Source organism: Eptesicus fuscus, chromosome 7 (genome assembly GCF_027574615.1).
Source record: "Eptesicus fuscus isolate TK198812 chromosome 7, DD_ASM_mEF_20220401, whole genome shotgun sequence".
NCBI lineage: Eukaryota > Metazoa > Chordata > Mammalia > Chiroptera > Vespertilionidae > Eptesicus > Eptesicus fuscus.
In genome coordinates this window covers 2,157,149-2,229,237 of record NC_072479.1, presented here as the reverse complement: position 1 = coordinate 2,229,237, position 72,089 = coordinate 2,157,149, and positions in this window count along the sequence as shown.

The following is a 72,089-nucleotide window of genomic DNA, read 5'->3' as shown; positions in this document are numbered from 1 at the left end:
TAGATTTATTGGTGTTAAGTTTGTATCCTGCTACATTGCTGAATTCATTTATTAGTTTTAATAATTTTGATGGAGTCTTTAGGGTATTCTATGTACTGTATCATGTCATCTGCGAATAAGGACAGTTTTACTTCTTCTTTTCCAATTGGGATGCCTTTTATTTCATCTTCTTGTCTGATCACAATGGCTAGTACTTCCAGTACTATGTTGAACAGGAGTGGTGAGAGTGGTCATTCCTGTATTATTCCTGTTCTTAGGGGAAATGGTTTTAGTTTTTGCGCATTGAGAATGATGTTGGTTGTGAGTTTGTCATATATAGTTTTTATAATGTTGAGATATGATCCTTCTACTCCCACTTTGCTGAGATTTTTTATCAAGAAAGGGTGTTGGATTTTGTCAAATGCTTTTTCTGCATCAATTGATATGACTACGTGATTTTTATCTCTCAATTTGTTTATGTGATGCATCACGTTTATTGATTTGCGGATATTGTACCATCCTTGCATCCTTGGGATAAATTCTACTTGGTCATGGTGTATGATCTTTCAAATGTAATACTGGATCAAATTTGCTAGAATTTTGTTGAGGATTTTGGCATCTATGTTCATGAGGAGTATTGGTCTGTAATTCTCTATCATTGTGTTGTCTTTATCTGGTTTTGGTATGAGGGTAATCTTGGCTTCATAGAATGAACTTGGAAGTGTTCCTTCCTCTTGAATTTTTTGGAATAGTCTGAGGAGGATAGGTTTTAGTTCTTCCTGGAATGTTTGGTAAAACTCCCCTGTGATGCTGTCTGGCCCAGGGTTTTTGTTTGCTGGAAGCTTTTTGATGACTGCCTCAATTTCTTCCATAGTTATCAGCCTATTGAGATTTTTAGATTCTTCCTGATTGAGTTTTGGAAGGTTGTATTTTTCTAGGAATATGTCCATTTTATCCATGTTATCTAGTTTGTTGGAATAGAGTTGTTCATAGTATTTTTAAACAATCCTTTGTATTTCTGTGGGGTCTGTTGTTATTTCACCACTTTCATTTCTGATTTTATTTATTTGGGCCTCTCTCTTTGGTTCTTGGTGAGCCTGGCTAGAGGTTCTCAATCTTGTTTATCCTTTCAAAGAACCGGCTCTTGGTTTCATTGATATTTTGTATTGTTGTTTTTGTTTGTTTGTTTTGGTCTCTATGTCATTTATTTTTTATCTGATCTTTATTATATCCTTCCTTCTGCTCACTTTGGGCTTTTCTTATTGCTCCCTTTCTAATTATTTGAGTTGTAGTGTTAGATGATTTACTACCATTTTTTCTTGTTTTTTGAGGTAGGCTTGTAGAACTATTAACTTCCCGCTCAGGACGGCTTTCATTGTGTCTGATAGATTTTGGATTGTTGTGTTTTTATTGTCATTAGTTTCCAGGATGTTTTTAATTTCTTCTTTGATGTCATTGGTAAACCAATCACTGATTAGTAGCATGCAGTTCAGCTTCCAAGTATTGAATGTTTTTTGGTCTGTTTTTATTGTAGTTTTTTTCTAATATTATGCCATTGTTGTCTGAGAAAATTTTTGACATGATTTCAATCTTCTTTTTTTTTTTAAATATATTTAATTGATTTTATTACAGAGAGGAAGAGAGAGGGATAGAGAATTAGAAACATCGATGAGAGAGAAACATCGATCAGCTGCCTCTTGCACACCCCCTACTGGGGATGTGCCCGCAACCAAGGTACATGCCCTTGACCAGAATCGAACCTGGGACCTTTCAGTCCGCAGGCTGACGCTCTATCCATTGAGCCAAACCGGTTTCGGCTCAATCTTCTTGAATTTGGGGAGACTTTGCTTTGAAAATGTCCCAGGTGCACTTGAGAAGAACTTATATTCTGTGGCTTTTTGGTAAAATGTTCTGAAGATGTCAATTAAATCCATCTGATCTAGTGAGTCATTTAGGAATGCTGTTTCTTTGCTAATTTTTTTTTTTTTGTCTAGAGTATTTATCCAGAGATGTCAGTGGTGTATTAAAGTCCCCTACTATGATTTTTTGTTGTCAATATCTCCCTTTATATCTTACAGGAGTTTTTTTTTTTAATGTATTTGGGTGTTCCTGCATTGGGTGCATATATGTTCATCCGGGTTATATCCTCTTGTTGTATCAATCCCTTTAGTATTATTAAATGGCCTTCCTTATCTCTTGTTATGGCCTTCATTTTGAGATCTGTTCTTTCAGATATAAGCATTGCTACCCCAGGTTTTTTGTGTTTTTTTTTTTTAATTTCCATTTGCCTGAAAGATATTTTTCTATCCCTTCACTTTCAGTCTATTTGAGTCCCTTGTTCTGAGATGGGTCTCTTGTAGACAGCATATATATGTGTCATGTTTTCTTATCCATTCAGCCACTCGATGTCTTTTTATTGGGACATTTAGTCCATTTAAGTTTAAAGTTGTTATTGAAAGCTACTTGTTTGTAGCCACATTTATTTTTTGTGCCTGTGTTCTTTCTTACCTTTTTTTTTCTTCTTTTTATACCAGTCCCTTTAGCATTTCTTGCATTGCTGGCTTGGAAGTAATAAACTTCCTTAGCTTTTTTTGGTCAGTGAAGCTCCTTATTTCCCATTCAATTTTGAATGATAGCCTTGCTGGATTGAGTATTCTTGGATTCAGTCCATTGCTTTGCATCACTTTGTAAATTTCCTTACATTCTTTTCTGGCCTGATCTGTTTCTGTTGAGAAATCATTTGATAATTTAATGGGAGCACCCTTGTATGTAACTGTCTGTCTCTCTTTTATAGCCTTTACTATCCTCTCTTTGGCCTGAACATTTGCCAACATGATTATAATGTGTCTTGGTGTGGGTCTTTTCAGGTTCATCTTGTTTGATATTCTCTGTGCTTGTGTGACTTTTTTCTTCCCCACATCAGGGAAGTTTTCTGACATTATTTCTTCAAATAGGTTTTCTAACCCTTGTTCCTCTTCCTGTTGTTCTGGCTCCCCTATTATTTGTATGTTGCTTTGTTTCATATTGTCCCATAGCTCCCTTAGGCTCTCCTCCTGTCTTTTAATTTTTTTCTCCCATTGCAGTTCAGTTTCCCTGTGTTTTGCTTCCTTGTCTTCTAATTTGCTAATTCGGTCCTGTGCTTCTCCTAGTACTGTTGAAACTTTTCATGGTGTTTTTTATGGCAGCTATATCACTCTCATTTCTTCTTGATTCTTATATAAGTTATTGATTTTTCATCCATTTCTTCTTGATTCTTACATAAGTTGTTGATTTTTTCCTCCATCTGGTTTATGAACTGTATGACCCTTATTCTGAATTCTTTTTCTGACATATTGCATGCCTCTGTTTTACTTAGCTGCTTTTCTGGCGATTCCTCCTTTTTTTTCCTTTGGGGGTTCCTTTGTCTACCCATTTTTGGTCTCACCAACTGATGTAGATGTAGAGTCGTGCAGGGGCTGCTCCTTGGGTGGCAGTGGCTCCTTGGGCTGCCGTTGCTCCTCAGGCGGTCGCAGAAGCGGCTGCTCCTCAGTTGGCAGTGGCTCCTCTGGTGGGAGCTGTTTGCAGCAGTGGTGTCTCCTCTGGCTGGTGGGGGAAGGTGCTTGCACAGCTGCTGCTTCTCGGATGGGGGCAGGCTGCACGCAGCTGCTGCTCATTGGACAGAGATGGACTGCTCACATGGCTGCTGTTCCTTGGGCCAGGGCGGACAGCTCACGTGGCTGCTGCTCCTTTTATCGAGGCTGGCTGCATGTTGCTGCTGTTCATTAGATGGCATTTGTGTTTTGATTTCATTAAATTATTCAAGGTATCTATTTTTCTTCAAGGTCTATGGTTTTTTGTTTGAAATTTAATGTCAAGAAGTTCCTCCCTGGTGGGATGAGGGCATGCAACAAAGGGGTAGGGGAGGCTGGGGGAAGGTCAATGGGGAAAAAAAAGGAGATATATGTACTACCACTTGTAATACTTTAAACAATAATAAAACAGAAGTCTCTCCCTAACCAGTTTGGCTCAGTGCATAGAGCATCAGCCAGCAGACTGAAGGGTCCTGGATTCAATTCCATTCAAGGGCATGTTCCTTGGTTGCAGATTCCTCCCCAGCTAAGGCCCTGGTTGGGGTGTGTGCAAGGGGTTGCCAATTGATGTTTTTCTCTCACATTGATTTTTCTCTCTGTCTTTCCCTCTCTCTCTTCCACTCTCTTTAAAAATCAATGGGAAAATATCCTCGGGTGAGGATTTAAAAAAATAAAAATAAATAAGTCCCTCTTGGAAATTTTCAGAGGAGTGAGTCTAAATTGCCTTCTTCCCAGAAAGGAATAAACATCTTTTTGTGATATAGCCAATAATTAGATCAGCTAAGGCAGAAAATGGAATAAGGTGAGACTTGATAAATTGAAAGTAAAATTGAGGTTTTGAATGAAAGAATGGAGAAGAATAACCACAATTAGGTAAAAATTAATGCTGAGGGACAGAGGTTTACACACCCCAGGTTCCTTTCTCATCATCTATCCAAGAATGTTCATAGAGTCTGTCTCCATTCATCACATCTGCTCTGGCAACTCCACTTAGAGCCTCAGATCACAAATGCATGTCGCCTTCATGGAGAAATGTCTGCATCTGTGGGTCCCCTGGATGAGTGGAGGGCACATCTACTACCTAGGTGTGTTTGCTCTGGCCAGGATACTGCACAAAAGATTAGGGGGAAGAGGGATGCTGGCTCATTTTCCAACTTGGTGTGCCTTCTGTAATAAACCTGAAGAATGTCTAAACCTGGAATTGTCCAAAAGAAAATTGTTTTTGTTGGAATGTCTGGGACTTAATTCACTTTACCTAAGATTCCATTTCTGAAACTTTATGTTTTATGAATAAACTAGAGGCCTGGTACACGAAATTCATGCATGGGGGGTGGGGTGTCCCTCAGCCCAGCCTGCACCCTCTCCAAACTGGGAACCCTTGAGTGATGTCCGACTGACTGTTTAGGCCCAATCCTTGTGAGATTGGGCCTAAATGAGCAGTCGGACATCCCTCTCACAATCAAGGACTGCTGGCTCCCAACTGCTCGCCTGCCTGCCTTCCGGATTGCCCCTAACTGCTTCTGCCTGCCAGCCTGTTCACCCCCTAACCACTCCCCTGTCAACCTAATTGATGCCTAACTGCTACCCTGCCAGCCTGTTTGCCCCCAACTTCCTTCCTGTGCCGGCCTGTTCACCCCTAACTGCCCTTCCCTGAAGGCTTGATCACCCCCAACTGCCCTCCCTTGCAGGCCTGGTCCCTCCCAACTGCCCTCCCCTGCTGGCCATCTTTTGGTGCCCATCTTGACCACATGGGGGCAGGATCTTTGACCACATAGGGACAGCCATCTTGTGTGTTGGAGTGATGGTCAATCTGCATATTACTCTTTTATTAGATAGGATAGAGGCCTGGTGCATGGGTCGGGGCCAGCTGGTTTGCCTTGAGGGGTGTCCTGGATCAGGGTGGGGGTTCCCTTGGGGCGTGGGGCGGCCTGCGTGAGAGGCCTGTGGTGGTTTGCAGGCTGACCATGCCCCCCAGCAACCCAAGCAGAGGCCCTGGTATCTGTGGTTTATTTTCCTTCTACAATTTAAACTTTGTAGCTTATAGTGGAACTAAGCTTCCTGCTCATTCTGTGGCTGCAGCCATTTTTGTTGGAATTTATCTATCTTCTATAATTGAAACTTTGTAGCCTTAAGCGGAGGCCTGGGCCAGCAAGGGCAGGCAGAAACTTGGATTCCTCCATCACTGGGGAAACCCAAGCCTCCCTCCTGCTCTCTCTCTGGTTGCAGCCATCTTGGTTGGGTTTATTTGCATACTCGCTCCTGACGGGCTGGTGGGCGTGTCTGGTGGGCATGTCTTATGGGTGTAGCGGAGATATGGTCAATTTGCATATTACTCTTTTATGAGATAGGAGATATATATATATACTGAGTCGCCAGATTATTATAATCTCTGAATGCATAATTATCTGGCCACTAATAAATATATTAGAGGCCCAGTGCATGAATTCATGCATGGGTGGGGTCCAGCCAGCCAGGCCAGGAGGAGGGCACTTGGGCGGTTGGCCGGCCTGCCTGCTGGTCGAACTCCTGGTCGAGGGGACAATTTGCATATTAGCCTTTTATTATATAGGATATACACTGATTGGCCAGATTATTATGTGTTCAGAGATCATAATAATCTGGCCCCTCAGTGTGTGTGTGTGTGTGTGTGTGTGTGTATACACACACACACTAGAGGAGAGGCCTGGTGCACAAAATTTGTGCATGTGGGGGGTGTTTTTCCTCAGCCCAGCCTGCACCCTCTCCAATCTGTAAATCCCTCTCATAATCCAGGTCTTCTGGCTTCTAACCACTTGCCTGCCTGCCTTCCTGATTGCCCTTAACCACTTCTGCCTGCCAGCCTGGTCACCCCCTACCCACTCCCCTGCCAGCCTGATCAATGCCAAACTGCCCTCCTCTGCCAACCTAATTGCGCCTTACTGCCCTCCCGTGCTGGCCAGGTTACCCCCAACTGCCCTCCCCTGCCAGCCATCTTGTAACAGCCATGTTGTTTCTACATGGGGGCGGCCATCTTGATCACATGGGGCGGCCATCTTGTGTGTTGGAGTGATGGTCAATTTGCAATTACTCTATAATTAGATGGGATACACTAGAGGCCCAGTGCACAAAATTCATGCATGGTAGGGGGGTTCCCTCAGCCCGGGTTGCACCCTCTCCAATCCAGGACCCCTAGGGGGATGTCTGACTGCTGGTTTAGGCCCGATCCCTGGGATCAAACCTAAACTGGCAGTCAGACATCCCTTTCACAATCCTGGACTGCTGGCTCCTAATTGCTCACCTTCTTGCCTGCCTGGTCGCCCCTAGCTTCCCCCCCTGCCAGCCTGATTGCCCCTCACTGCCTCTGTGTGCCAGCCTGGTCTCCCCTAACTGCCCCCCCCTGCCAGCCTGGTTGACTCCAATGCCTCCCCACAGGCCTAGTTGCCCCTCACTGCCCCCCTGCCAGCCTAATCACCCCCAACTGCCCCCCCTGCTGGCCTGGTTGCTCCCAACTTCATGACCCCTCTGGCCTGGTCACCCCTAACTGCACCCCCTGCCAGCCTGGTTGCCTCTTACTTCTCCCTCCACCAGCCTGGTTGCCTCTTACTGCCCCCTCACCAGCCTGGTTGCCCCTCATGGCCCCCTGCCAGCCTGGTCACCCCACACAGCCTGCTATTGAGTCGTTTGGTCATCCCTCACTAACCCACCCCTGCCAGCCTGGTTGCCCCATGTAGCCTGCTGTTCAGTTGTTTGGTCATCCCTCACTAACCTCCCTGATGACCTGGTTGTCCCACACAGCCTGCTTTTTCAGTCGTTTGGTTGTCCCTCACTAACCCCACCTGCTGGCCTGGTCATAGGCAACCATCTTGTGAGGGTGTGAGGGTTAATTTGCATATTATATATTTATTATATAGTATATATATAATTTTCCCCTTTCTTCAATTTATCTGTCTATGTATTCATCTATTTTTTGAAAAGGAGAATAGAGTAGAGAGTAGATAGGCCTGAGTTTGGTGAGTGAAACTAATTAAGCTAATAATAGAAGAAGAGAATAAGCAATGAGAGGAAGAACAAAAGCATAAAATAAAAAAACAAAAAGAAAAACAAACAAACTATCAAACAGGCAACAACAACAAGAAGAAAAAATTGTTTAGCAAAGAAAAAGAAAAGAGAAGGGTGTTTGGGCTTGGAGCAGAAGAGAGGAAATTATATATATGAGTAAGCCAATAGAGACTATTGTAATAGTAATGCTTCAATAAAGCAGATAAAGAAGATCAATTTTTAGCAAGTAGTAAAAAGAAAGGAGAAAAAATAAAGTAGGAACAAAAGAGAAATAGGATGAAAAAGAGGAAGTGAGGAAGAAAGGGTTGGCATAAAGGAAAAAATGAGATAAAGTAATGATAAAAAATAAAATAAAATAAAATAAAATAAAAATAGAATGTAGAACACTAATCCAAAAAACAAAGACAAAACAAACAAAAAATGTTATTTTTAATAAAATAAAGAAAAAATTTTAGTTTCTTAAGTAAAAGATAAAAAAAAAAAAAGGTGAAATAGTGAACTTTGTTCACTTCAGCTGAGTATTTAATGTCCCATGGGGGCTGGTCTAAGATCCCTCTCCTTTGTTCTGTCTGTCATGTCTCAGCTTCCTGCTAGATAGTCAGCACCATGTTGAAGCTTCCAGCAATCCACCACTGCTCTGTGTCAGATGCCACAGCCTTGGTGTCAGCCAGGCAGGACCACTCTGCCTGCTTTGTCTGCCTGCTTTCGGTTATATTTGCACAGGTGTCTATTTCTGACACTGCCTTTAGGTGGCGGTGTTTCTGTATTAGTTTCTGGGACCAAATGACCCCTCAGCCCAGTCCCCAAGGGCTCCCTGCGGGTATTTCAAATCTTTGTTTCCCTGCTGAGCTCAAGACTGGGTGTGGCTGTGCTGCTAGGAGGAGCCTGGTCTTCTGGAGAAAAATGTCTGTTCAGGGTTAGAGGGACCAGACTGTCCCAGAGCTGGCCCCCTAATTGCCTCTCCCTGTTTTGTTCCCCAGCTTCCACAAAACCACATTCCCCAGCACTGCAGCCATGGAGAGTGTTTGTAATTAAAATATCCTATGTACTGGGTTTAGCAAGTAAAAGCAAGGAGATTATAAAGCCAGAGACACTGCACTGCTACATGTTTCTCTCCCCCTGACACTGTGTGGCCAGTGCAAAACTTCAGGCTGCCTTCCTGGGCGCAGCCTCCCATGGCTGTGGACTAGGATCTAGATTCCCTGGCTTCCAGCAGCCCTGTGGACACCCTTCTACAGTGGAGCACTACGTTTGTCCCCAAGGGACGTGGTGTTGGTTCAGCACAGTACTGGCTGCGTGAATTTCTCCCTCCAGCCCAGATACCCAATACCACTGGTTTCCAGGCTAGCTCTGACCTTTCTGTCCATGGATTGTCTCTCAAGCTGTGTTTAATTCACCAATTCTGGGTGGATGTTATTCAATTCAGCTGTTTCTTCTATCTGCTCCGTGAGAAGGCACCGGACCTGTCTGCCTATTCAGCCACCATTTTGTCTCCACCTTGACAAACTTTCCCCCCCCAGGGATTAAAAATTCTTGGCAGCTGCTGGGACATTCCTGCAATCCCTGCTATGTGTCAGCCCACCACAAGTAGCTGGGGCCTCCAGCAAAGTGAAATATGCCTTATCTTTACGAATTAAACCAAACAACAAAGATATGTAAAAGAACAATCAACAGATGCATATAACACACAGACAATACTTAATAAATCAGAGTTCTTTTCATGGATCTTTCAAATGTTTTACATTATCTGGGACTTACAGCCAGAATAAGCCCAGAGGGTTCCCAGGTGGGGTGGCCAGTGAACACCCCCAAACAGCCTGTTGTTCACAGGTCTCATATTCTGCTCTCCATAGCAAATATTGACTGGCATCTAAAGTTGTTTTAGCCAAAATCTGCCAGTCCCAAGCCATCATATGGTAATTTTCAGACAAAGTATTAATGAGTCCTTTTGTAAACAGACTGTTAGCCCCATTTTCTCTAGTTGATGAGCCTTCCCACACTGGGGGTGGAGGGTCAGGGGCCTTAGGTACAGGTTCTACTTCAGGAGGAGGAGTAGGTGGTGGCAAATCCTCCTGGCATTCTGTAGGCTTTTGATCCTCAATATGAAGTGGGCATAATGCAGCTCGAACAAGAGCCCACATAGTTAAAGATGACAAAGGCACTTGTTTTCCCTGGGCCTGATTCTCTTTAAATTCCTACCTACTTGTTCCCAGAGATCAACATTTAATGTTCCATCATCAGGGAACCAAGGATTATAAATTATAGGCACCATTGGCTTTTAATAACTTTTTAAGTAACAGAGAAATGTTACTCAGAGGACAATTGCTGTCCTATTATGAAACCTTAGCTGAAAAACAATTCCCTCGAACTTGGAAATCCCAAACAGGTTCCAATGACTTACTGTGGAGTTACTTTTGTTCCCTTCCTCTTCATTTTTGAGGGTTCTTCCATGTCTCATTGTGTTCCTTAGTCCTCCTCACACCTTTCCAGGGCTGACCAGCAGCCCCTGAATAATGGATGAACAGATTACTCAGACACAGTTTTACTGTGAAAGAGAGGTCTAAGTGGCTCCTGGCTCTCGTGGCCAGAGCAGCCTTGATTGCCTGCCTCATTATCCTTTTATTGGAATTTATATCTTTTGATACAATCAGTAGGGTGAGTAATCTTGGGAGGATACACATGTTTACATTGTCCTCTAGGCAAGGGCATTTAGGGATTAAGCATAAGGATTCCAGTAACACCCGGGGGTCTGCACATGCACAGGCTTGTTTGGAAAGGTCAAGGAATAACTAGGGAAGCTGCCTTCGACACTCCCCTAAGTCTCCCCTAAGTCAGAATTCTTATAAACAGGGCAGGAGGCCTCCCACACACTTCTCTTTTCTCAAAATGTCCTCCTCACAAAATTTCCAGCCAAGTCTCATGCTTCCCAACAGAGTGGCCACTAATGATAAAGCTGGGAGGAGGGGGGTAAAGGTGGGGATAATGTAGGACATCTGTTATACTGTCAACAGTAAAATAAATGAATAAATAAATAAATAAACAGAAACAAATAATAATATCAAATAAAAGATGAAAGCCCCCCCCCAAAAAAAAAATATATATAAACAAAACACAGTGATATAATCATCTCTCCAATGGAATTCTGAAAGAGTGAAACCACAAATAAAAGTTTTGGATTAATAACATACATTTGCACATCAAATACCCCATTTCACTTGAACCAATCACCAGGGTTCTGTTGTCATTTAATTTTAAGACAAAAATTATTTTAAGGTTTTGGTTAATGTTCACATTTTTTTTAAAAATGTATATGCCAACCCAGAACATGATAGAAAATAATACAATTTGTATAATGTTCCTACAAATACATCTTTGGAGGAAGAGAAAAAAGGCCCTGGTGAAAGTCATTGTAGTTTCTGGAATCTACACTAATAAAAGAGAAAGATGAAAATTGACCGTACCTTCGCAATGCCTACCAGCCAATCAGGAGTGAGTATGCAAATTAAATCAACAAAGATGGTGGGTTAATTTGCGTATACAGGCGCTGAGTGGCCGGGATGCTTATGTCATCGCCATGGCGACGATGCAGGCGTTTCACACCATTCCACACCGTCCCAGCCACTCTGGGCCTCTGGGCAGCGTGGGAAGGCGGAAAGGCGACTCTGGGCTAGAGCAAAGGCAGAAAGGTGACTCCCACCAGAGCAAAGGCAGTGCCGGCAGCCAGGGGAAAGAAGGCCCATTCTTTCACGAATCTTCGTGCATCGCGCCTCTAGTACAATAATAATAATTAAAAAAAACCTGCTGTGTTCATACATTTCATCACATCAGATAATTTTAAAAACTATTAAAACAACTGATTCTATCTCACATTAAGTGAAATCATCTTTAAATATCACTTTGGTTCTCAAGTAAAATGTAAAATGGTTATTCATATTTGCAATTTGAAATAGGAGTTTTGATGGCAAAAAGTGATCTGACTATACTGCCATTGGTCACTATTGCACAGGAGCTGTTCTGGAGGAAGATGGAGAGGGTGAGGATGAAGGTCCATGTTGCTGGATTCTTTTGAACTCTCAGGCTTTGAGTGGGTGGCAATGGTAAGACTCAGAGTGTGATCCCCCCCCCCCCATTAAAATACCCACAATAGGCTTGTTCCTCTGTTTTTTTCATATGCCCCTAAGAGCTTTGAGGCTGGGAAACCATTTGGTCCCTGCCCCAGCCACCTAACATTATGGTGAAAAAGTTTTTAAGGATGCTTATGAGTTACAAATACATGTCTAAGTGACATTTTTCAGAGTATTCTATTAATAACGTATCACTGAGATATAACAATTCAGTGGTGTATTTGCTCACTTGCTCATTTATTTAATCACTAATGTCCATCAATTATTTACAGTGTGCCGGGCACTGTTTTACAGAAAACTGGACATATGCCTGAGTTCTGCTTTCCACATTTCATGACGCAAAAATAAGAAGAGATTATTTAAATATATCGGCCATCTTCACAGGAAGCTGTGGAAGTCAGTAGCTAACTCAGTCTACACTTGGGACAAAAGATTCATAAAATAAATCCTTCTTGAGGACATGTTAGTTGAGCAGTCTTCATATTATGGTTTGATTCATGAAACTACTGAGGACCAATTCATGAAACCTCTACACATTGCCTTGCCAAGCCAGATGTGGGTACTGATTAGTAAATATATTGTAGCTACCAGGTCATTGGCCCATATACTTTCCACCCACCTGTGGACGAAAGGGGCCACATGCTAACCTGACAAGCTCAGGGAAGGCCTGCATGGCAGTCTTGCAAACTCAAAGACCTAAAGTAACCACAAAGGATGGTCTGAAATTAAACTTTAACTAAAAGCAGTTATGGTAGGTAGTCACCTCCCAGGCCAGCAACTTCCCTGACAAGGTCAATCTTTACCTTAACTGAGCTTATTGTCTTTTTGCATCTACAATAACATGTCATTGAAATGTCAGGGTAACTTGTAACTCCCCCCGCCCCCCGCTTTTTTTCCCCCGACTCCTCAGGGCACAACCAAATGCCCTGAACCAGGACAAATTACCACAAATTCCTTCATTATTATTGTTATCCTGTTAATTGTTGACTGTTAACTATCCTGTATCCACCTAAGTAAAAGAAGTATGTGTCTATCATTTTACTTTTTACACAATCCCAGTGGATCCCCCCACCCCCGCTTTGCTTTCTCCCGCCTCTCTAATCTATCACCAGTGGATTTCATATAACCCACATACATCTCCTCCTTTGATTGCAATGTATAAAAATATATGAAAAACCGCCATTCTCAAGAGCATTATCCTAATCTGTTGAGATTCTGCTTCCTGGCAATTGTCGACATTTTGGGTCAAATAAACTCACAAAAATTCTTTACAGGTTTGAATGTTTTTACCATAACACACCCCATGTCACTCCCTTTAAGGTAGAGGATATTTGATAGCTATTTTGGGCAAATAATGGAGAAGATAATAAAAAGTGACCCTGAAAATGTGAATACCTGAATATGTTTCTTGCTCTGTCAGCTGAGAGGCCTAAAAGCAATTAAACTCCAGGAGCAATGAGCACACATGATGCCAAGATCCTGGTTTCTAACACTCTTCAATAGTGAAAAGAACCTGAGCTCTTCAAAGAAACAGCTGATTTCAGGGCTGAGCCAGAAAATATCAAAGATAAGCCTGGTCATGTGTAGTTCCAGTACATAAGGTAGTGCTTACAAAATCCACATGACAATGATGGAGTTATGTCCAAGGGACACGTAAAGCAATTGAAAGTGCTCCAATGGTCAAATTAGTGCAATCTGAACAACTAACATCTAACACAATATCAAATCATAACTCAATTCTTCAAATAAATATCCATATTGATATTTGTAGATTAATGATTAATTGCATAAACAACTAAATGTAAAAAGAATAGCTAAATCTTTGCAGAGTGTTTTTATATCGATTATGAAACTATGGTTCATTGAGCTAGAGCATATCTCCTCATCCCTTTAGTGTGGGCCATGCACAGTAGTGTTATTCTAAGGAGTGATGTGAGGAAAGGTTAGGGAAAATATATGTATAGTGGAGAATCTGGAAAAACATGACCTCAGCCACATCAATAGTGTGAAGTTATATTGATACCATGCATCCTTGGCATGATGTGAAGAGAAGGGCAGGTCACTTCTGTTGTCTCCCCTCCAAAACTGTAATGTCAATTTAACCATGAGAAAACTAAAGACAAATACAAATTGAGAGTTTTTCTACAAAACTCCTGACAAGTACCCCTCAAAACTGTCAAGATCATTGAAAACACCTGACAAGTACCTCCTTGAAACTGTCAAGGAATTTAAACACCTGACAAGTACTTATCAAAACTGTCAAGGTCGGGGGGGGGGGGGAAAAAGATGGCGACCAGCAGGAAGGTAGGTAGGGAAAGAGTGTGAGAGAGTGAGGAATCCATAGAAGAGAGTGTAAACGTGTGTAGTGTGTGTGTGTATGAGCTAGGGTCAGCTAGATTCTGCAGGTCTTCCAAGGGGCTGTCAAACCGGGCAGTCTTTGACAGCGGAGCCCCGCGCACAAAGCAGACACTTCTCGGCAGCTGGTGCAGGCACGGAGACCATGCCATCTTGTGAAACAGAGCTGCCTGAGACTAGGATCCTGGCTTCAGACACAAACCAGGACCCTGCAGCCACTGGGGACCGAGAACTGTTATCACAGCTTCAGACCAACAGACAACAAGAATCCAGACTTCCCGGCAGCAGATTTCCGTGAGTCAAAGAGCCTATCCCCCTCCCCGCAGGCTGGCAGATAGCACCATAGTAACTGATAGACCCGCCCCTTGCCCAAGCTGCAGAGCTCCCGCACAGGGACGCGCTCCCCTTCAGGGAATTTAGCGCTTAGGACAAAGCTCCCCTTCAGGGAATCTGAGAGCATGCATGGGGAATCTGAGAGGGAGCTTGGAGGGTTCACCTTTGGGGAATTTGGCTCAGGGACACAGCTCCCCTTCGGGGAATCTGAGAGCTTGACGCATGGAGGCAGCTCCCCTTCAGGAATTTGAGAGTGTGCGAAGCCCTAGCTGGTTTGGCTCAGTAGAAAGAGCACACACAGGACGAAGCTCTACTTCAGGGAATTTGGCACACTGGACATAGCTGCCTGGGATCCCTGACTCACAGTGCATTCACACTAAGAGCCAGTGACTCCAATCCTGGTTCCCACCAACCAATGGCAGCCACATGTCCTAGTGTCAGAGCACTTCAGTGAAACTCGGGTGGTGCAAAGTTCCCACAGCACATGGCCCAGGTCCATGCAAATTGAAGCTTGAGCTTTCTGGTGATAGCCAGAATGGGGAGATGAAAAAATTCACAGAGGAAAGAAAATGAGGAGTCACCAAGAAAGGAAATTAGTGAAACTGAAGCATGCAACATGACCGAAAAAGAGTTCAGAGTAAAGGTCGTGGAATTTATACATCGGATGGATGAGAAAATAAACAACTTATGCAAGAATCAGGAAGAAATGAAAAGTGATATAGCTACAATCAAAAACACCATGGAAAGTTTCAACAGTAGACTAGAAGAAGCAGAGGACCGAATTAGTGAGTTAGAAGATCAGGTACAGAAACAAGCTCAATCTGAACAGCAATTGGAGAAAAAAATTAAAAAGCAGGAGGAGAGCCTAAGGGAGCTTCGGGACAACATGAAACGAAGTAACATGCATATAATAGAGCTGCCAGAAGGACAAGAAGAGCAGCAAGGATTAGAAAATCTATTTGAAGAAATAATGACAGAAAACTTCCCGGATATGGGGAAGAAAAAAGTTATGCAAGTACAGAGAGTCCCAAGCAGGATCAACCCCAAATGACCCACACCAAGACACATCATAATTTCAATGGCAAATATAAATGACAAAGAGAATCTTAAAGGCGGAAAGAGAGAGACAGAGAGTTACCCACAAAGGAACACCCATCAGATTGTCAAATGATTACTCAACAGAAACACATCAAGCTAGAAGGGAATGGAAGGAGGTATACAAAGTGTTGCAAAGCAAAGGACTGAATCCAAGAATACTCTATCCAACAAGGCTATCAATCAAAATTGAAGGGGAAATCAGGGACTTTGAAGACAAAAAAAGACTAAGGGAGTTTATCACCACCAAACCAGCAATACAAGAAATGCTAAAGGGAATACTGTAAAAAGAAGAAATAAACAGGTAAGAAGGAACACAGACACAAAAATAGATATGACTACAAACAAATACCTTTCAGTAATAACTTTAAATGTAAAAGGACTAAATGCTCCAATCAAAAGACATTGAGTGTCTGAATAGATAAAAAAAAAAACAGGACCCACACATATGCTGTCCACAAGAGACCCACCTCAGAACAAGAGACTCACACAGATTGAAAGTGAAGAGATGGAAAAATATCTTTCAGGCAAATGGAAATAAAAAAAACTGGGGTAGCAATACTTATATCTTACAAAATGGACCTTGAAGTAAATGCCATAACAAGAGATAAGGAAGGCCACTTCATAATACTAAAGGGAGCAATCCAACAAGAAGAAATAATTCTGGTAAACATATATGCACCCAATATAAGAGCACCCAAATACATAAAAAAAACTCCTGGAGAATATTGAGGAGAGATTAATAGCAATACAATCATAGTAGGAGACTTCAATACCCCACTATCACCATTGGACAAATCCTCAAAATAAAAAATCAGCAAAGAAACATCAATCCTAAATGACTTACTAGACCAGATGGAATTAATTGACATCTTCAGAACATTTCAACCCAAAGCCACAGAATATACATTCTTTTCAAGTGCACATGGGTAATTTTCAAATATAGACCATGTGCTGGGACATAGGCAAAGTCTCTTCAAATTCAAGAAGATAGAAATTATATCAAGCATAATCAGATCACAGTGGCATAAAACTGGAAATCAACTACAATAAATACAATCCAAAGAAATGAAACACATGGAGACTAAATAGCATGCTATTAAACAATGACTGGGTCACCAGAGAGATCAAGGAAGAAATAAAAAATATGATGGCAACAAATGACAATGAAAACACAACAATCCAAAATCTATGGGACACAGTGAAAGCAGTCTTGAGAGGGAAGTTCATAGCTCTACAAGCCTATGGCAAAAAACAAGAAACAATGGTAATAAATTACCTATCCCTACAACTCAAAGAGTTAGAAAAAGAGCAGCAAGAAAAGCCCAGTGTAAGCAGAAGGAAGGAAATAATAAAGATCAGAGTGGAGATAAACAACATAGAGACCAAAGAAACAATACAAAAGATCAACAAAACCAAGAGCTGGTTCTTTGAAAAGATAAACAAGATTGATGAACCTCTAGCCAGACTCACCAAGAAGCAAAGAGAGAGGACCCAAATAAACAAAATCAGAAATGAAAGAGGTGAAATAACAACAGACCCTGCCAAATACAAAGGATTGTTACAAAATACTATGAACAACTCTATTCCAACAAACTGGACAACCTGAAGGAAATGGACATATTCCTAGAAAAATATAATCTTCCAAAATTCAATCAGGAAGAATCTAAACAGCTGAATAGGCCAGTAACTATGGAAGAAATTGAAGCAGTCATCAAAAAGCTTCAGGCAAACAAAAGCCCGGGGCCCAACAGCTTCACAGGAGAGTTTTACCGAACATTCAAGGAAGAACTAAAACCTATCCTCCTCAGACTATTCCAAAAAGTTCAAGAGGAAGGAACACTTCCAGGCTCCTTCTATGAAGCCAGCATCACCCTAATACCAAAAACCAGATAAAGACAACACAATGAAAGAAAATTATAGGCCAATATCCCTCATGAAAGTAGATGCCAAAATCCTCAATAAAATTCTAGCAAATCGGCTCCAGCAGTACATTAGAAAGATCATACATCTTGACCAAGTAGGATTTTTCCCAGGAATGCAAGGATGGTACAATATCCGCAAATCAATAAACGTGATACATCACATAAACAAATTGAGAGATAGCAATCACATAGTCATATCAATTGATGCATAAAAAGCATTTGACAAAATCCAACACCCTTTCTTGATAAAAACTCTCAACAAGGTGGGAATAGAAGGCTCATACCTCAACATAATAAGAGCTATATATGATAAACCCACAGCAAACATCATACTCAATGGACAAAAACTAAAAACATTTCCCCAAAGAACAGGAACAAGACAGGGATGCCCACTCTCTCCACTCCTGTTTGACATAGTACTGGAAGTATTAGCCATTGCAATTAGACAAGAAGAAGAAATAAGAGGCATCCAAATTGGAAAAGAACAAGTAAAGCTGTCTTTATTTGCAGATGACATGATATTGTACATAAAAAATCTGAAAGACACCATAAAAAAACTAATAGACTTAATAAATGAATTCGGCAATGTAGCAGGATACAAAATTAACGCCAAGAAATCTATGGCCTTTCTATACACCAATAGTGAACATACAGAAAGAGAGACTAAAAAGGCAATCCCATTTACCATCACACCAAAAAAATTAAGATACCTAGGAATAAACTTAACTAAGGAGTTAAAAGACCTATCGTGGAAAACTACAGGACACTGAAAAAAGAGATAGAGGAAGACGTAAACAGATGGAAGAACATACCATGTTCATCGATTGGTAGAATCAACATCATTAAAATGTCCATACTACCCAAAGCAATCTACAGATTCAATGCACTCTCCATTACAATACCAACGGCATATTTCACAGACCTCGAAAGAACTCTCCAAAAATTCATCTGGAATAAAAAAAGACCCTGAATAGCCACAGCAATCCTGAGAAAGAAGAATAAAGTAGGAGGGATCTCAATACCAGATTTCAAGCTATATTACAAAGCCACTGTTCTCAAAACAGCCTGGTACTGGAACAAGAACAGACATATAGATCAATGGAAGAGAATAGAGAATCCAGATATTGACCGAAACCACTATGCTCAATTAATATTTGACAAAGGAGGCATGAACATACAATGGAATCAAGACAGTCTCTTCAATAAATGGTGTTGGGAAAATTGGACAGATACATGCAAAAAAAATGAAACTAGATCACCAACTTACACCATACACAAAAATAAACTCGAAATGGATACAAGAGTTAAACATAAGACGGGAAATCATAAAAATACTAGAGGAATCCACAGGCAGAAAAATCTCACACATATGCCAAAATAACTTCTTCACTGATACTGCCTCTAGGGCAATGGAAGCTAAAGAGAAAATAAACAAATGGGACTACATCAAAATAAAAAGCTTTTTTACAGCAAAAGAAACTATCAACAAAACAACAAGAAAGCCCACTGTATGGGAGAACATATTTGCAAATGCTATCACTGATAAAGGTTTAATCTCCAACATCTACAGGCAGCTTATGCAACTTAATAAAAGGAAGATAAATGATCCAATAAAAAAATGGGCAATGGACCTAAATAGAATCTTTTCAAAAGAAGACAGAAGGAAAGCCAAGAGACACATGAAAACATGCTCAACATCACTAATTATTTGAGAGATGCAATTCAAAACAACAATGCGGTACCATCTCACATCTGTCAGAATGGCTATCATCAACAAATCAACAAACGACAAGTGTTGAAGAGGATATGGAGAAAAAGGAACCCTCGTGCACTGCTGGTGGGAATGCAGACTGATGCAGCCACTGTGGAGAACAGTATGGAGTTTTCTAAAAAAACTGAAAATAGAACTCCCATTTGACCCAGTAATCCCACTCCTAGGAATATATCCTAAGAAACTGGGAACACCAATAAGAAAGGATATATGCACCCCTATGTTCATAGCAGCACAATTTACAATAGCTATGATCTGGAAACAGCCTAGGTGCCCATCAGCAGATGACTGGATCAGAAAACTGTGGTACATCTACACAATGGAATACTATGCTGCCATAAAAAAGAAGGTATTCTTACCATTTGCAGCAACCTGGATGGAATTGGAGAACATTATTCTGAGTGAAATAAGCCAGTCAATGAAAGAAAAATACCACATGATCTCACTCATTTATGGATAATAAAGAACATTATAAACTGTGGAACAAAAAAGATAGATACAGAGGCAGTAAAGCACCAAACAGACTGTCAAATTACAGCAGGAAGGTTAGGGAGAGGTGGGGCAGATAGATCAACTGAAGGACTTGTATGCATGCATATAAGCATAACCAATGGACGCAAAACTCTGGGGTGTGAGGGCATGTATGGGAGTGGGGTAGGGGTGGGGCAATGGTAAGATATGTACACATATAATACCTTAATAAATAACTTTGGCATTCTCACTAAAAAAAAACCAAAAAAACTGTCAAGGTCATTGACAACAAAGCTAGTCTGAGAAACTGTAATAGCATAACTATTAATGTAATGTAGTTTCCTGGGTGAAATTCTGGAATAAAAAAACCCACAAAACTTTAGGTAAAAATTTAAATAACCTGAATAAGGTATGAAGTTTATTTAATAATAATGTATCAATATTGAGTCAGTGGCTATGACAAATACGTATATTCCAGTAATATATATGTTAACAATAAGGGGAACTGGGTTTGGGGTCTGGGAACTCTATATCTTTGCAAGTGTAAATCTATAACTTCTTAAATATTTATTTTAAAAAGAGATGCAAGTTGAGATTTCAAAACAGTGGCAGAGTAAGTGGAAGCTACACTGACACTCTCCCAGGACCAAACTGGAAATAAAACTACAATACAGAAAAAACACCCTGAAAAATCCACCAAAGACTGGCAGGAGAGAACTCCGACAACCAAGGATAGAAAGCGGAGATCTCATAGAGAATGGTAGGAAGGGTGGAGGCGCAAAAAGTTTTGGCCAGGTTCCTACAGACAGCAGCTGAAGCTCCGGAGGGATATCTCAGCTTTGGGGTGGGGGAGGGGAGGTGTTCCACTGAGAAATCTTAGGTCTAAACCCCAAGCTTGGATCCCCAGACCAAAGTACCAGAACTGAGAAAGGTTCCCACAGAACACCTGGCTGTGAAAAGCACCAGGGTTGTTGTCTGCTACTGAGAGATGGATAAAAATGCAGGCACCATCTTAAAGGGCCGATGCACAAATTTTTGTATGCACCTATTCACCTTGGCCTCTGGCAAAGGGAGGGAAGAGTGGACTGGAGCTGTGTGAGAGTCCAGGGTTGGGGCTTTTCCAATGGAGCTCAAAGGGCAGCAACCCTTGTTTCCTATGCTGAGTCATTCCATCATGCAGCAGAAGATATATTTCTCTGGTGAACCTTTGCTATCCAGGTGGTTTTCCCTGGAGGGAAAGCAGTTGTCCCACCTTGTAGGAAGACCACTTGCCCACCCTGTGGTACATACCCTGAGGCTAATCAAGACTGAGTGTCAATTGGACTTCAGGCAGAGACAGATCTCTGGGGGCTTTGAGGCTTTGCCTGGTCTCCCTTTGGGACAGGGGCTATGAAAAGCTGACCATGGTGCACATCTTGGTCCTTTTCAAAGGCACTCCATCTTATGGCAGAGGGAGCCATAACCTGTGGATTGCTGATAGCTCCAAACAGGGTACTCAGGGCCAGTCACACACAACGTCAAACATTGTCCTGCACTAGAGTTTGGGAGTCATAGCACATTTACCTAATACATAGACACAAACCCAAACAGCCAGCCAAAATGGGGAATCAAAAACAAAACAAAACAAAAATGAAAGAATAAGAGAATTCTCCAGAAGAAGAGCTAAATAAAATGGAGATAAGAAATTTATCAGTTATTGAATTCAGGATAATGATGGTAAAGGTGTTCAACAGTAAGAGAAAGATATCACAACTATGAAAAATGACATGCCACTAATAAAGAACACATTGGAAGGAATACAAAGTAGATTAGGGGAAGCCAAGGTTCAGGTCACTGAAATAGAAGACAGAGTAGAAAAAAAGCAATCAATTAGAGACCCACCAAAAAAAAATAATAATTTAAAAACAGGAGAACAGTTTAAGAGAGGTGTGGGACAACATAAAAAGGAACAGTATTCACATAATAGGAGTACCAGAAGTGGAAGAAAGTGGGAAAAGGATAGAGAATGTTTTGAAGAAAAAAAGGCAAAGAACTTCCCTAACCTCCTGAAGGAAAAGGTCACACAAGTTCAGAAGGCACAGAGAGTCCCAATCAAGAAGAACCCAAACAGGCATCATAATTAAACTGCCAAAAATTAAAGATAAAGAGAGATTCTTAAAGGCAGCAAGAGAAAAACAATTTGTCACCTACAAAGGAGCTCCCATATGCTGTCAGCTGATTTTTCATCAGAAACACTACAGGCCAGAAGGGCATGGCATGAAGTATTCAAGGAAATGTGAAGCAGTTATCTGAAACAATATTACTATAACCATTAAAGATATCATGAAAAATAGATGGTGAAATAAAGAGCTTCCCAGATTAAAACAAAAACAAAAACAAACAAACAATAAAAACCAAAAGGGAATGCTGTAATGAGAAGAAGAAATATATAGAGGGAGAATCATTGGCATAAAGAATTAAAATGATTCCCTACCTGGTTGGTCTCAGTGAATAGAGCAGCAGCCTGCAAAGTGAAAGGTCCCAGGTTTGATTCCAGTCAAGGGCACATGCCTAGGCTGTGGGCTCGATCCCCAGTGGGGGACTTGCAGGAGGCAGCTGATCCATGATTCTCTCTCATCATGGATGTTTCTATCTCTCTCTCCCTCTTCCTTCCTCTCTGAAATCAATAAAAATATATTTAAAAAGAATTAAAATGACAATAAATAAGTACCTATCAATAATAACCTTAAATGTAAATGGATTAAATGCTCCAATAAAAAGTAATAGGGTATCTGAATGGATACAAAAACATGACCCAACTATATGCTATCTACAAGGGGCCCACCTGAGAACAAAAGACTCATACAGTATGAGAGTGAAGGGACAGAAAAACAATGTTCCATGCAAATGCAAATGAAAAAAAAAAGATGGTGTGGCAATACTCATATCTGACAAAATATACTTCACATTGAAGGCATTCACAAGATACAATAAAGGTCTCTACATAATACTAAAGGGATCAATCCAACAAGAGAATATAACCCTGGTAAATATATGCACCCAATATAGGAGTACTTAAATATATATTTGCACCCAATATAGGAGTACTTAAATATTTATTTTTAAAAACTCCTGGAAGACTTTAAGGAGAGATCAACTAAAATACAGTCACCAGAGGGGACTTTAACACCCCCACTGACTTCACTGGATAGATATTCTAGGTAAAATCTTAACAAGGAAACAGTGACTCTAAATGACACACTGGATCAAATAGATTTAATTGACATTTGTCGAACATTTCACCACAAAGCTGCAGAATATATATTGTTCTCAAGTGCACATGGATGATAAAAAAAAGATAGACCAAATGTTAGGATACAAAACAAGTCTCTAATGTTCAAGAATATTGAAATCATATCAAGCATCTTATTGGATCACAATAGACTGAAATTAGAAATCAACTACAGTAAAACCACTCAAAAACATTCAAACACATGGAGGCTAAATAGAATGTCATTAAACAAAAAATTGGGTTACCATGACATTAAGAAAGAAATAAGAAACCTCCTGGAAACAAATGAAACTAACATACAGCAACCTCAAATCTATGGGACACAGTGAAGCAGTCCTGAGAGGGAAATTCATAGCACTATAAGCTTACCTAAAAAAAAAACAAGAAAAATTATTAATAAACTATTTAACCCTACAACTTATAGAACTAGAAAGAGAATAATAATAAAAGACCAGAGTAAGTAGAAGGAAGGAAATAATAAAGATCAGAGCAGAAATAAATGACATAGAGACTAAAAAAAAAAAAAAAAAAAATACAATAATTCAATGAAACCAAGAGCTGGTTCTTTGAAAATATATACAAGATTGATGAACTTTTAGCCAGACTAATCAAGAAAAAAACAGAAAGGACTAAAATAAATAAAATAAAAAATGAAAACGGAGAAGTAACAACTAATATCACAGAATTACAAAGGATTTTAAGATAATGGGCTTTGAACAACTATATGCCAACAAGCTGGACAATATGGATGAAATGGACAAATGTCTAGAATAATAGAATCTCCCAAAACTGAATCAGGAAGAATCATAAAACTTGAATAGGATAATAACAACTGATGAAATAGAAGCAGTAATCAAAAACTCCCAGCAAACCAAAGCCCTGGTCTGGATGGCTTCACATGGGAGATTTATCAAACATTTAAAGAATAACTAATACCTATACTCCTCAAACTATTCCAAAAATCTATGAGGAGGCCAGCATTATCTTAATTCCAAAAAAACGGATAAAGATACTACAAGGAAAGAGAATTATAGGCCAATATCCCTGATGAACATACATGCTAAAATTCTCGAATATTAGCAAATCAGATCCAGCAATTTATATAAGCGATCATACACAAGGACCGAGTGGAATTTATTCCAGGGATGCAAGGCTGGTACAATATTTGCAAATAAAAAAAAAATGAGATACATCACATAAACAAATTGAAAGACAAAAACCATGTGATCATATCAATTGATACAGAAAAAGCATTCAACAAAATCTGACACCCATCTATACTAATAAAGGGGTAACATACTACTTAGAACAGACATCCTTCCAGACAAAGCCATGGTGGCGGAGACCAAGGCAGAAGTGGATAGGGGCAATCAGGCCAGCAGGGGAGGGCAGTTAGGGGAGATCAGGTCAGCAGAGGAGGGGAGTTAGGGGTGATCAGGATGGCAGGAGAGGGCAGTTAGACTGGCAGGGAAAGGCAGTTAGGGGTGATCAGGTTGGCAGGGGAGGGCAGTTAGGGGCAATAGGGCCAGTGGGGGCCAGTTAGGGTGCAATCAGGCTGGCGGGGGGTAGTTAGGGGGCAATCAGGCTGGCAGGGGGCAGTTAGGGAGCTATTAGGCTGGTGGGGGGGCAGTTAGGGGACGATCAGCAAGCGGGGGATAATGGGATAGTTAGGGGGTGATCAGGCCAGCCAGGGGGGCGGGCAGTTAGAGGGCAATCAGGCTGGCAGGGGCAGCTTTTAGGGGGTGATCAGACTGGTGGTGGCAGTTAGGGGGTGATCAGGCTGGTGGTGGGGGGGCAGTTAAGGGGCAATCAGGCCAGTGGGGGGCAGTTAGGGGGTGATCAGGCTGGCAGGCAGAGGGGGTTAGGGGCATCAGGCCAGCAGGCAGAGCAGGTTAGGAGTGACCAGGCAGGCAGGCAGGCTAGCAGTTAAGAGACAGCAGTCCCGAATTGTGAGAAGGATGTCTAACTGCCGGTTTAGGCCCAATCCCACAGGAACATCTCCTGAGGGGTTCTGGATTGGAGAGGCTGCAGGCTTGGCTGAGGACCCCCCTCCCCCGTGCATGAATTTCATGCACCAGGCCTCTAATCCTATATAATAGAAGCCTAATATGCTAAGTGTCTGGTCATCTAGTGACCAGTCAACCAAAGTGTAAAATGCTAATGATATGCTAAGGCCACTCAACTGCTCACTATGACATGTACTGACTACTAGGGGAAGACGCTCTGACTGGTAGGTTAGCTTGCTGCTGGGGTCTGGCCAATCGGGACTGAGCGAGATGGGCCGAACATGCCCTGGAGCCCTCCTGCAGTCCCTCCCTTGCTGGCCAACCTCCTGTGTCCCTCCCCAGCTGGCCAGCCCCAATTAGCACTGGGCAAGATGGGGCTGGACATGCCCTGGAGACCTCCTGCAGTCCCTCCCGGGCCCAATCATGCACCAGTGGGGTGGTGCCTGGCCTGTGTCCTCTCACAATCCGGGATCCCTCAGGGGATGTTGGAGAGCCAGTTTCAGCCCAATCCCACAAGCCACTCCCCTCAGGAGGGCACCAGATGCAGGGCTCATGGCTAGCAAGCACTGCTGTGTCAGTGCAAGCCTCTCCCAATCTGGATTGATTGAGTGCAAGCCCACGGCAGGCGGGGTGGGGCCAGGATGAGCAGGAGCAGCAGGTAGGAGCTGCAGGCAGTGTTCGACTGTGGGTTTCGGCCCAATTCCCACAGGCAACCCAGAGGGGCCCTACCCGTGCACGAATTTGTGCACAGGGCCTCTATTTTTTTTTATAAAAGCTCTCAGCAAAGTGGGGATGGAGGGATCATACCTCATCATAATAAAGGCCATATTTGACACAGCTATAGCCAACATCATACTTAATGGGCAAAAACTAAAACCTATTTCCCCTAAGAACAGGAATAAGGCAAAGAAGTCTGCTTTCACCACTCGTATTCAAAAGAGTACTGAAAGTCCTAACCACAGCAAACTGACAAGAAGAAAACATAAAAGGCATCCAAATTGGAAAGGAGGAAATAAAACTCTCATTATTCACAGACGATGTGATATTTTACATAGAAAACCCTAAAGACTCTACAAAAGCTATTATATTTAATAAATGAATTTAGCAATGTAAAAGGATACAAAATTAAAACCCAGAAATTGATGGCATTTTTATACACCCATAATGAATTCTCAAAAAGAGAAATCAAACAATCCCATTTATAATTGCAACAAAATATTAAGATATTCTATATAATAAAAGCCCAGAGACCAAAATGGTGGAATGACCAGAATGACCAGAGACCAGAACGACAGAGGCCTCTCACCCCAGCAGGCCCCGCTTCCCAGCAGGGACCCCCACCCTGGTTGGGGGCATGGCCAGCCTGTAAATCCCCCATGACCTCTCATCCTGGCCAGCCCCACCCCCCAGCAGGGAACCCTCCACCCCAACTGGGAGCATGGCCAGCCTGAAAACCGCCAGCAGCTTCTTGCCCCAGCCAGCCACACCCCACAGCAGGGACCCCCACCCCAATCGGGGGCATGGCTGGCCATCAAACTACCCACAGCCCCTTGCCCTGGCAAGCCCCGCCCCCCAGTGGGGACCCCCATCTTGATTGGGGGTGTGGTCAGCTGCAAACTGCCCAGTGGTCCCTCGCCCAAGCCATTCCGCCCCCTAGTGGGGACCCCCACCCCAATGCAGGGCCCCCATCAGGGCAGGATTGCCAGCCCTTACCTGTGCACTGGGTCTCTATCCTATAAAATAAAAGTGTAATATGCATGCATGCCTACAAGTTAATCTATCTTTAATTGACCCTAATGTCAGAATGACCAGAATGACCACTTGACCAATCATTATGAGGTGCACTGACCACCTCTCGGTCCCTTTCCCTGGCTGGCAGGTTCCAATTGCCCGATGGTGAATGGGGATCTGGGGGTAGGTGCCGGGGGAGGCCAAGGCCAAGGCCAAGGCCCCTACCCCACCATTCGCCCCACAAATATAGGGCAACCTGTGGTGAGGGTGGGGCCGATGAACACATGGGAATGGCCAACCTCTTGGTCCCTTCCCCCGGCTGTCAGGCTCTGATTGCCTGATGGCGAATGAAGAACCAAGGTGGGGAGCAGGGCCCTGATCACAGTCGGGGAAGATGGCCCTGATGGCAGGCTAGGCCTGGGGACTGTACTTGTGCACATATTTTGTGAGCCGGGCCTCTAGTTTAGGAATAAACTTAACCAAGATGGTAAAAAGACTTGTACTTAAAAAACTACAGGACATTGGAAAAAGAGATAGAGGAAGTTATAATCAAGTTGAGGAATATACTGTGTTCATGGATTGGTAGAATTAACATCATTAAATGTCCATTCTACCCAAAGCAACCTATAGATTAAATGCAATCCCTATTAAAATATCAGTGGCATATTTCAAAGATCTAGAACAAATACTCCAACAATTTATATGAACAATAAAAGACCCTGAATAGCTGCAGCAATCTTAATAAAGAAGAACAAATTTGAAGGAGTCACAATACCAGATATCAAGTTAGTCACTGTACACAAAACAGACTGGTACTGGCACAAGAACAGGCATCTAGATCAATAGAACAGAACAGGGAACCCAGAAATTGAGCCAAGCCATTACACTCTATTAATACTTGACAAAGGAGGCAAGAACATACAATGGAGTCAAAACAGTCTCTTCAATAAATGATGTTGGGAAAATTGGACAGATATATGCAAAAATAAAAAATAAAACTAGACCACTAACTTACACCACACATAAGAATAAACTCAAAATTATAAATGTAAGTTTATAAAAATCTTAGAAGAAACCACAGCCATTATGGAAACCAGTATGCTATTTCCTCAAAAAATTAAATAAGCCACTGCCAGTTGATTCAATGATCCCACTTCTAGGAGTATATCCTAAGAAAATTGAAAAACCAATCAGAAAAATGTATGCACCCCTATGTTCAGAGCAGCATAGTTTACAATAGCTAAGATCTAGAAACAGCCCAAGTGTCCATCAGTAGATGAATGAATAAAATATAAGAAAAAAAAATAACTGTGGTACATTTACACCATGGAATACAATGCAGCAATAAAAAAGAAGGGTGAATCTATAACTATCCCTTGAGTCAGCCTGGAGTAACCTGGAGAGTATTATGTTAAGGAAATAAGCCAGTCAGAGAAAGACAAGTATATGATCTCACTCATATGTGGAATCTAATGAAAGAAATAAACTGATGAACAAAATAGATCCAGAGACATAGAAGCATGGAACAGACTGTGGAATCTCAGAGGGAAGGCAGGGGAGGATATGTGGGTTGGAAGAAATCAACCACAGAACTTGTATGCATACATGCATAACCCATGGACACAGACAATATGGTGGTGAAAGCCTGTGGCAGGTGGCAAGGTGGGCTAGAAGAGGTCAAGGTGAGGGAGGGGGACATATGTAATACTTTCAACAACAACAAAAATTAATAAAATAAAATATTTAAATTTAATAGTAAAAAGGGAGTTGCAAGTTTATAATTCCAAGGAAGGGCTCCTTTTGGTGGCAAGAATGATGTGATTGTGATCTCTCATCCCTCTCTCTCTTAGAGCTTTTCCCTCCTTTCCCCCTTTAGAGGCAAGAGGGACTTCTTATGTCAAAGGGGCCTCTGTCAGATGGGCCCCTAACTCTGGGATAGATGTGGATATTCTGAAAGGGTGAAGCCTCAAAAGGGGAACAAGCTGTCACTATCCCAGAATAGAATTAAATATATATACCCTCTCCGAAGAAAGGATACTTTTTTTGTGAGACTTATTTTTAAATCACCCTTTGTTCTTTGAGTACACAGTTAACAACATGTTTATAGTCATAAAATATATAGCACAAGTAGGAAAGATAGATCATCTTTGTCCTCACTTAAACAAACAATGAACATTTAGAAAATTTTAGGTTGCTTCTGTAAAGTCCCAACACCACTATATGAGCTATGGCAACCCGAAGCTGTGGTTCCAACTCTAAGATGGGTATACTGAAGTATTACACCGAGATAAAACAGTTTTAAAGAAAACAATATGCAGACTATTTATCAAGAAATATGATACCTTATCCGAATTAATATTATGTCATCAATGAGATTGTCACTGATTTTAAAACTCTTTAATCCATTATACAGATGCAATAAACATTCATTCTTTCATTATGCTTCTTCCTAAGTATATTTTTAAATACACTCTTTTTCTTCATTCTCTTTTATTGGATTTTAATACCTCAGCTATTATGATTACTTTTTTCCTCTTTTTTTAATAAGTGGAAATTTTTAAGAAGTCATCTTTAATCTGTCTTTAAGAATAAATATTTTTTTATTAAATTAAATTATTAAATTACACAAGAATCTCTATCAACCTAAGGTGACATTATCTGAACTTTAAAGGAGAAACTAATCTTTACTTAGGGGTCTATGGGAGGCAACCAATCAATGTTTCTCTCTCACATAGATCTCTCTCTCTCTCTCTCTCTCTCTCTCTCCATCTTCTCTCTCTCTCTCTAAAAGTCAATAAAAAATCCTTGAGTGAGGATTAAAAAGTTATTTATTTTTAAATTTCACCATGTAATGAAAACTGTGCCATTACTACATTAGGAGCTACTGAATCTAAACACACCAAGTTACTGGGATGATTGTCATATTTCATGTCACATGTAAAAGGCCTGATGCTTCTTCCCACTATTAGAGAAGAGGGGAAGCCCCCACAAAAATAGGCAGATGACAGACTGAGGAATCTCAGAGGAAAAGCGGGAGTGGGGGATGGGGGTGGGAAGGAAGAGTTTAACCAAAGAGCTCATATGCATGTAAGCATAACCCACGGACACAGACAATAGTGCAGTGAAGGCCTGGGAAGAAGGGGCAGGGAGGAGGGGGTCAATGGGAGAAAAAGCAGGGATATTTGTAATACTTTCAACAATAAACATAAATTTTAAAACGAGGAGAGGCAGATGAAATATACCTGAAAAAATCCTCTTTCAAAAAGACACTTCTTTTGAGGATGATTCTGGGGGAAATGATGGATTCTTCACAGGGACTTAAAATTTCCTATTCAGTGTGAGAGATTCTGGCTCAATGTAAACTTTACTTGATAGATCACGTGCTCTCAGATAATCATCATATTAGTCATGGAAAGATTTTATTGATATACTAGAGGCCCGGTACATGAAATTCATGCATGAGGGGGTTGTCCCTCAGCCTGACCTGCACCCTACCCAATCTGGGAGCCCTCAGGGGATGTCCTACTGATGGCTTAGGCCTGCTCCCAATGGTTCTCTGCTCTCTGTGGGGCCTGCCTGCTCCCCACCGCAGCAACTGCCAAGCAGGCCGTGCTGGGTGCTGCCTCCTCCCTGCTGTCAGTCTCCATGGAGGCGATGCAGTTAATTTGCATACTCACTCCTGATTGGCTGGTGGGTATCATGAAGTGATGGTCAATTTGCATATTTCTCTTTTATTAGTGTAGATTTTTTTAACTTGTGTATAAAGGATTCCAGAATATAATGCCATACACTGGTCACAAGGCACAGTCATTTAATGAATGCACCATATAATAAATGTTCTTGTCATTCACTGGTCCTCCTTTAGAAGTAAAATAAATTGACTTAATAAATTTATCCTTTGGGGATAATATTTACAATGTGTAATGAGGGTACTTTCTAGAGTAAACTGAAGTAGGAGTTATAGAAGTGGTGGCAGAGCTGAGTGAAATGTTAGTAATTTCTTCTTATCTGACTACACCTCTGCTGTGTGTCTGGGAGTGTAGAATTCTACATTGTACATGGAGTCATAGTTAATTTTTAACTTTATATTTGTACCTTGCAGATTATTATTTCACAGTAAGCTGGATTATTTGTTTGATTAGGAATAAAGAAAAAATAACAAAAGAAACACACAAGTTAGAAAACAAAAATAAAACAGTTGTATTGGGAGGGAAATTACGTTTAGAAGATGGTAGGAATAATCTGTGCCTGTGTGTAACTTGCATGATTTTTTTTGTGACCACAAGTATAAAATGAGTCAAAAGTATGATGTAGCAGCCAAAATCTACATACTATATAATAAAGAGGGAATATGCAAATTGACTGTCACTCCGCCACAAAGATGGGTGCCCACAGCTGAGGTGGGAGGTGGGGGTTTCCGTAACACAAGATGGTGGCTCCCACAGCGGAGGCTGAGTTCCCATAACGAGCTTTAACGAGCAATCAGCAGGGACCTGAGGCTGCACCCCCTACCCTGCCACATGAGGCTTGACAGGGGAACCTCAGGCCATGACCCCCACCCTGGCACCAGGCTGGGGGACCTCAGGACATGCCCTTTGCCTTGGTTCCAGGCCTGGGAACCCCAGGCCACACCTCCTACCCAGCAGGGCTTGATGGGGACCTCAGGCCACACCCCCCTCCCTGGCGCCAAGTCGGGGGACCTCAAGCCACACCTATGGCCCCGGCGCCAGGCTGGGGTGACATCAGGTCGCAACCCCTGCCTGGCGGGGCTTGACGGGGGATCTGAGGCTGCACCCCCCTCCAGCGGGGCTTGACTGGGGACCTCAAGGTGCGTCCCCCCACCCCAGTGATGGGCCAGGCGACCTTAGGCTGCGCCCCCTTCCCAGTGCTGGGCCAGGAGGCCTAAGGTTGCACCCCCTGCCCAGTGGGGCTTGACAGGGGACCTCAAGGTGTGCTCCCCCACCCCAGTGCTAGGCCAGGAGACCTGAGGCTGCACCCCCTGCCTGGCAGGACTTGACAGGGAACCTCAAGGCATGCCCCCTGCCCAGCAGGGCTTGATGAAGGACCTCAAGATGTGACCCCCACCCAGGCGCGGGTTGGGGAACCTCAGGCTGCACCCCCTGCCCCAGAACTGGGCCAGGGGACCTGAGGCTGTGCCCCCTCCTCTCAGTGGGTCTTGCCAAGGGTAGGACCACCTGGGTCTGGATCTAGCCCAATTGGGGCGGGGGGGGCGGCCAGGACTGGGTCTCACGTGATTTTGAAGTGCACGTGGGTGGGTGGGGACTTGACTCTGGGTCCCATGGTGCACCCCAGACTCTGACAGGAGGAAGATTTTCATATATATTTTACTAATTTTCTTTCATCTCTGACACATTTTTTATAAAGAAAGGGCAAATAGCAATATTAAAATGTTTCCTCTAATTAATCCCCTTTTAATGTGCATGAATTTTGTATACCAGGCCATTAGTATAAATATAATACGAACTTAGATGTGTTTTTTTGTTTGTTTGCTTGTTTGTTTTTGTTTGATTTTTTTAATAGAAGAACGTTGTCGTGACCAAGGGTGTTAATAATTCCAATGTTCTTTACTCAGGTCAGACCACTTGAAGTATTGTTCTCAATTTCTTATTACTACACTAGAGGCTTGGTGCACAAATTTATTCATGAGTGGGGTCCCTCGGCCTGGCCGGTGATCAGGGCTGATCAGTTCCATCTTACCCAGGCCCTATCAGGGCCAATCTGGGTTGGCCCGCAGCGGGGGACTGTGGGAGGTTGGCTTTGGGAGTTCACTGACCACCAGGGGGAAGTTCCTGCATTGAGCATCTTCCCCCTCGTGGTCAATGTGCATCATAGTGACCAGTTGATCAGTCGTTTGGTCACTTAGGCATATATATATATATATATATATATATATATATATATATATATATGAACTCAGGCAATAACTGGTATATTCCAGTGACAGTTGGGGATACTGGGGAAGGATTTATGAATTTGGAAAGAGACATTTTAAGACTTTGTGGATTTTTTTAGGATTCTAGAGTTCTCCAATTTTGTATGTTGCTTTTGGACATTAAAAAATTATACACACACACACACACACACACACACACACACACACACACACCAAGGAACAGAGAAGGCAGTGACATACTCAAGGCCATATAATTCATTAATGCACCATTTTGTCAAGAAGATACATTATAGCCTACACTTTAAAGAAATAGAGACAGACTTTCATGTGTTTAGAGAGCAGCGACATGAATAATTGTTTCCAAGGAAATCCTTTAAAGAACAAGAAAACTGTGAGGATGAGAGTATATAATAGTGTTGTCAAATACAGATATTCACAAGAAGAATGCCACTTGCAATTAATTGAAATGAGTCAAACCCTATAGAGAATTGAAGATTTTCCTTTTTCCATTTAAATTATTTATTGTTTAAAGTATTACATGAGTCTCCTTCCCCCCTCATTGACCTCTCCCTCTCCCCGCCCCCCCCCCCCCCGCCGCCCAGAACATGTCCTCAACCCCCTAATGTCTGTGTCCAATGGTGATGCTCATATGCATGCATACAAGTCCTTTGATTGATCTCTTACAATGTTTAAAATGTCTTAAAATGTTTCCTCTAATTAGTCCTCAGACACTGACTGGGGCTGCCCAGCACCCACACCCTCCACATTTCCTCATTGGTTGGATAGTCTGTTTGATGCTTCTAAGTCTCAGGTTCTATTTTTGTTCATCAGTTTATGTTGTTCATTATATTCCATAAATGAGTGAAATCATGTGATATTTATCTTTCTCTGACTGACTTATTTCACTTAGCATAATGCTCTCCAGTTCCATTCATGTTGTTGCAAATGGTAAGAATTCCTTCTTTTTTTACAGCAGCGTAGTATTTAATTGTGTAGATGTACCACAGTTTCCTAATCCATTTGTCTGCTGATGGTCACTTAGGCTGTTTCCAAATCTTAGCTATGGTGAATTGTGCTTCTATGAACATAGGGGTGCATATATCCTTTCTGATTGGTGCTTCTGGTTTCTTGAGATATAGTCCTAGAAGTTGGAATACTGGGTCAAATGGAAGTTCCATTTTTAATTTTTGAGGAAACTCCATGCTATTTTCCACAGGGGCTGCACCAGTCTGCATTCCCATCAGCAGTGCAAAAGGGTTCCTTTTTCTCCGCATCCTCTCCAGCACTTGTCGTTGGTTGATTTTTTGATGAAAGCCATTTTGACAGGTGTGAGATGGTACCTAATTGTCATTGTCATTTGCATCTCTCGGACTTTGAGCATGTTTTCTTATGTCTCTTGGCCTTCTGTATGTCCTCTTTCAAAAAGTGTCTATTTAGCTCCTTTGCCCATTTTTTGATTGGATTGTTTATCTTCCTTTTGTTAAGTTGTATGAGTTCCCTATAAATTTTATAGATTAAACTCTTCTCAGAGATAACATTGGCAAATATGTTCTCCCATGCAGTGGGCTTTCTTATTGTTTTGTTGATAGTTTCTTTTGCTGTGCAGAAGCTTTTTATTTTGATGTAGTCCCATTTTTTTTTTCTCCTTAGTTTCCATTGTCAGGGGAGCTGTATCAGTAAAGATATTGCTATGACATATGTCTGCTATTTTGTTGCCTATGGAGTATTCTAAAAATTTTATGTTTTCCCATCTTTTGTTTAAGTCCTTTATCCATTTTGAGTTTATTTTTGTGAATGGTATAAGTTGGTGATCTAGTTTCTTTTCTTTCTTTCTTCTCTTTCTTTCTTTCTTTCTTTCTTTCTTTCTTTCTTTCTTTCTTTCTGCCTTTCTTTCTTTCTTTCTTTCTTTCTTTCTTTCTTTCTTTCTTTCTTTCTTTCTTTCTGCCTTTCTTTCTTTCTTTCTTTCTTTCTTTCTTTCTTTCTTTCTTTCTTTCTTTCTTTCTTTCTTTCTCTTTCTTTCTTTCTTTCTTTCTTCTTTTTTTTTTTGCATTTATCTGTCCAATTTTCCCAACACCATTTATTGAAGAGACTGTCTTGACTCCATTGTATGCTCTTGCATCCTTTGTCAAGTATTTAGAATAATGGCTTCAGTCAATTCCTGGGTTCTCTGTGCTATTTTTTAATAAAATCTTCATTGTTGACAGTATTACATAGGTCATCCTTTTCCCCCTATTAACCTCTTCCATCCTGCTCTTGCCCTCCCTGCCCCAAGGCCCTCACCATCCCATTATCTGTGTCCATGGCTTATGCATGTATGCATACAATTCATTGGTTTTTCTCTTCTCACCCATCTTCCCCTGCCTTCTGCTGAGGACCAGCAGTCTGTTCAAGCTTCTATGACACTGGGTCTATTGTTGATTATCAGTTTATTTGGTTCATTAGATTCCATATATGAGTGAGATCATGTGATACTTATCTTTCTCTGACTGTCTTATTTCACTCAGCATAATACTTTCCAGGTCCATCCATGCTGTTACAAATGGTAAGAGCTCTTTATTTATTTTTATTTTTTCTTTAATCTTTATTGTTCAGATTATTACAGATGTTCCTATTTTTCCCCCCATAGTTCCCCTCCATCAGGTCCCCACCCCACTCCAGGCCTTCCCCACTCCACCTCGTCCATAGGTGTAAGCTCTTGGTCCAATCTCTTCCTGCACACCCACAACCCCTTCCCCCCCCCCTGAGAATTGTCAGTTTGCTCCCTTTTCATGCCCCTAATTCTATTACATTCATCAGTCTGTTCTGTTCATCAGGTTTTTTATTCATTTGATTTTTAGGTTCACTTGTTGATAGACATATATTTCTTGTCACTTTGTTGTTCATAGTTTTTTATCTTTACCTTTTTCTTCTTCTTCCTCTTCTTAGAGAATACCCTTCAGCATTTTATGTAATACTGGTTTGGTGGTGATGAACTCCTTTAGCTTTTTCTTGTCTGTGAAGCTCTTTATCTGACCTTCAATTCTAAATGATAGCTTTGCTGGGTAGAGTAATCTTGGTTGTAGGTTCTTGCTGTTCATTACTTTGAATATTTCTTGCCACTCCCTTCTGGCCTGCATAGTTTCTGTTGAGAAATCAGCTGCCAGTCATATGGGTACTCCCTTGTAGGTAACTAACTGTTTTTCTCTTGCTGCTTTTAAGATTGTCTGTCTTTTGCCCTTGGCATTTTAATTATGATGTGTCTTGGTGTGGTCCTCTTCAGTTTTCTCTTGTTTGGTGTTCTCTGCACTTCCTGGACTTGCAAGTCTATTTCTTTTCCCAGGTAGGGGAAGTTTTCTGTCATTATTTCTTCAAATAGGTTTTCAATATCTTGCTCTCTCTTCTTCTGGCACTCCCATAATTTGGATGTTGGTATGTTTGAAGTTTTTCCAGAGGCTCCTTACACTATCTTCATATTTTTGGATTGTTTTTTCTTTTTGCTTTTCTGGTTGGGTGTTTTTTGCTTCTTCGTATTTCAAATCTTTGACTTGATTCTTGGGACCCTCTAGTCTGCTGTTGAATCTCTGTATATTAGTCTTTATTTCAGTCAATGTATGCTTAATTTCTGATTGGTCCTTTTTCATATCCTGGAGGGTCTCACTAAATTTCTTGGAGGTTTCTCAAAGATTCTTGAGTCATCTTATAACTATGGTTTTGAACTCTACATCCAGTATTTTGCTTTCATCCATTTCTTTCATTTGTGACTTGTTTCTTTGTCTCTGCATTTTGGCTGCTTCCCTGTGTTTGTTTCTATGTACTGGGTAGCTGCTAAGTCTCCTTGAGTTGGTAGAGAGGCCTTGTGTGGTAGGCGTCCTATAAGGCCCAGTGGCTAAGCCTCCCCAGTTACCTAAGGTGAACGCTCTTGGTGCACCCCTTTGTTGGCTGTTTGCAGTCTTGTTGTAGTTAACCCTTGATTGCTGTTGGTATTACTGGGAGGAATTGATCTCCAGGCTAATTGGCTGTGATGACCAGCTGTGTCTACATTGGAAGATCTGTTGTGCAGGTGACACCCTTATAGGGCAGGACTTGCTTCAGTGGGGCTTTGGTGCTCACTGAGTCTGCCCCTTGAGTGTATCTGAGTCCCATACGGTCTCACACTGACCAATGGGTACACTGGCTCTTGGGTCTCCAAGGACGTGCAAAGTCAGACACTGACTGGGGCTGCCCAGCAGGAGCTACGGAGACATCTGCAGATTCCTCTGCTTTGTATGGGATTTGGAAGTGCCTAGATGAGGTCCAGCTGTGAAGCAAGGCCAGCTTCTGCTGCTGGGCCTTGGGCCTTCTTTTGGAAACTCTGGGGCTCTCTAACCCAGCTGTAGTTTGACAGGTTTTAGGCAGAAAAAGGACAGGTAATTCATATGCTAAAGCCTATGCAAACAGCTTGTGTGGGATTGTAAATTGGGTGGGGCGCAGTCTCTTAGAATCACTAGGGCGGAGTAAACAGCAATGGCTGTCAGTCAGCCCTGCACTGGAGTGGTCCCCTGGTCTCCGCATCCTGCGCCCCAGTGCAGGAACAATGATCTCTGTGAGCACCTCTGAGCGAAAGCCGCCCTTGCATTTCCGTCCCGATGCCAGACAGTTGAGTTTCTGCCCATATGTGTCTGGAACCCCCAGATTCTCTTCCAGAACTAGAGTTCAGAGCAAGTGGGAGCTTGTATCTCCCTATAGATTAAAAGAGCAGCACATCCAGGTGTCAGCACTTTCTGTACCTCTGCACCTTTTACCAATCTCAACGTGCTTTCTTCACCTCTCTAGTTGTGGAACTTCCACTCAGCCAGCTTTCCCGTGGTTCTGGGTGGTAGCTGTTCTGCCTTTTAGTTGTAATTTTGATGTAGTTGTGAGAGGCAGCAAGTATAAGTGTTTACCTATGCCTCCATCTTTGGGTTCTCTATTTTTATCCATTGGTTCATATGTCTGTTCTTTTGCTGGTACCAGGCAGTATTGATAACAGTGACTTTGTAATATAGCTTTATATCTGGTATTGTGATCCATCCAACATTGTTCTTTTTTCTGAAGATTGCTTCAGCTATTTGGGATCTTTTGTTTTTATTTCAGATGGATTTTTGGAGATTTTGTTCTTCTAGGTAATTGAAATATGCCCTTGGTATTTTAATAGGGAATGCGTTGAATATATAGATTATTTTGGGTAGTATGGCCATTTTGATGATGTTGATTCCAGCAATCCATGAACAAGGTATATTATTTCATTTGTTTATGTCTTCTTCTATCTCTCTCTCTCTCTCTTTTTTTTTTTTTTTTTTTTTAGTATGTTGTAATTTTCTGAGTACAGGTCCTTTACCTTCTTGGTTAAATTTATTCCAAGGTGTTTTAATTTTTTTGATGCAATGGTAAGTGGGATTATTTTTTAGTTTCTCTTTATGTGAGTTCATTATTGGTGCATAAAAAAAGCCATAGATTTCTGGGTGTTAATTTTGTATCCTGCTATATTGCCAAATTTATTTATTAAGTCTAGTAGTTTTTTTGTTGGAGTCTTTAGGGTTTTCGATGTACAATATCATGTCATCAGATAATAATGCCAATTTTACTTTTTTCTTTACCCATTTGGATGCCTTTTTTTATTTCTTCTTCTTCTCTGATTGCTATGGCTAGCACTTACAGTACTATGTATACCAGGAGTGGTGAAAGTGGGCATCCCTGTTTTGTTCCTGTTCTTTAGATTTTGCCCATTGAGTATGATGTTGGCTGTAGGTTTGTCATATAAGGCTTTCATTATGCTAGGGTATGACCCTTCTATTCAGACTTTGCTGAGAGTTTTTATCAGGAAATGGTGTTGGATTTTCTCAAGTGCCTTTTCTGCATCAATTGATATGATTATGTGATTTTCTTCTCTCAATTTGTTTATGAGATGTATCATATTTATTGATTTGTGGATATTGTACCAGCCATTCATTCCTGGAAGTAATCCCACTTGTTCATTGTGTATGATCTTTCTAATGTAATGCTGGAACTGAGTTGATAGAATTTTGTTGAGGATTTTAGCATCTATATTAGTCAGGGATATTTATCTATAATTCTCTTTCTTTCTACTGCCTTTATCTGGTTTCAGGAATAGGGTAATGCTGACTTCATAGAATGTGCTTGAAAGTATGCCTTCCTCTTGAATTTTTTGTAATAGTCTGAGGAGGATAGGTTTTAGTTATTCTTTGAATGTTTGGTAAATGTCCCCTGTGAAGCCATCTGGTACAGGGCTTTTGTTTGCTAAGAGTTGTTTTTTTTTTATTAATGTTTCAATTTCATCAGTAGTTATCAGCCTATTCAGGTTTTTATATTCTCCCTGGTTGGATTTTGGAAGCCTATATTTTTCTAGGAATATGTCTGTTTAGTTGAGGTTGTCCTGTTTGTTGGAGAAGAGTTGTTTATAGTATTTTTTTTTTTCACAATCCTTTGTATGTCAGTTGGGTCAGTTGTTACTTCACCTCTTTCATTTCTGATTTTGTTTATTTTGGTCCTCTTTTTGTTTCTTGTTGAGCCTGGCTAGAGGTTCATCAATCTAGCTTATTCTTTCAAAGAACCAGCTCTTGGTTTCATTGATATTTTGTATTATTGTGTGTGTGTGTTTTTTTTTTTATTGTTTGAAGTATTACAAATAGTAGTACATATGTCTCCTTTTTTCCCCGCTTGACCTCCCCAAGCCTCCCCTACTCCCACCCCCCAGAGCATATGCCCTCCTCCACAGTGTCTTGTATCCATTGTTATGTTTATATGCATATCAGTTGATCTCTTACAGCCCACCCCCAAACCTCCCCAGCCTTCCCGCTATAGTTTGACAGTCTGTTCAATGGTTCTTTACCTCTATATCTATTTTTCCCCATTTCTTTTCTTTAAAAAATCTTGCATCTGCAGACTAGAAATAAACATATAATAACAAAAAATGTTGGAGTCCCAATTTCAATGTCCAACAGTTCTGAGACCCAGTTTCAATGTCAATTAGTTCCTTATTGTGTACATGTCAGCAATGATATCTGGATGATGGACAGATGGTGGCAATGCAGGTCCAACCCTCTCTGGTTTGGTCCTGGGCAACCTGCATCGATGCACAGCTGCTGACTGCTAGTATGGCAAGGCATTGTCAGCGTCTTACATCTCTGGACTGTTTCTCCTCTTGTCTTCGTGGTTGGAGCAGACCTGACAACTCCTCTCTGATGCAGGAATCCCCATGGTCTTGGAGTAGTTTTCTGAAAATATACAAACATTCTCGACCAAAAGTTAATAAAGGAATCTTTTCTATAAAATTGACTTGGGATCCTTTTTATTTTTGCCCAAATGATTTTCCTTTGGCTTATTTTGACACCATGTGTGATTTTCATGGGTGTGTTGCTGTTAGCATTACAAATGAAATTAATTTTCTACAGTAAAAATTTTCTAGATCTGATTTATTTACAGGATATTTTTCCTTACATGATATTTCCCTACTATTTGTTTGTTTGTTGGTCTCTAGGTTGTTTATTCTACTCGGATCTTTATTATTCCCTTCCTTTTGCTTACTCTGGGATTTTCTTGTTACTATCTAATTCTGTAAGTAGTACAGTTAGATAGTTTATTACCTTTTTTCTTGTTTTTGAGGTAAGCCTGTAGAGCTATGAACTTCCCTCTTAGGACTGCTTTCACTGTGTCCCATAGATGTTGGATTGTTGTGTTTTCATTGTCATTTGTTTCCAGGATGCTTTTTATTTCTCTTTGGTAACCCAATTATTGTTTAATAGCATGCTATTTAGCCTCCAAGTGTTTGATTTTTTATCATTGTTTTTATTGTAGTTTATTTCTAATTTTATGCTATTGTGATCTGGGAAGATGCTTGATATCATTTCTATCTTTTCGAATTTGAAGAAACTTTGCCTGTGTCCTAATATGTGGTCTATCTTTGACAATGTCCTATGTGCACTTGAGAAGAATGTATATTCTGTAGCTTTGGGGTGAAATAATCTGGATGTCAATTAATTCCATCTGATCTAGTGAGTCACTTAGTATTGCTGTTTCTTTGCTGACTTTTTTATTAGAGGATTTTTCCAGTGGTGTCAATGGGGTATTAAAGTCCCCTACTATGATTGTATTGTTGTCGATCTCACCCTTTGATATCTTCCAGTAGTTTTTTGTTTTGTTTTTTAAAATGTATTTTGGTGCTCCTGTATTGAGTGCATATCTTTACCAGAGTTATATCCTCTTGTTGAATTGCTCTCTTTACTATTATGAAGTGGCCCTCCTTATCTCTTGTTATGGCCTTCAATTTGAGGTCTATTTTGGCAGATATAATTATTGCTACCCCAGCTTTTATTTCATTTCCATTTGCCTGAGAAAATATTTTTCATCCCTTCACTATCAGTCTGTGTGAGTCCTTTGTTCTGAGGTGGTCTCCTCTAGACAGCAAATATATGGGCCATGTTTTATTTTCCATTCAGCTACCCAATGTCTTTTGATTGGAGCAATTAATCCATTTATGTTTAAGGTTAGTATTGATAGGTACTTGTTAGTCGCCATTTTTATTCTTTATGCCTGTGTTCCCTCTTCCCCTTCTATTTATTCTTGTTACAGAAGTCTCTTCAGCATTTTTTTTTTTTTTTGCATTGCTGGCTTGGTGGTAATAAACTCTCTTAGCCCTTTTTTGTCTGTGAAGCTCCTAATTTCACCTTCACTTTTGAATGATAGCCTTGCTGCATAGAGTATTCTTGAATTCAGTCACTTGCTTTGCATCACTTTGTATATTTCATTCCATTGCCTTCTGGCCTAATATTTTTCTGTTGAGAAGTAATTTGATAGTCTAATGGGAGATCCCTTGTTGGTAACTTTCTGCCTCTCTTTGGCATCCTTTAGGATTCTTATTTTGTCCATTGGTGTTAGCCAATTTAATTATGATGTGTCTTTGGGTTCATCTTGTTTGGGACTCTATGTGCTTCTGGGACTTGTGTGGCTTTTCTCTTCCCAACATCAGGGACGTTTTCTGTCATTATTTCTTCAAGCAGGTTTTTATTCCTTGCTCCACTTCCTCTCCTTCTGGAACCCCTTTTTTTGTTATTTCAAAGCTCCCTTAGGCTCTGCTCCTGCTTTTTAAATTTTCTTTCCAGTTGCTGTTGTGGTGTGTTTTTTTCTACCTTGCCTTCTAATTTGCTGATGCAGTCCTCAGCTTCTTCTAGTCTACCGTTGAAGCCTTCCATTGTGTTCTTTATTGCAGCTATGTCATTCTTCATTTCCTCTTGATTCCTTTGCATGTTGGTGACATTCTCATTCAACTCCTTATAATGAAGATTTTCCCTCTCAGAAAATTATATTCTAGGACTAAAGCTAGGTTACAGTAACTTAGGAGAAAGGGAAGGTACAGATATTTCTAATTGGTCTTGGTATTTCTTATTTCCTTTCTTGTTACTAGAACACCAAGGTGTTGAGCTAGGTGCCTGGCTGCCCCAATGAAGATTACATTGTCTGACCCCTTGACAGTAAGTGGGGAGTTCTGCTTCTTTCTTTTTACAAACTTGCTAAAGGTAGGTAACTATACCTATAGTGAATCTAATTTTCACATGTTTCAGGGAATCTATAATTTGGAATGCAGGAGCCTGAAAGCACTGCGTGGGCTTCACTTTTGATTTGCTCATCACTCAGAGGTAGGACAATGTCTGCTGTTCAGTTGTTAGAAGGTCGGATGATTGCTGAAACTCATCACTGAGGGGCTTAGGAAGAACAAGAGAAAAATGCAAGTGTGTATAACCTAAAGTCACACAGTAATTGTTAGAGGAATTAAAAAAGAGTTGGCACTTTTTGGGGGGCGATTTAGGTACATTAAACCTTCATCTGCCATCAGATGAAGTGAACGGGTAATGGGTAAAATTGCTTCAGCAAGAATGATGGACAAAAACCTTGTAATTTTAGAAAAGTGGAGATCACCTCCAGAAGAAATTGCCAACAAAGTTAATAGTAACCCTTACCTCTTTAAAAGTGGTACTAGGCAAGCTGTGCAGAAGGCAGGGCATTCTTGCTCTTAATTTTAGCACTCAGTATCATTTTATTTCTAAATATGAGCACACTTTAGTAAAAATGAACACACACAAGACTCTGGCTCTGTTTCTGAGTGACACCAAATGATTTTTCAATGTGGGCAAAATCTGCAAAATACTGTGCAGAGAAAGCCCAAATATATACTGGATGGGTTTCCACCCAGAGGCTAGACTGTTTATAATTTTCAGAAAATTGTGCCTTCTTTGGTATGTTCCATCTCTGCTTGTCACAGGAGGGAAAGTATTCTTCTTTAACCCAGCTCTTGATCTGACTTTTACCAAAGTAATTAGTTAGCATTCTGTTTTCTTGTTTCCTCAGAAAGAATTATTGGAGCTTTCAGAATATTAGAACATGATTTTTCTTCTGCTGTATAAATATTTAGCTGGACATGATTTTTTTTAAGGATATGTATTTTTTTATTTGAAAATGTTCTTTCAGTATGGCATTTTACTCCAAAAGATGTAGCTTGTTGGATGTTAAAAAATAAAACAAAACAAAACAAAACCCTAGTTAAAACAGTGCTAGACCACAGAAGAATTAACTGCTAGTATCTCATGTGAAAATCTTTTACTATGAGTATCTGGTGTTTTCCTATAGATTTTATTAAAACTGAAAGCCACAGGAAAGTAAATACATTTCCCCTTTAACTGCACAATACCTCTTGCTCACCTTACACAAGTTAGTTAAGTACATCAGTATATCACATCTTTAAAATAATTTCCTTTAATATTCCTCTTTTTATATTACATGAGTCACAAATCAACTTTTTTTTTAAATCTCAGAATTATAGTTTTTCTTCTATTATTTCCAAATTGAAGGTAGCATTTTTTTTATACCAAGCTCTCTGAAGGGTAGAAGGTAATGTGCTTCAAGCTCCAGAAGGTGCTTGTCCCATGGAAGTGAACTTCTGAGCACTCCCAGGTGCAGCCAAAACTCATCTGAGGAATGTCAGGTCTCAAAGACACTTGGCAGTATTGCCACTGCAGATGTTCAAGTCAGAAGGCCACGTCTTGGCTCCTCTTCAAGGAGAGTGAGGTCTTTGTTAAACTCTAATGGGAACTGGCAGAGTTCTTTGATAGTTGTTAAGGTTTTAGGGGAATGAGATAGTGACATTAAATTTGCAACAGTTATTTTGAAAAACCTTCAAATACATAGAAATAGCCCTATTTCTGCTATTAAATGACTTTTGGACAAGTAATGTATTACCTTCACATTACTTTTATGTTTGTGCACTTGTATGTGTTTTTTTCCATTTTTTTTTCTACAAGCTGAGTTTCTAGTTTTTGTTTGGGTTCAATTTTAGGTTGTCAGAATAGGTTAAGTTCACTTGAATATGGAGCTTTTCTTTATAACCTTCATCAACAATACTCTAACATTACATCTAAAATCTGGGAATTTCTTTTTCACACATCTATAAATAAAGAAATTCCAAATATCATATTTAGTGTGTTTTCTTGCAAACAGGAATCCTATATTATGAAATTATGAAGAAAGGTATGGGCTTTATTTTTATATTCTAAGGTTTAATCTGTCTAAGTCCAAAATGTTAGTGTTAGTAATTTCCAAAGCTCTGTGAAGGCTCCTCCTAAATCTATTCTGTGCCAAGATAATACAACCCATTTTATCCCCTAAGGGAAACTGGAATACTTTCTCAATCCACATTTTCTATGCTACTTGACTCTTCCATCTGCCTCCAGCTAGGACTCTGCCTAACACATTGCTGCCACATTTTCAAAAACAATTCACTGTGTCTGAAAATATAGATGCCATCGATTTCTATGTCCTGTCTGTGGATTCACCAGTTGTTGGAATAAATGCTGTCCACAACAGCACTAGCTCTTACAGCCTGATAAAACCATCACCGCCTGCTGATTTGGCCTCCCAGCTATTCTGTATGAACTAAGCTCTAGAAGGAATTTTCACAGAAGGTTGGTGGTGGTAGAATGCACCCACAGCAATAGCATAGATTGCATCATTACATATTTACGGTCTTTTGTGAGCCTGCAGCAAAGTTTTTGCTACATTCTAATCGCTTTGAATAAAGGTAATGATGTAACATTAGCAACACTATTTTCTCTTGTTCTAGAGTATTTCTGAAGTTTTCTTTACAACTTGAAGTCTTAATTATGCATATACCATGTATTATAGTATGTTTGATGCACTGAGACTCTGAAAGTCTATTGAGATATAAGGTTTTTTAGGCTATTTCTCCTAAAACTAAAAGGATGGGCATACTAAAACTTTTGAAAATTGTCTAAATTTTATATTTTTCTTTTTGTATCCCATCTATCATTTCTACAATTTTAGATCTCTCATTTGTTACAGTCAATCTCTTCCTGTGGATATAAAAACTATCAAAGCTTTCTAGAATTATTACTAAAGTAAGAAAAGGTTCCAATCAAGATATTTTCTAATGGACTCTGCAATGTCCATTTTGGCTTGCTTAGAGTCCCCCTTCCCTTTTATTTTGTATATTTCCCTTTCTTTACTAGATTCTAAGTCTAGTAAGATTTGTAAGTCATGTTCCAGGATTCCATAGAGGTGCTGGAAAGCACCAAAGATAGGAACTAGACCCCAGGTTTCTTCTTGCCCAAGAAAGTTCATGTTGGCAAAAAGGTTGAAAAAACCACAGCTCTGGATGAATGAGGTTATTTAACAAATTACATATAGGTAAGTGAGTAGGTAAAGTCCATGAAGATATAAAGCGTAGATATATTGAATTCTTCCATTGACAGATGTATTATCTATTGGTACAATTATAATAAAAACAAGACCACCCAAACCACAAAACTCTTTAAATAAAGAAAAATGGGGAAAGATGAAAGGTTACAGAGTATTCTAATTGGTCTTTAAAAATTGGGATTGGCTAATCTTTGGGGGTTGTGCTTAAAGACTTCTCCCTTAATATTAAACCCCTGTGAATGTCAAAGAAAATTTAATCCATATGTTTTGATTCAATTAGTCTTAACTCATTAAATGTTTTTTTAAAAGCTATTTGAAATTTGAGACGCTTTTTTATGAGCTTTAGTAATCCTTTGTTCTTTGAATTATAAAGGAGAATTTTTCCAAGAGTTAATGGTACTTGAACCTCAATACACTTAGAGACATTCTAAACTGAGAAAAAAGCCCAGTATTCTGTCACAACCAATGACTTGGGTACTTGCAAGTTCACTGCCACTTGATACCCTTCACAGGCCTGATGGTGCTGGGTTGTTTCTTTTACATGTGACTATGGATTTGCCTACAAAATAGTTATTGCTGCTCAACTATGGTAATATCTATGAATGGAACACAAATTCAAGTTACAACCAGTCTTTTAGGAAAGTGTATTAAATAAAAATCTAATATTCTGGGAAGCAGAAGTCACTATTCTTCTTTACTTTGTTTCTTATTATTACAGGTCAGAATATATAAATTGGTTAAGTTAAACTCGACAGTCAGCATATAACAGTTGAACCAAAGGAGTGAAAATTTTTCCATTTAAGAGGCACTAAACATTCAAATACAATATTTTCAGGATTCCTCAGAACAATATTTGAAAAGAAACCGTGTTTGCAGAGAACACAGGTTTGCTGAATCATATTGGTGGCTTCTGTTGTATTAAGATTTATCCGAAGTAGATTTTCAAGACTCGAGCTCTGTGTTGGACTGGGTGATGATGATGCAAACAGCCATGAAGAAATGTTCTCTCTGGCTTAAGAGTAAGAATTTGTTTTCTGTTAGTTTTCTGTTTGTTTTAATAGGTTGAATGATGAAAACTATTCCTAGAAAGAAAGAAAAAGTATTTAAGACATGTAGAAGCCATATTTTATAACCATCGGGTATTGAGTATGGAATTTGAAGAAGCAATGTATTAAAAATTCCTTTATAGCTAGAGACATGGCTCATGTAGATCCAAGTTTCAAACAGCTCATGCGACAAGCAGAGAAGGCAGCATTATAGAGAAGCAGTAGTGATAGCTATTATAATTAAATCCAAGAAAGAAGATGCTACTAGCAAATGATGTAATCATGTAGGCATCTGTAATATCAACATTATTTTCCCCTGTAAAAGATTACATAACACAGAGATGAATGACATTGTAAATCCCCCTGGGTGAGGAGGAGGAAATCCATCTGATGAGACCTGGTTTTTTGTTTGTTGCCTTTTAAAAACGTATTATTATTGTTTAAAATATATTTTATTCGTTTTTTTAAAGAGAGGAAGGGAGAGGGATAGTTAGAAACATCGATGAGAGAGAAACATCGATCAGCTGCCTCCTACACACCTCCTACTGGGGATGTGCCCGCAACCCAGGTAGATGCCCTTGACCGGAATCGAACCCGCGATCCTTCAGTCCGCAGGCCGACGCTCTATCCCAGTTAGGGCAAGAACTTATTTTTTAATTAAAATTCTTTATTATTTAAATTATTACATGAGTCTCCTTCCCCTGCCCCCCCCCCTTTTGACCTCTCTCCAGCTGTTCCAATCCCCAGCACATGCCCTCACCCCTCTACTGTCTGTGTCCATTGGTTATGCTCATATGCATGCATACAAGTCCTTTGATTGATCTCTTACCCCTCAATCCCCAGCCTTCCCTCATAGGTTGAATGGTCTGTTTGATGCCTCTATGTCCCTGGTTCTATATTTGTTCATCAGTTTATGTTGTTCATTATATTCCATAAATGAGCGAGATCATGTGATATTTATATTTCTCCGACTGACTTATTTCACTTAGCATAATGCTCTCTAGTTCCATCCATGCTGTTACAAATGGTAAGAATTCCTTCTTTTTACATCAACATATTATTCCATCATGTAGATGTACCACAGTTTTCTAATCCACTCATCTGCTGATGGGCACTTAGGCTGTTTCCCCATCTTAGCTATGGTGAATTGTACTGCTATGAACATAGGGGTGCATATATCCTTTCTGATTTGTGTTTCTAGTTTCTTGGGATATATTCCTAGAAGTGGGAATACTGGGTCAAATGGGAGTTCCATTTTTAATTTTTTGAGGAAACTCCATACTGTTTTCCACAGTGGTTGCACCCGTCTGCATTCCTACCAGCAGTGCAAGAAGGTGCTTTTTTCTAGGCATCCTCTCCAGCACTTGTCCTTTGTTAATTTGTTGATGATAACCATTCTGACAGGTGTGAGATGGTACCTCATTGATGTTATGATTTACATCTCTCAGGTGATTAGTGATTTTGAGAATGTTTTCTTATGCCTTTTGGCCTTCTGTATGTCCTCTTTCTTAAAGTGTCTATTTAGGTCCTTTGCCCATTTTTTTGATTGGGTTGTTTATCTTTTGTAAGTTGTATGAGTTCCCTGTAAATGTTGGGGATTAAACCCTTATAGGAGATAACATTAACAAATATGTTCCCCCATGCAGTGGGCTTTCTTGTTGTTTTGTTGATGGTTTCTTTTGCTGTGCGCTATCTTTTTCTTTTGAAGTAGTCCCATTTGTTTATTTTCTCCTTAGTTTTCATTGCCCTAGGAGCTGTATCAATAAAGATATTGCTACAACATATGTCTGTTATTTGCTGCCTATGGATTCTTCTAAGATTTTTATGGTTTCCAGTCTTATGTTTATGTACTTTATCCATTTTGAGTTTATTAGAGAGCAACAAGAAAAGCCCAGAGTAAGCAGAAGGAAGGAAATAATAAATATCAGAGCGGAAATAAAAGACATAGAGACAAAAACAAACAAACAAACAAACAATAGAAAAGATCGATAAAACTTGATATGTTTTTTCTACCAGGGCTGATTGGGAAGGTTTATGTGTAAACATAGCAGTATTATGTTCACTATTGTGGCTCAGGGCTTTTAAGTGATGCAGAGTGACTACAAAGATCAGGTTTCTGAAATTGCAGCAGTAAACATATGATGTCTTAGTTCCATTGGCTTGCAGATAAACACACATTTCACAGTGCATTGATAATGTTTATTTTTATTTTATTTTTGTTTCATTTTATTTGTCTGATAATTGTAGAGGAAGGTCAAGGATTGCTTTTGAATGGAGTAAATAATTGTCAGCACAATACAAGCCTTTATTTATATAGAAAAACATGCTTTCAAATAAAATTTCCTAGAAAAATTAACTTTGATTAAGGGTAGGATATGTAAAAGTTTTGTTAAAATTTCAAAAAACCTCATATCCCATGGAATAAACGCATAACAAAATGTATCCAATGCTCTGTAATCACACTATGCTAAAATGCTGGTGGCAGGAGTTTTTATGAGGACACATGGTCTCACCCCATATGATTAGTTTACCCACATAGGCCCATTCAATTTCTTATCTTCAAACCTTGCAAAAAAGAGGAAAATTAGGCTTGAAAAAAATTTTAAATTAATAAAATTATATGTACAAATGAGGCATTTATAGTCAGAATTTTTTATTTTTTTCAATTTATTGGGGTGACATTGATTAGTATGATTATATAGGTTTCAAGTGAATATTTTTATCATACAAAATCTGTATATTGCTTTGTGTACCCACCATCCAAAGTCAAATCATCTTTCATCACCATATATTAGGCCCCAAAATTTTTTTTAAAAGATAAAACAATACCTGGCATATATTAAGTCTTTTTGTCAGCACTATAATTTATATATATTGTAATATGTTTTTTTAAAAAGGTCCACTCGCAATTTTATTTGTTTGACCTCTTGTCCCTTTTGCAGTCTTAGTCATGATAGACAGTGCAGTAGAATCCCCACTAAGCTACCTGAGGTCAGATGCACAACTGCCTCAGCCCAGGTTAGTAATGTGAGAAAGAGTAATGAGAATCTTCCAAAAACAAACAAAAGTTATATTTATTTTTGTGGTTATTTAAAAAAAATATCCAATTTTTCATGTCAATATAGATAGTCTGTTTAATTAAATTCTGAGTCACGTTATTTTTCTTCACTTCTTAAATGTAGGAGTCATATGAGGTATGTGAGGTATTAGGAAAATAATCCTGTGTGCAGTAGAGACTAAGATGGTTTCTGTGTTTCATGATTTTCCTCTCTCTTTTTATTTTTATTGTGTTTTTTTAAAAACAGTTTTTTAATTTGCAGTTGTCACCCTTTGCTGACCAATACAAGTTTTGGGTCCTATGGGAACTGGGTCCTAAAGACCAGAGCAGTGGTGTGCAGGATCTGGTTCCTTGAGGCAAAATTAAAATCACGGCCATCTGGGGAGAGACACTGCTGCTCCTCGCTTCATTTGAATTAAGAGTTAAATAGACTTTGGATTCTCTATCTATGGCAATGTTTTTAATTCATTACTTATTAAAAAAACCTCAGCTTACCTCAAAGAATTAAGATGAGATTATCTTTATGTTTGCTTATATATATTATTTTAAATAAATTGTGGGAACTCTAATCAGAGTACGCTGAATGTTCAAGGCCAATTTGAGTGTGGGGGCCCTGTCTAGAGCATGCCAGATCTTCAAGGCCAATCCGATCAAGGACACAGCACTCTTACTGTACACACTGCACAGGCACAGCTTTCTATAACCCAAATATAGATGTCACTATTTGGCAAGAAGCTCTTTTATCTGAGTTGGTACAAGTGTGTTACTAACCAGCTGGTGCAAGGCTGCTTGGTCGGGCTACTTTGTTAGCAATGGCTGCTGTTTTCGTGGCTGCTTTATGAGGCTACTTTGAAGAACTCTTTTGTCTGATGGCTGCTTGTTAGCAATGGCTACCTGTTCTGCAATAAAGACTCTCCTATAGGCCTATGACTTCTCATGTTTTCTTCATCTACTACACAGCATCCACAATTCCTGGCAGAGAAGGACCTATACTTCCAACATAAATTCTTCGAAAAGACCATGAGGTGGAAAAAACAAACAAACAAAAAACAAACAAACAAAACCCAAAGACAGAAAACTTGGATATCTTCTTGATTAATTTTAAGAAGATAAATAAAACTTCTTTCTTGTTTGGACACATACTGAACTTACTCCAATTGTTATTACCTGTCTGGCAATAATTCTCAGAGCTATCTAATTTAGGTACAACACTCCATCCCCAAACCTCAGCCAGCCTTTATTGCTAATGTCCATTTAGTTTGTCAGTGAGAAGCTGAGATTCATGTGGAGTAATGAAAGGGGGTAAAATCAGATGATGTGGTTTATGACAATTTAATAGATTTATGGGTTTTGGTTCATTACTTCTCAGCCGAATGTGTCTGCACCATGAAGAGTACAAGAGGATTAAGGAGTAAAGGGCACTGGTGCTGATCTGGAGACTTGTAGTAAGCAGACCCAGTCAGGCACCAGGTGTGATTGACTTCGGGCACTTGTGGGATCCTAATAACTATGAGCAGAAATAAGAGCCTTAATAACTGTGGCAGAAGGGGATGGTCAGGAAAGTCATTCCAGAGAAAGTGTCACTGAAACCCATAAACATTTCTCTCCTATTGCTCCCATTGTCCATCCCCCATCCACTTTTTCTTTAGGATTTACTCTAAGACCTCGGATTGTACTTTTACTCCACATAATTAAGAATGCATTTGGGCTTGTATGAAGGAAAGTGTACAGAAAGAGTAAATGATTGGAAGTAGAATCTGAAAAGGAAGAAAAAGTAAGAATTTAGTGCTGACAACATTAAAATGCATCTTTGGGGCACTGCTTTCACATTCATGATCAGAGTGGCTAGACTAGTGAACCTGCCCCAGGAGTCTGTGCCCTTTTATCCCCAGGTTCAAAGGTTTTGGCTAAGGCATCAGAAATTGGAAAAAGAAGGGACAAGCTAACTTGTATGTGCTGCTGTCACCACAGGATGGCACACAGTAGGGGTGATGGCAAGTGTATGACTTAAGCCTAGAGCCCAATTATGATTCCAAACTTACATTCGTGTGAGTGTGTGTGTGTGTGTGTGTGTGTGTGTGTGTGTATGTGTGTGTGTGTGTGTGAAAGAGAAAGAGAGAGAGAGAGAGAGAGAGATCAGGGAAGTAATTGGAAAGTTGGGGCTTTGAGGAGGGATAGTAATGCTGGAGGTCAGGCAGAGTGCTGAGAATCTACGGTTGTTTTTCTCATTGTGCCTAATTTGGGCTCATCTTGTGAGTCAAGAAGACTGGGAGATACATCAACCCTAACAGCCCTCTCTTTGTCTATTGTTTCCTGTCTCTCACATTCTCAGCCTTAGAGCATTGCTAGCCAAAAGAACAGAACAAAGAATGAGGCCACACCTGTCATTCCAGCTTCTTTAAGATGCTCCTTAATGGACCCAGAGCAAAAATGTCCAATTTCGTTCCTCTGACATCTTGGCCATGTATTTTCTCTATTTTAGAGATCTTTATCTTTCAATGTATTCCAAGACATGAAGTCTGGTTCCATTTCTCAGTGGTGTCTGGGAGTCCCAAGATGGATGCATAGCCTTGATTAGGTACTGGAGATAACCGTTCTTAAGTAATCTCCCTGTGTTCTATAGGGGATTTTATGCATTGGTGTCTCTCTCTCTCTGGACTTGAGAACTGGGAGGTGGGCCTTGAGTGCAATCCATAACCCCACCACTCAGAGAGGAGGTAGTACAAGAAGCACAGAGGAGAGAAATTCATGTAAAGTTGAATGGGGCAAGTGTGATGAGTAAAGCTTCCTGTGATTTCATCAGGCAAACATTTATATTTCAGAGATAGGCTGTCCAGTACAGTATCCACTAGCTGTATATAACCATAAAAATTAAACTGAAGTAACATAAAATTAAATTACACATTTAGTTTTTCAATTAAGTATCACATGTGGCTGAGGCAACTATCATATTGGTAGCATGCAGAACACCTTTATCATTTCAGACAGTTATGTTGGTAACTGCATCCTAGGGAGTTCCCAATGAAAGTGACTATGGAATGTGGCTTTGGTTATGGGGTTGTCTTCAAGAACCCTGAGTCCAATTAAGAAACCATCCTTTTATATTAAAAAATCTTCTATATTTTATTTGGATAAAAGTTTTCTTTTCTTGACTTGATGGTAAGATGAGAGGCTATTTTTAAAATCTGCTTCTGTTCTTGGAATTCCTTTGACCTTTAAAATTATGGTGTCATAATGATTGTCTTTGGTGGTTCAAATGTCTAGTTCTCTTAGGACACCTGCTTCATGAGCAGTTGCAGTCTGTGCCTACTACAATGAGCTGTCACTGTCTGCACTTTTCTGTTGAGACAAATGAAACTAGCAATATTTTTACAGCATGCAATTAGCAATAAGTTAGTGACACTTTACATTCAAACAAAATATTTCATCTATTTTAGTTTTTCTAAAGCTTTAAATTAATGTAGTTTCTTTTTTAGCAAAAAATTGTTTTTATAATTTTTAAAAATTCTTTATTGTTTAAAATATTACATATGTCTCCTTTTCCCCCATTGAGTTCTCCCCAGCTGTTCCCATCCTCCCAACATATGCCCTCACCCCCCTATTGTCTGTGTCTATGGGTTATGCTTATATCATCTATTCTAGTTTTGACAGAGTTAAAATTGTGCCCTACATGTTAACATTAAATAATGTGTATATAAAAATTTCAGAGAAAATACAATTTCTTCAGCTTAGTGCTAAAATTCCACCAGAAGAGAATCTAGGAAGTAGGACACACTGACATTCCACCTAGAATAGCTCTTGCAGGAGCAATCCTATAAAATAAAGAGGTAATATGCAAATTGACCATCACTCCAACACACAAGATGGCCACCCCCATGTGATCAAAGATGGCCGCCCCCATGTGGACACAAGATGGCCACCAGAAGATGGCCAGCAGGGGAGGGCAGTTGTGGGTGATCAGGCCAGCAGGTGAGGGTAGTTGGGGAGGACTCAGGCCAGCAGGGGAGGGCAGTTAAGGGCAACCAGGCCAGCAGGGAGCAGTTAGGCATTGATCAGGCTGGAAGGGGAGTGGTTAGGGGGTTATCAGGCTGGCAGGCAGAAGCAGTTAGGGGTAATCAGGCAGGCAGACAGGTGAGCTGTTGGGAGCCAGTAGTCCTGGATTGTGAGAGGGATGTCCAACTGCCTGTTTAGGCCTGATCCCGGTGGGTGGGATTGGGCCTAAATGGGCAGTCAGACATTCATCAAGGGGTTCCAGATTGGAGAGGATGCAGGCTGGGCTGAGGGACACACCACCCCACTCCTCCCTCACCCCCGTGCATGAATTTTGTGCACCGGGCCTATAGTAGGTATGATAATAGGTGTCTATAAGGTAAGAAACTCTGATTGTGGAGCCAGTAGCATTTGAGTATGTTTTAAAATGACTTCATTTCCTTGTAAATAAAACCTTATATACAACTAATAATATATCTGAATGACACAGTGATTAAGAGGCCTGGCTTTGGACATAGACACACCTAAGATCAGATTGTGAATGTTCTTAAAAGTAGGTGACCACTGAATTGACAAGTGTCAGTTTTTTTCTACTCTATAAACACTGAATAACTATTGAATGTACCTCATCTTGTTAGAGGATCCAACAAGTTAAGAGTTTAACATGCCAGCTTTGTACTAAAAGTTTATCTTTTATCTTTTTAAAGAACCACCTCTTGATTTAGCACTAAATTCTTAGTACATAGCTGGCATGTTGTAAGTGCTCAATGATGATGATGATTTTATTTAAAAATAGAGGCCTGGTACACGAAATTCGTGCACAGGGGCGGGGGGGTGTCCCTCAGCCCAGCCTGCCCCCTCTCCAATCTGGGACCCCTCGAGGGGATGTCCGACTAAACGGGCAGTCGGACATCCCTCTCACAATCCAGGACTGCTGGCTCCCAACTGCTTGCCTGCCTGCCTTCCTGATTGGCCCTAACCGCTTCTGCCTGCCAGCCTGATCACCCCTAACCACTCCCACGCCAGCCTGATTGATGTCTAACTGCTCCCCTGCCAGCCTGTTTGCCCCCAACTTCCCTCCTCTGCTGACCTGGTCACCCCTAACTGCCCTCCACTGCAGGGTTTATCGCCTCCAACTGTCCTCCCTTGCAGGCCTGGTCCCTCTCAACTGCCCTCCCTTGCAGGCCTGGTGCCTCCCAACTGCCCTGCCCTGCTGGCCATCTTATGGTGGCCATCTTGTGTCCACATAGGGGCAGGATCTTTGACCACATGGGGGAAGCTATATTGTGTGTTGGAGTGATGGTCAATCTGCATATTACTCTTTTATTAGATAGGATAGAGGCCTGGTGCATGGGTGGGGGCCAGCTGGTTTGCCCTGAAAGGTGTCCCGGATCAGGGTGGGGGTTCCAACAATAGAAATTTTTAGTCTCAGAAAAGCTACCTGAGAGCATTTGAAATTTCATTGTCTTTCTGACATATGTTGCCTCCCTTTATGAATTAGGAGTGTGTCTGTAGGCAGTGTGAAATCTCTCTGAAACACCCACATATGTCTTATTTCAGTGGCCTTTGTTTCTTATGTGACTTGTCATTCCAACTTTCAGGTTTGAAAACAGTGTCGCTAAAATATGACCAGTAAATGAGTAAACTAATCACGTTAGTTTTAACAAGAAAACTACGAAGAAGCGTGAATGTATTTTTAGAAACAGTAAGTGTAGAAAACATGTAAATGAATGAGTTCCTCAAGAAAGTTTATTCTCCCTGTTCAAAATGTTATCAATACAATTCTTATGATGTATTTAATAATCTTTCTTAGAAGAGAAATATGATGATCATTAAGAATCATGACAGTCAAAATAACAAAAGTCAAAGAAAAACAAAAAAACACATCTGAAATCATTTAAGTACTAAAATCTGATGCTTAAAAATCTAGTGTCAAATTGTATTAATTTAAAAGAACATAATGAGTCTAATTAAGTGTTTGTCAATATTGTTCATTTTTTTAAAGAACCAGCTCTTGATTTAATTGATCTTCCATATTGCTTTTTTAGACTTTATTTTGCATATTTCTTCTCTGATCTTTATTATTTCTTTTCTCCTACTCCCTTTGGGCTTTGTTTGTTGTTATTTTTTCAAGTTTCTTTAAGTATAGAGTTAGATTGTTTATCTGAGATTGTTCTTGTTTCCTGAGATAGAACTATAAAGCTATGAATTTCCCTCTTAGGGCTGCTTTAACAGTGTGCCATATATTTAGTGTTGTTGTATTATTTTCATTTATGTCAAGGCATCTTTCTTTTCCTTACTTGATCTCTTTGTTAACCCATTCATTATTTAGTAATTTATTTAGCATCCATGACTTTGTGTGTTTTTCAGTTTTTTTCTTGTGATTGATTTCTAGTTTTATATCATTATGATTAGAGAAAATGCTTGATATAATTTTAATCTTCTTAAATTTATTGAGACTTGTGTTGTGTCCTAACATGTGGTCTAGCTTCAAAAATGTTCCATGTGCACTTGAAAAGAATGTATATTCTGCTGGTTTAGGATGAAATGCTTTGAAAATACCAATGGAATCTATAGAGTTAGCAAAATTCCTATCAAGATACCCTTCTCCATCCCTTGATCAAAAAAAATAAAATTTCTGCTCTGCTTTACCAAACTCAGTCTCTCTCTACTGGGACAAATGCCACTGTAAAAAGGACATTGGTTTGGCTCCCTGACTCAAGAGGTTGGAAACACATTCAACCTCTACTTGTTTCTTTTTCATTGAAAAAATGGAAAAGTGGAAATGAAAATATGTAGTATCTTGAGTTTTGCCAGTTTAAGAATAAAATGATTGTTTCCAATTTAAAAAGAAATGTATTTTTAAACCTATGTAATCTCATTAAGCAATTTCACACTAATAAATTAAATTTAAAAATAAAATATATCTAATGAAACCAAAGCATGATCATAACAGAATAAAATGATAAATTTGACTTCCAAAAATTAAAAATATATGCCCTATAAAATATATTATAGGATGGATAAAAAGATAAACTACAGAATGGGGAACAATATTTGTAAAACATATAGCCAGCAGAACACTTGCATATACAGTAAAGAGCTATCAACACTCAATATTCAAAAAAATTAAAGTAGGACTGTTCCACCAAGTCCATGGCTTCAGCCACAGGCCCCATGCTATCTGGAACCTGGGCCCACCAATGAGTCCTAGAGTGGCAAACCTCCCAGAAAACCTGACACTTCAGCCACAGGCTTCACACTACCCGGTGCCTGGACCCTCCAGTGAGTCTCAGAGTGCATAACCTTCCCACCAAGCCTGTTGCTTCAGGCTCATGTGACTCAGTGCCTGGATACTTTGGTGAGAGCAAAATGGGGAGACAAAGAAACAATCACCAAAGGAAAGAAAGGAGGCATCACTACAAAAGGAACTAAATGAACTAGAGGCATGAAATATGTCAGTGAAAGAATTCAGAGTCAGGGTCATACAGTTCCTAACCTGGATGGATGAGAAAATAAAAATCTTATGTAAGAACCACAAGGAAATAAAAAATGATATACCTACAATAAAAAACACAATGGAAGGTCTCAACAGTAGACTATAAGAAGCAGAGGACCAAATTAGCGAGTTAGAAGACAGGGCAGAAGAAAGACATCCAATCTGAGTAGAAATTGGAGAAAAAATATTAGAAAGTAGGAGTAGGGTCTAAGGGAGCTTTGGGACAACACAAAATTAAGTAAATATGGGTCCCAGAAGGACAGGTGATTTGGGGAAGAAAAAGTCACAAAAGCACAGATAGTCCCAAAAAAGATGAACCCAAAAAGACCCACATCAAGACACATTGTAATTACAATGGAAAACATTAACAGCAAAACAAGAATCGTAAAGCTGCAAGAGAGAGACTGAGAGTTGTCTACAAAGGATCGCATATTAGATTTTCAAATGATTTCTCAACAGAAATACAAAAGGTTAGAATTGAATAAAATGAAGTAGACAAAGTTATACAAAGTAAGGGACTGAATCCAAGAATACTCTATCCAGAAAGGCTATCATTCAAAATTGAAGGGGAAAGAAGGAGCTTCACAGAGTAAGGCTAAGGGAGTTTATCACTACCAAGCCACCAATGCAAGAACTGTTAAAGGGACTGTTGTAAAAAGAATAAATAGAAAGGAAAGAAGGAACACAGGCATAAAGAATAAAAATGGCTACAACAAGTACCTCTCAATAATAACCTTAAACATAAATGGCTTAAATGTTCTAATAAAAAGACACAGAGTGGCTGAATAGATAAGAAAACATGGCCCATATATATGCTGTCTACAAGAGACCCACCTCAGAACAAGGGACTCACACAGACTGAAAGTGAAGGGATGGAAAAATATTTTTCATGCAAATGGCAATGAAAGAAAAGCTGGGCTAGCAAACTTATATCTAAAAAAATAGATCTCAATGTGAAGGTCAAAACAAGAGATAAGGAAGGCTACTTCATAATACTAAAGGGATCGATACAACAAGAGGAGATAACTCTGGTGAACATATATGCACCCAATGCAGGAGCACCCCAATACAGAAAAAAACTTCCAGAAGACATCAAGGGAGATATTGACAGCAGTATAATCATAGTAGGGGTCTTTAATACCCCATTGACATCACTGGATAGATCCTCTAGACAAAAAATCAACAAAGAAACAGCAATCCTAAATGACTCACTAGATCAGATGAACTTACTTAACATCTTCAGAACATTTCACCCCAAGCTATGGAATATACATTCTTCTCAAGTGCACATGAGACATTTTAAAAGATAAACCACATTTTTGGACACCGGAAAAGTCTCTTCAGATTCAAGAAGATTGAAATCATATCAAGCATCTTCTCAGATTACAATGGCATAATATTATAAATCAACTAGAATAAAAACAATAAAAAAATTCAAACACTTGGAGACTAAATAGCGTGTCATTAAACAATGATTAGGTTGCCAAAGAGATCAAAGAGGAAATTTAAAAAAAACACATCCTGGTAAAAAAATGACAATGAAAACACAACAATCCAAAATCTATGGGACACTGTGAAAGCAGTCCTGAGAGGGAAAGTCATAGCATTACAGGCCCACCCCCTGAAAAAATAAAAAATAAAAACAAACAAGAAAAATTGGTAATAAAATTTTCTAACTCTACAACTTAAATTAGAAAGAGAGCAACAATAAAATATCAGAGTGAGCAGAAGGAAGGAAATGTAAAGTTCAGAATGGAAATAAAGGACATAGAGACCAAAAAAAAATATATATATATACAAAAGATCAATGAAACCCAGAGCTGGGCCTTTGAAAGGATGAACAAGATTGATGAACCTCCAGCCAGGCTCAACAAGAAGCAAGAGAATACAAATAAAATCAGAAATGAAAGAGGCAAAATAACAACAGACCCCCCCGCCACTCAAAATACAAAGGATTCTAAAACAAAACAAAACAAACAAAAAACTACTATGAATAACTCTATTCCAACAAACTGGTTAACCTAGAAGAAAATTATATATTCCTAAAAATAGATGACCTTCCAAAATTTAATCAGTATGAATAACAAAATTTAAATAGGCCTATAACTATGAAAGAAATTGAAGCAGTAATCAAAAAACTTCCAGCAAACAAAAGCCTTGGGCTGGATGGCTTCTCAGGTGAGTTTTACCAAATATTCAAAGAAGAACTCAAACCCACCCTCCTCAGACTATTCTAAAAAATTCAAGAGGAAGGCACACTTCCAACCTCTTTCTATGAAGCCAAGATTACCCTAATCCCCAAACCACATAAAGACACTACAATAACAGAAAATTACAGGCCAATATCCCTGATGAATAGATGCTAAAATCCTCAACAAAATTCTAGCAAATCAGATGCAGCATTACTTGAGAAAGATCATACACCATGACCAAGTGGGATTTCTTCCAAGGATGCAAGGCTGGTACAATATGCGCAAATCAATAAATATGATGCATCTCATAAACAAATTGAGAGAAGAAAATCACATAATCATATCAATTGATGCACAAAAAGCATTTGACAAAATCCAACACCCTTTCTTGATAAAAGCTTTCAGCAAAGTGGGAGTAGAGGGATCATACCTCAACATAACAAAAGCTTTATATGACAAACCTACAGCCAAGATCATACTTAATGCACAAAAACTAAAACCATTTCCCCTAAGAACAGGAATGAAACAGGGATGCCCACTTTCATCACTCCTGTTCAACATAGTACTGAAAGTCCTAGCCATAATGATCAGATAAGAAGGGGAAATAAAAGGCACCAAAATTGGAAAAGAAGAAGTAAAAGTATCATTATTCACAGATAACATGATATTGTACATAGAAAACCCTAAAGATTCCATCAAAACACTACTGGACTAAATAAATGAATTTGGCAATATATTGGGATACAAAATTAACAGCCAGAAATCTATGGCATTTTTATACGCCAATAATGAACTCACAGAAAGAGAAACTAAAAACACAATCCCATTTACCATTGCAACAAAAAACTTAAGATATTTAGAAATACACTTAACTAAGGAGATAAAAGAACTGTACTTGAAAAATTATAGGGCATTGAAAGAAGAGATAAAGAATGACATAAACAAATGGAAGAATATACGGTGTTCATGGATTTGTAGGATCAACAACATTAAAATGTCCATACCACCAAAAGCAATCTATAGATTAAATGCAATCCCTATTAAAATCCTGAGAAAGAAGAACAAAGTTGGAGGGATCACAATACCAGACATCAACCTATATGACAAAGCCATTGTTCTCAAAATTGCCTTGTACTGGCACAAGAACAGACATATAGACCAATGGAACAGAACAGAGAATGCAGAAATCGACCAAAGCCATTATGCTCAATTAATATTTGACAAAGCAGGCAAGAGCATACAATAGAGTCAAGAAAGTCTCTTTAATAAATGGTGTTGGGAAAATAGGACAGATACATTGAAAAAAATGAAACTAGACCACCAACTTACACCATACACAAGAATAAATCAAAATGTATAAAGAACTTAAAGGTAAGATGTGAAACTATATAATTCTTAGAAGAATCCATCGGCAGCAACATATCAGACATATATCGTAGTAATATATTTACCGATACAGCTTCTAGGCAATGGAAATTATAGAGAAAATAAACAAATGGGACTACATCAAAATAAAAAGCTTCTGCACCACAGAAGAAACCATCAACAAACAACAAGAAAGCTCACTGCATGGGAGAGCATATTTAGCAATGTTATATTTGATAAGGGCCTAATCTTCAAAATTTATAGGGAACTCACATAGCTTAATGAAAGGAAGATAAACAATCCAATCAAAATATGGGTAAAGGACCTAAATAGATACTTTTAGAAAGTGGACATACAAAAGGCCAAGAGACCTAAGAAAACATGCTCAAAATCACTAATCACCCGAAAGATATAAATCTAAACATCAATGAGATACCATCTCACGCCTGTCAGAATGGCTATCATCAACAAATCAACAAAGGAAAAGTGCTGGCCAGGATGTGAAGAAAAAGGAACCCTTGTGCATTGCTGGTGGGTGTGCAGACTGGTGCAGCCACTGTGGAAAACAGTACGGAGTTTCCTCAAAAAATTAAAAATGGAACTCCCATTTGACCTAATAATCTCAGTTCTAGAAATATAACTCAAGAAATCAGAAACACCAATCTGAAATGATACATTCACCCCTGTATTCATAGCAGCACCATTTATAATAGCTAAGACTTGGAAACAGCCTAAGTGCCCATCAGCAGATGAGTGGATTAAAAATGGTGGTGCATCGACACCATGGAATAGTATACTGCTGCAAAAAAGAACTCTTACCATTTGCAACAGCATGGATCGACATGGAGAGCATTATGCTAAGGGAAATAAGCCAGTAGGACAAATATAAATATCACATGGTCTCACTCATTTGTGGAATATAATGAACAACATGAACAAAAATAGAGCCAGAACCATAGAAGCATTGAACAGACCGTCAAACCTCAGAGGGATGGCAGGGGAAGGTTGGGGGGCAGGGTAAGAGATCAACCAAAGGACTTGTATGCATGCATATGAGCATAACCAAGGGACACAGATGCTAGGGGCATGAGTCCATGTGCTGGGGAGTGGGAGTGACTGCAGAGAGGTAAATGAGGGTAAAAGGTGACATATGTAATAATTAAAAAAATAAATAATTTTAAAAATTGAAGTAGAAAATGGGCAAATGATACCCTGTTTCACAAAGATAAGTTGTTGGAAATGGAAGAAGAAGGAGCAACACAGTCTCAGACAGAACAGGATATGACGGCAAACACTTGATCCAGAATTTTGTAACTGGCATTGTAGAGAAATCAGTTCTCGCTGCATCGCTGTTAATAAGTTCAATGAACTCCTCTTGTGCTGTCTCAGAAACATCTTCAATTTTGACTCTGAATGGGCTTCTGGCAAGTGCAAATGGGGTGTCAGGTAGATTTGGAAAATACGATGAAATTTCATCTGCAAGCATGTGCAAGTGTTCTTTCACAGAAATTAACATCATAATCCTTTTGTCTGGTTCAATATCACGTTCCTCAAAGAAAGCAGATAAGGTAGGCAACATGTAAATTTTTTTTTCATCCTTTTTTTTTTTTTTTTTTTTTTTGGCCAAAGCTGAAGTTTAATTTGCAATGATCGGATCTTTTCAGACAAATTGAGGCATGTTGCATTTGGTCCTTGCAATGATAAATTTAACTCATTCAAGATGGCAAAAATGTCAACCAAATAAGCTATTTTCTACAGTTCACTTTTATCGCTGAATAGTGCTTCGAACTGCAGTCTTGCTTTCTGATTAAAAATGTTTTGAGTTCATCACGAAGCTCAAAAACACATTTTAAAACTTTTCCTCTCAACAACTACCTCACTTCAGTGTGAAATAGCAGAGCATTGTTTGGCGCATCCAACTCGTTGCACAGTTGTGAAAACAGTCAACTGTTTAAAGTGCTCACCTTTACAAAATTGACAGAACTCATGACACTTTTCATTTCTTCTTGTAACTCTTGTGGCAGCGTCTTCGTTGAATCATACAGTGAGTTCCGATGACTTTTGGTGACTCATTCAGTACCAAACGTTGAAATCCAGATCAACATCCTAGCATAGCTGGAGCACCATCTGTGCAAACAACACAAACCTTTTCCCAAGAGATCTTTTGCTCTTTCAGAAATGAACCAACTGTGTCAAGTACATCACATGCAGTAGTTGTCATTTCAAGAGGTTTGCAAAAAAGAAACTCATCTATAAAATCACCATCATTAATATACCTCACGTAAACCAGTAACTGTGAACAGTTTGCAATGTCTGTAGATTCATCAAGCTGGATACTAAATATTGGAAGTGGAGCAGATTTAATTTCCTGGATTACCTGATCAAGAATATCAGCAGACATGTCATCTATTCTTCTGCGGACAGTGTCGTTAGATAAGGAAATTGCACTCAATTTCGTAACAAATCCATCTCCAATCGTAACTCGAACAATGTCTTTGGCCGCTGGCAACAGTAAATCCTCAGCAATGGTGTAAGGTTTCATAGCTCTGGCAATTTCTGAGTGCCACCAAATATGAAGCTTCAACGGCTGCTATGTTTTGTTTGTGGTACTTGCCATCAGTGTCAAGTCTGGCTTTCTTGAGTGCATCAGCTTTGCTTCTAAAATAGCAGGTATCCTTGCCGGCAAAGCTCGGATGCTTGCTATCAAAATGGCGTTTTAGTTTGTTTGGCTTCATAGATTCAGCTGATAGAACTTCACAACAAATAACACATTGCAGTTTCTCAATTCCTGCTGTAATTATTGAGGTAAAACCATACTATAAAAAATCCTCACTGTATTTTCTTAATGTTCTTCTCTACACGATCCATTGTCATAGGATGGTTTGCTAATGAAAATAAAATATAACAATAGCTTTAATAATACAAAAGATGATACATGGCATAGTTCAGTCAATACAGTTCATTAAAGTTTCCTATGATTTACCATTCTGTTGTTTTTTTTACATACCTGTTACTATCACAAGAGGGCAGTATTCACATCAACCACAGCTTAATATAAAAAGACCAATCAGCATCCAGATTAAGTTCCCATGGTACAGATTGTTTTTTCTGCAGAAGTTGATGATTTTACAGTACATGATTTTACATTTACACAGTAGTTATAATTCATGAAGTGTCGTTTTACCTCCAATACTGCGGCTTTCAACACAGTAGCTGCTTTTAACAGAGTAACTGCTTTCAACACAGCAGCTGCTTTCTACACAGTGGCTGCTCTCTACACATGTGTGGCTGGTCCGCATAAGTACATTATGGCGCCAACCCTGTCACATGCACCTGTATTTGTACGGGGTGTATGTGATGGGGTTGACGTGTTATGTCATCACGCCGGGTACTCGTATGTGGGCTATCTGCATGTGGGCGGACCCGCCTGGAGACGGATAGAGGAGCGGTGTCTCGGTTCCTAAGACCATCGGAAATATGTGTTTTCCAACGGTCTTAGGCGACCCCTGTGAAAGGGTCGTTCGACCCCCAAAGAGGTCGCGACCCACAGGTTGAGAACCGCTGTTCTAAGGGAACAGACCCTCCTGTAGCCCAGTGCTCTCTCCTCACTCTCGACCTGCCTCCCCTGGAAGCTGAGTCAGCTCCTCTCCCAACCTCCCCATTCCGACTGGTCTCCAGGTGTTTTCTGTCCTTCTTTGATGTAAGTCTCCTCCTCAAATGACCCTCAGTTGGTAATTCCAGGTGAATGTTCTTCAAAGTAGATGTATTTCCAGTCTGACGCTTGGACAAGGTGCATGGCAGGTCTGCCTGTTCAGCCACCATTTTCTACCTCCCTGCTTATCACTTTTGAGTTTATTTTCACACATGATTCTTTCTTTGGACCCTGTTAACAGTCTTTTGAGGTAGATATGACTTTGAAAACAAACTCAGCAGTTTAAGTAGCAGGGGCAAAGCTACACACCCAAGTGAAAGACTGCCAGGGCTCTAATCATATCATCTGATTGAAATTAGGTCTCTTTTCCCTGTAGCATCTTTGTTCTAAGTCATTTGAAATTGTGGAATAGCTTTTTTTTATAATCTTAATTGGTCTTAAACATGCTGTAAACACATCTGGTATTTTCATTCAGGAGTGGACTGTAGCAATGGTAGTTCACCTTGTCGCTAATGGTATTGTAGGAGTTTTTCCTAAAAAGATCTTTTTTTAGCAGTGACTCTATAATGTTGGGCTTTAAATATACTACCATCACACTGTTTCTCGTCTATAATTTCTTCCCTCAAAAACATAAAAATTGAAGTTAATATATCATCCCATCTGCTAATCTCACAACCTGCTGTCAAACCCTTGAATCAAGTCATTTAGAGTATTTTTTTTTTAATTCTTTACTGTTTAAAGTATTACATATGTCTCCTTTTCCTCCCATTGACCTCTCCCTGGCCATTCCCACTGCCAAGCAAATGCCTTCACCCTCACCACCCTACTGTCTGAGTCCATTGGTTATGCTTATATATATGCATAAAACTCCTTTGGTTAATTTCTTACCCCCAACCACTTTGACCCTCCCCTGCCTTCCCTCTGAGATTTGAAGGTCTATTAAATGCTTCTATGTCTCTGGATCTATTTTTGTTCATCAATTTATGTTGTTCATTATAATTCACAAATGAGTGAGATCATGTGATATTTATCTTTCTCTGATAATCTTATTTCCCTTAGCATCATGCTCTGCAAGTCCATCCATGCAGTTGTGAATAGTAAGAGTTCTTTCTATTTTGCAGCAGTGTACTATTCCATTGTGCAGATGTACCACCTTTTTTTAATCCACTCATCTGCTGATGGGCACTTAGGCTGTTTCCAAGTCTTAGCTATGGTAAATTGTGCTGCTATGAATATAGGGGTGCATATATCCTTTTGATTGGTGTTTCTGATTTCTTGGGATGTATTCCTATAAGTGGGATTACTGGGTCAAATGGGAGTTCCATTTTTATTTTATTTTTTTAGGAAAATCCATACTGTTTCCCACAGTGGCTGCACCAGCCTGCATTCCCACCAGCAATGCAATTGTCATTTGTTGATTTGTTAATGATAACCATTCTGACAGGTGTGAGATGATACCTCATTGTCGTTTTGATTTGTATCTCTCAGATGATTAGTGACTTTGAACATGTTTTCATTTGGCCTTCTGTATGTCCCCTTTGAGAAGTGTCTTTTAGGTCCTTTGCCCATTTTTTGACTGGATTGTTTATCTCCTTTTGTTAAATTGTATGAGTTCCCTATAAGTTTTGGAGATTGAACCCTTATCAAAAATAACATTGGCAAACATTTTCTTCCATGCAGTGGGCTCTCATTATTTTGTTGATGGTTTCTTTTGCATGCAGATTTTTATTTTGAGGTAGTCCCATTTGTTTATTTTCTCCTTCATTTACATTGTCTTAGGAGCTCTATTGGTAAAGATATTGCTAAGATATATGTCTGGTATTTTGCTGCTTATAGATTCTTCTAAGATTTTTATGGTTTCCCATCTAACGTTTAAGTAATTTATCCATTTTGAGTTTATTCTTGTGTATGGTGTAAGTTGGTGGTCTAGTTTCATTTTTTTTGCAAGTATCTATGCAATTTTCCCAACACCACTTATTGAAGAGACTGTCTTGACACCATTGTATGCTCTTGCCTCCTTTGTTAAATATTAATTGAGCATAATGGCTTGGGTCAATTTCTGAGTTCTCTGTTCTGTTCCATTGGTCTATGTCTGTTCTTGTGCGAGTACCAGGCAGTTTTGAGAACAGTGGCTTTTTAGTATAGCTTAATATCTGGTATTGTGATCCCTCCAACTTTGTTCTTTTTTTTTTCCTTCAGAACCACTGTAGCTATTCTGGGTCTTTTCTTATTCCATATGAATTTTTGGACAGTTTGTTCTAGGTCTGTGAAATATGCTCTTGGTATTTTAATGGGGATTGCATTGAATATATAGATTGCTTTGGGTAGTATGGACATTGTAATGACGTTGATTCTACCAATCCATGAATACGGAATGTTCTTCCATCTGTTTATGTCTTTCTTTATCTTTTTTTTCAACATCCTGTAGTTTTCCAAATACAGGTCTTTTACCTCTTTAGTTAAGTTTATTCCTAGGTACCTTAAGTTTTTTAGTGCAATGGTAAATGGGATTGTTTTTTTAGTTTATCTTTCTGTGAGTTCATTATATATAATAATAAAAAGGTTATATGCCAATTAGACTGGACATCTTCCAGATGTCATTCCAGACTTCCTTCCTGATGTAGCCGGAGCCGAAGGAAACCAGTCCGCGTACTGAGTGCCTGCTGGTGGCTGTAGGAGGTAAGCCTGGGCTAGGTGCTGGAGGGAAGCTGGTGCTGGCAGCCCGAGGGAAACCTATGCCGGCAACAGGGGGAAGGAAGGCCTACTTTTTTTTTCAATTTTTTTTATTAAGGTATTATATGTGTACATATCTTACCATTGCCCCCCAAACCCCACTCCCATATGTGCCCTCACCCCCCAGAGTTTTGCGTCCATTGGTTATGCTTATATGCATGCATACAAGTCCTTTGGTTGATCTCTTATCTTCCCCACCTCTCCCTAACCTTCCTGCTGTAATTTGACAGTCTGTTTGATGCTTTACTGCCTCTGTATCTATCTTTTTGTTCCACAGTTTATAATGTTCTTTATTATCCATAAATGAGTGAGATCATGTGGTATTTTTCTTTCATTGACTGGCTTATTTCACTCAGCATAATGTTCTCCAATTCTATCCAGGTTGCAGCAAATGGTAAGAATTCCATCTTTTTATGGCAGCATAGTATTCCATTGTGTAGATGTACCACAGTTTTCTGATCCAGTCATCTGCTGATGAGCACCTAGGCTGTTTCCAGATCATAACTATTGTAAATTGTGCTGCTATGAACATAGGGGTGCATATATCCTTTCTTATTGGTGTTCCCAGTTTCTTAGGATATATTCCTAGGAGTGGGATTACTGGGTCAAATGGGAGTTCTATTTTCAGTTTTTTTAGAAAACTCCATACTGTTCTCCACAGTGGCTGCATCAGTCTGCATTCCCACCAGCAGTGCACGAGGGTTCCTTTTTCTCCATATCCTCGCCAACACTTGTCGTTTGTTGATTTGTTGATGATAGCCATTCTGACAGGTGTGAGATGGTACCGCATTGTTGTTTTGAATTGCATCTCTCAAATAATTAGTGATGTTGAGCATGTTTTCATGTGTCTCTTGGCTTTCCTTCTGTCTTCTTTTGAAAAGATTCTATTTAGGTCCGTTGCCCATTTTTTTATTGGATCATTTATCTTCCTTTTATTAAGTTGTATAAGCTGCCTGTAGATGTTGGAGATTAAACCTTTATCAGTGATACCATTTGCAAATATGTCCTCCCATAGAGTGGGCTTTCTTGTTGTTTTGTTGATAGTTTCTTTTGCTACTCTTGCACAAATTTTCATGCATTGGGCCTCTAGTTGGAGTATAAAAAAATCCATAGATTCCTGGATGTTAATTTTGTATTCTACTATATTGCCAAATTCATTTATTCAGTCTAGTAGTTTTCTGATGCAGTATTTAGGGTTTTTTATGTACAATTTCATGTCATCTGCAAATAATGACAGTTTTACTTCTTCTTTTCCAATTTGGATGCCTTTTAGTTCTTCTTCTTGTCTGATCATTGTGGCTAGCACTTCCTGTACTGTGTCGAACAGGAGTGGTGAAAGTGGGCATCCCTGTCTTGTACCTTGATCTTAGGGGAAATGGTTTTAGTTTTTGAACATTGAGTATGATGTTGGCTATAGGTTTGTCATATAAGGCTTTTATTATGTTGAGGTATGATCCCTCTACTCTCACTTTGCTCAGAGTTTTTATCAAGAGAGGGTGTTGGATTTTGTCAAATGCTTTTTCTACATCAATTGATATGATTATGTGAGTTTTGTCTCTCAATTTGTTTATGTGATGTATCACTTTTATTGATTTGCAGATTTTATACCAGCCTTGGATCCCCAGAATAAATCCCACTTGGTCATGGTGTATGAACTTTCTAATGTATTGCTGGATCTTATTTGCTAATGTTTTGTTGAGGATGTTAGCATCTATGTTCATCAGGGATATTGGCCTGTAATTCTCTTTCTTTGCAGTGTCTTTGTAGGTTTTGGGATTAGGTTAATGCTAGATTAATAGAAACAGCTTAGAAGTGTTCCTTCCTCTTAAATTTTTTGGAACTATCTGATGAGGGTAGGTTTGAGTCCTTCTTTGAATGTTTGGTAAAACTCCCCTGTGAAGCCATCTGGACCAGGGCTTTTATTTGCAGGAAGTCTTTATTATTATTATTATTTATTACTGCTTCAATTTCCTCCATAGTTATCAGCCTATTAAGATTTTTTATTCTTCCTGATTGAGTTTTGGAAGATTGCATTTTTCTAGGAATATGTCCATTTCCTCTAGGTTGTCTATTTGGTTAAATAGAGTATTTCCTAGTATTTTTTTTACAACCCTTTGTATTACTGTGGGGTCCGTTGTTATTCACCTCTTCCATTTCTTATGTTTTTAAAATACGATTTTTATAGATTTCAGAGAAGAAGGAAGAGGGAGAGACAGATATAAAGATCAACGATGAAAGAGAATCATTGATTGGCTGCCTCCTGCATGCCCTCCCATCCACCCCCAGGGATCAAGCCAACAAACCAGGGATGTGCCCTTCCTTGGAATCAGACCTGGCACCTTCAGTCCACAGATGAATGCTCTATCCCCCTTTATTTTGTTCCTCTTTCTTTGCTTCTTGGTGATCCTGGCTAGAGGTTCATCAATCATGTTTATCCTTCAAAGAAAGGTTTTATTGATCTTTTGAATTGCTTTTATAGTGTCTGGGTCATTTTTTCCACTCCAATCTTTATTATTTGCTTTTTTCTGCTTACTCTGGGCTTTTCTTGTTATTCTCCTTCTAATTTTTAAGTTATAGGGATAGATAATTTATTACCAGTTTTTCTTGTTTTATTGAAGTAAGTAATAATGCTATGAACTTCCCTCTCAGGACTGCTTTCATTGTGTCCCATAGATTTTGGATTGTTGTGTTTTCATTGTAATTTTTTAGGATTTTTAAAATTTCTTCTTCTATTTCTTGTTTTTTGAGGTAGGCCTGGAGAGCTATAAACTTCCTTCTTAGGACTGCTTTCATTGTGTCCTATAGATTTTGGATAGTTGTGTTTTCATTGTCATTCGTTTCCAGGATGTTTTTAATTTCTTCTTTGATCTCTTTGGTAACCCAATCACTGCTTAATAGCATGCTATTCAACTTACAAGTGTTTGAATTTTTTGGATTGTTTTTATTGTAGTTTATTTCTGATATTATGCCATTGTGGTCTGAGAAGATGCTTGATATGATTTCAATCTTTTTGAATTTGGGTAGACTTTGCTTGTGACCCTATATGTGGTCTATTTTTTAAAATGTCCCATGTGCACTTGAGAAGAACGTATATTCCATGGCTTTGGTGTGAAATGTTTGGAAGATGTCAATTAAGTCCTTCTGATCTAGTGACTCATTTAAGATTGCTGTTTCTTTGCTGATTATTTTTGTCTAGAGGATTTATTCTGTCATGTAGTGGTGTATTAAAGTCCCCTACTATGATTGTAGTGTTGTTGATCTCTCCCTTGATATCTTCCAGGAGTTTTTTTTTTTTTTTTTTTTTTTTTAATGTATTTGGGTGCTCCTGCATTGGGTGCATATATGTTTATCAGGGTTATATCCTCTTGTTGTATTGATCCCTTTAGTATTATCAAGTTAAGGCCTTCACTTTGAGGTCAATTTTGTCAGATATAAGTATTGCTACCCCAGCTTTTTTTAATTTCCATTTGCCTGAAAGATATTTTTCCATCCCTTCACTTTCAGTCTATTTGAGTCCCTTGTTCTGAGGTGGGTCCCTTGTAGACAGCATATATATGGCTAATATATATATTTTTTTATCCATTCATTCACTCTGTGTCTTTCAATTGGAGCATTTAATCTGTTTACGATTAAAGTTATTCTTGAAAGGTACTTGTTTTTAGCCATTTTTATTTTTTTGTGCCGGTGTTCCTTCTTACCTTTTTATTTCTTCTTTTTACACCAGTCCCTTTAGCAATTCTTGCATTGCTGGCTTGGTAGTGATAAACTCCCTTAACCTTTTTTTTTTTTTGTCTGTGAAGCTTCTGATTTCCCCTTCAATTTTAAATGATAGCCTTGCTGGATAGAATATTCTTGGATTTAGTCCTTTGCTTTGCATCACTTTGTAAATTTCCTTCCATTCTTTTCTGGCCTGATCTGTTTCTGTTGAGAAATCCTTTGATAATCTAATGGGAGCTCCCTTGTATGTAACTTTCTGTCTCTCTCTTACAGCCTTTAAGATTCTCTCTTTGTTCTGAACATTTGTCATCGTAATTATGATGTGTCTTGGTATGGGTCTTTTCAGGTTCATCTTGTTTGGGACTCTCTGTGCTTGTGTTAATTTTTTCTTCCCCACATCAGGGAAATTTTCTGACATTATTTCTTCAAATAGGTTTTCTAACCCTAGTTCCTCTTCCTGTTGTTCTGGCTCCCCTATTATTTGTATGTTACTTTGTTTCATGTTGTCCCATAGTTCCCTTAGGCTCTCCTTCTGTCTTTTATTTTTTCCTCCAATTGCAGTTCAGTTTGGGTGTGTTTTGCTTCCCTGTCTTCTAATTCGCTAATTCAGTCCTCCGCTTCTCCTAGTCTATTGTTGAAACTTTCCTTGATATTTTTATTGCAGCTATATCACTCTTGATTTCTTCTTTATTCTTACATAAGTTGTTGATTTTTTTCCCCTCCATCTGGTTTGTGAACTGTATGACCCTTATTCTGAATTCTTTTTTCAGACATATTGCATGCCTCTGTTTCCTTTAGCTGCTTTTCTGGTGATTCCCCCTTTTCTTTCCTTTGGGGATTTTTTGTCTGCACATTTTTGGTCTCACCAATGGATCTAGATGTCAAGTTGTGCAGGGGCTGCTCCTCAGTTGGCAGCGGCTCCTCTGGTGGGTGCTGTTCACAGCAGTGGTGGCTCCTGTGCTGGTGGGGGAGGCTGATCACGATGCTGCTGCTCCTCAGACAGGTGCAGTCTGCTCACATGGCTGCTGCTACTTGGGTGGAGCTGGACTGCTCACATGGCTGCTGCTCTTTGAATGGGGTCTGACCACATGCTGCTGCTGTTCCTTGGATGGGGTGGGCTGCTCGTGAGTCTTCTGCTCCTTGGACAGGGGCAGGTTGCTTGCAGGGCCACTGCTCCTTGTACGGTGTGGGCTGCACGTGCAGCTGCTGCTTCTCAGACAGGGGGTGGTCTGCTCGCAAAGCTGCTGCTCCTCAGACAGGGTACAGGCTGCTTACATGGCTGCTGCTCCTCAGATGAAGGCAGACTGCTCATCTGGCTGCTGCTTGTTAGACAGGTACAGGCTGCATGTGGCTTCTGCTCCTCGACCATTATGGGCTGCACAGGGCTGCCCTCCTCAGTCATTGGTGGATGACTGCTCATGTGGATGCTGCTTCTAGGACTGGGGTGGGCTGCTTGGGCAGCTGCTGCTCCTCGAATGGGAATGGGTGGCTTGCGGAGCTGCTGTTCCTCAGATGGGGGTGGGTTGCTCACA